This window comes from Cibotium barometz, chromosome 39, assembly GCF_041138505.1.
Source record: "Cibotium barometz isolate CiBa-2024 chromosome 39, ASM4113850v1, whole genome shotgun sequence".
Taxonomy (NCBI): domain Eukaryota; kingdom Viridiplantae; phylum Streptophyta; class Polypodiopsida; order Cyatheales; family Cibotiaceae; genus Cibotium; species Cibotium barometz.
The window spans coordinates 14,393,253-14,465,341 of NC_141084.1; the positions used below are offsets into that span (position 1 = coordinate 14,393,253).

At 44.1% G+C, this 72,089-nt stretch overlaps 1 protein-coding gene and 1 pseudogene across 2 annotated transcripts; both read right to left on the reverse strand.

Annotated features, from left to right (window-relative positions):
• Positions 1-10,181: 10,181 nt before the first annotated feature.
• Positions 10,182-31,105, reverse strand: LOC147615757 (tubulin alpha-1 chain-like). The gene is made up of 5 exons (XM_086778354.1): positions 30,617-31,105; positions 29,927-30,141; positions 11,538-11,737; positions 10,951-11,459; positions 10,182-10,744 (listed from the first exon to the last, which is right to left on the reverse strand). The coding sequence occupies exons 1-5, from the start codon at positions 30,727-30,729 to the stop codon at positions 10,435-10,437; spliced, it is 1,347 nt and encodes a 448-aa protein (XP_086634480.1). The 5' UTR covers positions 30,730-31,105; the 3' UTR covers positions 10,182-10,434.
• A 31,506-nt stretch (positions 31,106-62,611) lies between these two features.
• On the reverse strand, positions 62,612-65,599 carry LOC147615758 (cell division cycle 5-like protein pseudogene; annotated as a pseudogene). Its single transcript, XR_015262573.1, has 5 exons — positions 65,469-65,599; positions 65,255-65,369; positions 64,862-65,077; positions 63,440-64,780; positions 62,612-63,295 (listed from the first exon to the last, which is right to left on the reverse strand). The product of XR_015262573.1 is annotated as a cell division cycle 5-like protein pseudogene (transcript).
• Between the last annotated feature and the right edge of the window lie 6,490 nt (positions 65,600-72,089).

Genomic DNA, 72,089 nt, shown 5'->3' on the forward strand with positions numbered 1-72,089 from the left:
AATGGGAACCTTGTAGATGGTCATTCCTCACGGTGGGACTCTTACTTGGGTTTTTAGCTTAGCACCCATGCTCGACACTCGGTGCATTGTGCTCCCTTGAGAATCATCCCGTTGCAATCTACTCCTCTCATTGACTTGAGAGAGGGTTGGGTCTGAACCACCAGATAGCCATAGCTGATCAACATAAACCTCCTGTGTAAGCTCTCCATTCAAGAAAGCCGACTTGACATCCCCAACAATGACCATATACTTGACATCCCCAACAATGACCATATACTTGCCTTGCTCATAACAAACATACAAATTTACATAGAGAAAAATGACCATATACTTTCCCTGCTCACAAAAGACATAATTTACATAGAGAACAATGACCATATAGTTTCCCTGCTCACAAAAGACATACAAATTTAGGTAAGAGTCCAATACTCATAAAGTAAGCATTAATCCTCTAATACCATACTTGTTTTAGCCCATAGAGTGCCTTCCATAACCTGCAAACTTTACTTTTGGAATTGAGAACCATGAACCCAGGAGGCTATTCCACATATACCTCCTCCTTGATGTTAGAAAGCCTCACTCGGGAATCAAAAGAGCTATTCCAAGCCCAAGTGTAAAACAATAAACTAGCCAAGCAAGTAGGGTGGAGGGGGACAGCCAGAGCCTCTTTATAGGAGCTACCACAGCAAGAAGATAAAGACCACCAAGCCAATCTTACTTGCACAATGTGCAGGAAGAGGTGGAAGTTATCCATTGAAGACACCTCAAACCATGTGGATGAGACCTTCTATAGGAAATTGGTTTTGGTAGTCTTATCTTCTTATGTAATACTAGACCAAACATCACTTTTGATATTGTTGGTTTGAGTAGGCTCTGCAACAATAAGCCTCGAGAGAATCATTGGAAAAAAAGGCATGATGGTGTTGTAATGTATCCAAGGTACTCAGGAGTACAGAATCGCCTATGCTATAGGCAAGAACCTTAGTGGCTTTTCGACTAGATTGGGTAGGTGATTCGGACACTAGGTGGTCAGTATAACAGGGTATTATTTTTCTCTTGGTTTAGGATGCATTTCTTGGATCAGTAAGGAACAACCCATTATTGCACTCTCATCGACAGAGGCTGAGTACAAAGTTACATGCTTTGCATTATGTGAGGCATTCTAGTTAAGGAGGACTCTACAAAATATGGGAGTGGTTAGAAGCAACCTACAATGCTACAATATGACAACTAGAGTTTCATGACCATTACTCTAGATCCTCTATTTCACGTTCGCATCATGAAGCACATTGAGATTCATTATCACTACTTTGTTCACGAGCTCATCATGTTCAAGAAGATTGAGATGGATGTGTCCGACGCGAGACAGAGAATTGTGTAGACAGCTTTATAAATGTTCTTATGGAGTGGCATCTTCATCAGCCCTTGGCATTGAACCACAAAGGCAGTTCACCTTCGGTGGGTGGACATTGAGTGGGGGTGATGGAAACGCTCTTGGAATAGTTAGCTTCCTGGTACATATTGTGGCTAAGTGTCGTGCTTGGTGATATTTCCTGCACCATGTGTTGGCCCTTACCAAGTGGTGTTAACGAGTTCAAGGAAGTGGCATTATTGACACTAATTGAATTCATTTTCTCCATCTTTGCATCCACTAGCTCCTCCCTTATAATAGATGAGGAAGTTGCTATATAATCCTTGATGTTCTCCTATGGAGTATTAGGGATTGAAACCTAGGTGCTCTTTGTTATCACTATATAATTGGTTGATATGGAGGAGGGTTCCTTGGCATTTGACTTTGTTGGAAGGAATTTATTGTTGATTCCATTGTGGCTATGAAGTTCCTATAGGAGGCTAAGGCTAGGACTAAGATGGGTTGTTCCAATTAGGAAATGACATTGGAGGAGATTGGATTTGGGAATGTGGGGCCTCGAAAGTCATTTTATTGGTAGGGGTGGCTAACATCCATCTTCCTCTTGATTGGGAGATTCTTGTCTCAACTTCATCATATAGCCAAGCAGTTGCTACCTCCAAGGCCTTTCTTATTTTACAAAATTTTTGATCAAGGGATCTAATCCTCTTAAATGCACTCCCTTTTGGATTCCTTGGTCAAGGTTTTGGTTTCCCCATATCTTCAAGATTGATTCAATTCTTAAGACATAAGATTCTACTCTTCTCCTTCTAGCTATATTAGGTTAATGAACTTATACCTCATCCTATCCACGAATCCTCCTCTTCGGTAGTGTCTCAAAGCTCCAACTTTAAATCATCCCAATTACCGAATTTTCCATCATGCTATCTCTCATACCATTGAAACACCATGCCTTTCAGGGTGGCAACAAGGAATATGGCTAACCAATGCTTAGGGGTCCTAGCATTATTGGCTATTCCTACTATAAGGATCTCTTCCACATGAACATTGGGGTCTTCATTGTAATCACCTTTGAAGATTGTGTAAGAGGATACATTATGTGGTGTACATGAGCACTCACAAGAAGTAGGATCTTTAACAGTACAAAACTTTAAAACTCAATTTGTAGAATAACAAAGATAGAGAAGAATACTCTATTGCTAAAGTGATACAATAGATAGAAAGTCCCCACACCCATGTACTCATGTGAAGAGAGTTTTGATCATTGATCTGGAAATGCTAAGGTGGAGGTCCATGTATCTATATATGCCTATATATGCAAGACATACATGACATCACCACATAAGTATGTGGGCATAATTAGTGCCACCATCCATGATGTAGACATAACCCGTAAAGATATACTGAATTCGCATAACAATTACCCCACCTCGCATGGCCATCTGATCGCATCTTGGTTCCCATTCAAGCCCCACAAAATGTTAGGACGAGGGTGTCTAAGAGTAAAGTCTACCTACTCCATGTGTGGATTGTTAGATAACGGGCAAGTGTAGCATATAACCTATTTGCCAGTGTGCCAAATCTAATCTAAGCTATCTCTAAGACATCTAGCTCACCTTCTCATGTGAATACGGGGATGTGTGGTGCCCAAGATGCAGTGCATGGACAATACAATATAAGGGTGGAGCTTTGATATAGAAAGCAGCAAGGGGATAAGCCCTTATGTGGAAGATATAAAGGAGAACTTCCATCGAGGAACCAAAGGAAATAATTTACCAGAGACAAGAACCAACTTGGTGTAGTTGGTGTGGAGGCAATTACCTAGACTAGCAACCAAAGGAAATAATTTACCAGAGACAAGAACCAACTTGGTGTAGTTGGTGTGGAGGCAGTTACCTAGACTAGCAACCAACAAAGACATTTCTAATCCCGAGGTGGAATCTTCCCCAAAGAAAGTAAAGTTCTCCCCAAACCTCCCCAAGGGAAAGGAGAAGGAAGTTAGTACCCCCAAAGCACCATTAATGGTAGGAGAAGCATTGACTCAAGAGAAGGTACCCTCAAACACCAAACCAAAGGAGGCTCACACCCAAGCTCATGTCTAGGATCTTACACGGGAAGAACCTTTTCAAGCATCTCTTCCTTCCAAAGAGAATCCTACCTTTGTTCCACCCTTGCAAAACCCTAAAGTCATCAAAGTAGGAGTGGTTCCGTTTCTAATAAGGTTGGAGAAACCTATAAAGCCAGTCAAAGATTATGATCTTATCAAAGATCTAGATACTTACGTCACCTTTAGGTGGCTCCTAGTATTTTCTCCACCTTGAAAGATGGCATTCAAAGCTCTTCTCTCCAAAAGGAGAGGTTTGAGACCAACCATGATGTTAACTCCAAAGAACCCCTCTAAGGTGGACAAGGAAGTTCATGAAGTTGATGCTTGCATTGACCCAAGTACTCCTGAAATAGGAATATGGATTGTAGGATGCCACATTCAGGCTAGCAGCAGTGAACATAATGAAGGCATATGAGGCAATGAAATATTTGGGTTTGGAAGGATTATAAACCAACCAATTAGCTTATTTTAATGGCCGACCAAAGCAAATTAAAACCCCAAGGTATCCTATCCAATGTGAAGACCAGATTATTAGCTCATGTATTTGGTGGTTTATCCAATATCATATGGTACTTCCTATCCTCTCCTTTGGGGAAGACCATGGATATTCCAAGTGAGAGCGAGGACATACTAGTATAAAGGCACTTTTATCATTAGGAAAGGAGTAAAAAGAGCGATCTTAAAACTCTATAGATGATATAGTGGAAAATCTTCCACAGCCTTGGAAGATTCAATAGATGTTGACCAATATGTCACCCCAAGTGAACCTCATATGAAGATTAAATAGAGCCCAAAGTCCATTCACAAGTGAGAGATGATCTTTTATTGGATTCAAAGATTCAAGTTAACACCTTCCTAGGGAAGTACCTTGCCCTTGCAGGAAACAATGAAAACCTTTGAAGTAGCATCAAACCAAGACATTAAGGAGTGGCTGAATTCCAAAAAGTTGATGGAGATAGTGGCTCACAATAGAGCCTTGATATTGAGTTTGGGATCCCAGTTATTGTTACACCTAGTGTGCAAAGAGCCAAAGTAGTGTTGTGAACACCTGGCAGTGTGTGGAGGTCAAATATTTTCCAGAGGCAGTATGCTCTTTAGAAATATTATCCAAGTATGGAGAATGGTAACTTGTAAGCTAATCTCAATGCCATTGGAGCAAAACATAAAATTGGATGTAGATACATGTGAACTTTTGGAGGACCCTACTATGTAAATGCGCATTATAGGGAGTTTGATCTACATGACTATCACCAAGCCATATTTGAGCTTTATTGTTGGATTAGTGAGTCAGTTTATGCATGTCCTGAGAAAGCCGCACTTGGATGTGACTAGGAGGATACTCAAGTACATAAAGTTCATAGTACACTATGGACTTTTCTATGAGGCTCGAGTAAAGGTACATGTACATGGATATATAGATGCAGAGTGGGTTAGTAGTGTCTCAAATATGAGCTATGCAAGCGGCTTTATGTTTTCTTTTGGGAGTGTTACTATTAGTTGGAGCAGTAACCAATGGTTTCTTTATCACGTACAAAGGCTAAGAATATTGGTGCTACTATGGTAGCATGTGAGGTTGCTTGGTTGAAAAAGCTATTAGCAAATATGGGTGAGCGCATATCTACTTTATGTTTTCTTTTGGGAGTGCTACTATTAGCTTGGTTGCAAAAGCTACTGATAGCCTATGGATAGGGCTTTATGTTTCCTTTTAGGAGTGTTGTTATTAGCTAGAGCATCATGAAATAACCAACGATTTCTTTGTCGAGTACAGAGACTTGTGTACATGAGTGCTTCTATGATATAATGTGAGTTAGCTTAGTTATAAAATTTGCTATCAGATATGGGTGAGTCTATGAATAGGACAATTGTCATTTATTATGACAATATGAGCAACATACAGTTGGCTAGTAACCTCGTATATCATGCTAGGATGAAGCACACTGAGATGCATTATCATTTTATGAGGGGGAAGGTTCTAGCTCGTGATGTGGATTTGGTATATATTAGCACACGATGTCAATGCAAACGTATTGGGTACAAAGAAACTCCACAGGTTTAGGAGCTTGCTTGGAGTGCAGGGTATGGAGTTGAGCTCAAGAGGGAGTGTTGAGATATTGAGCTCAACTAGTGCAGATATGGATGCCCGAGACAATCACTCCAGAAATGTATGATATCACGTGAGTTAACTGACAATATATTTTTTAATCATGCCATATACAACTAGTGCAGATATGGATGCCCGAGACAATCACTCCAAAAATGTATGATATCACGTGAGTTAACTGACAAGATATTTTTTAATCATGCAATATACAATGTATACAAGGGTACCAGAAAGATCAACATGTACCAGCTCTAGAGGAGTCTTTGCCCTATTATTTCTTTCTTATGGAAATGCCTTGCACTGTTGCTTGCCCATCATGTAAGCCTCACATGGTTCCTACAATTTTGAAAATGCAAGCAAATTAGCTACCATTCTCTTTTTTTGCATCTCCCTCAGCATTGTAAATTGCTCGTGTCAAAGCCTCCTCATGCTCATTTGTAGTCGCGCTGGTAAGGATAATCAACTCGTATTGATTGTTTTGCACCTTACTCTTCCGATGACTAATTTGCCAATAACATCTAGAATTTCTACCTCAATTTTTTTGAAGCATACTTCAAGCCCACGATCTGTCAACTGACAATAGATTTGAGGTACATAGATCATGTCTGATAGCTTCTTCTCTTCACCTATAGTTGCCACAAAAGAGATGGTTCTAGACTCTTCGGCTAGACATTTGACATCAACAACATTGATGGATTCCTATAGAGGCTTCCACACGAGTTCTTTTTACTAGTTATGTGTCGGAATGCTCCACTATCTAAAATTAACGAATCATCAATAATCGGAGTCTGAGCAGATGAGCATATATCTTCAATGGTGGTGACCCAAAGTTCAAGCTCGGTCTCAACATTGTTAACTGACTCCTTTCACTTCCATTAAGACTTCAGGGAGCCGTTCTTCTCGTCAGCTTGCTTCTTTCTGCAATCTTTGATAGCATGACCCTTCTTGTCACAATAATAGCAGCTCTCTTTAAAACTTTTTCTTTGGTTTCTCTTCTTGTCATTAGGAGATACCGTGCCTTTGCCTTTAGCATTGGCCAAAAATGCACCATCACTGCCATCGGGTTTCAGCCGCATTACCTCTCTTAAAGCAACATAGCACTAAAGTCTTCAAATGATAGAAGTGGTACTCTAACCTGAGTGTTTAGTGCCGTAACCAAACCATCATACTTTTGTAAAAGAATTTGGATGCATCTCCAGGCTAGTTCCTCTGGTCTTTGTAATCCCTATAAGAGCCATTTGATCCCACAAATTTTTGATTCATGTGATAATTGCTTTAGCAACTCCTCCTTTAGTAAACTTCTCAACAATAAGCTGATTCTCCAAATTCTGAATCTTGGTCTGGTTTCAGATCTCATATCACTTCCTCAGTATGATCCATGCCTCCGATGCCTTAGTTGTGTATTAAATCACAGTAAGAACAGAATCACTTACATTGGTGGTGAGGATGGCACAAAATGTGTCAGCATTGTGCCTCTTCCATGCCCGAAGGAGTGTAGTATCTAATGGAAGTGTGTTCGCGTCATCGTTGGGGTTGGGAGTGCCCATTGGTTATGTATCCATTCCCATAATAGTTTCTAGAAGCTTATAAGAGTTGAGAATGATATTGATTTTGAATTTCCTGAGAGTGGACAAGTGCGAAAGATTGGTGTAGCAACAATAGTCCAGTTGAGGTAGAAGCCATCACTACTAGTATTCTATGCAAAGAAAGATCAAACTTTACACATTATTTCTACTAAAATCACCTATGCTCTAATACCATATAAGAATATAGCACAACATAAAGATTGATAGCAAAACAAAGTGTAATAAATAAAGCAATATATAGAGAACAGAGGATTTAAGTTTTTTCTTTCTTTGATGTTCGAAATCTATGTATCCATTTGGGAACCAATGAAACAATAGCAAATTGTTCAAGTGTACTTCGAGATAGGTACAATGTTCTCATGCTATCCATACATGCGCTCTCAAGTAGAGCTTAGATGGCAATCTAGATATACTCTGAATGGAAGATATACTAAGTGTAGTGGTGTGGATACTTGCAAGCATTGGATACCTTACCTTGTGATAACTGTCCATACATAGTATTGTAGGTGACGTGGTAGCTACGTATACAACACGAGCAATTATAAGGCATAAACACGATCCCCGTCCTCAAAACACGAACCGACCACCGCCCACTAATAATGAACCTATATCGTTGGGTTGGGGCTCCCCAACCGAGACTCTGCCCTAGGTCCCAGCTAACACTCGAACGCCTTATGTCCCCTGACGATGAAGACAAGCTCCTCCCACAGCGCATGCTCTACACTAGAAACGGTATCCTAGCGGCCACCTAAGTCTATCCTCCGTGGTCTCTAGCGACTTCCACTCGACCTGTGAAGTTACGGGCATAAATGTTGAGGAGGCCCATCTAGTCCTCCCCAAGCCCCATAATCACCAATTATGCCCTCTCACAAACTATGGTACCGGAGTCCACCACCGTCAAAAGAAGCTACTCACTAACTCACAAGCTCCGCCCTAGATCTTAGCCGATTGACAAAAAGGTGTGGTTTCTGCCAACTGACAAAGGATGCTCCTGGAGAAAGAATGTCAATAGAGCCTCCCATTTAGGCTCTCTGCAGCTCTTCACATACGCCTCCAAGGAGGAGAGGGGGACCGCCAACGATACATGAAGGTAGGTGAAAAGGATCACCTCCAAACTAGAGCCCTCAAGCTCACCTTCATGGTTCCAATGGCCTTATTCTCTAAACTTCATGTGGACCAAGAAGGACAAAAAGTGAGTGAATGTCAATGAGGCACAAGTCCCCCCCAAGTGTTGAGAGAGCTCATTCTCAAGAGATCACTGCACCTCTCAGGAGTGGCCAATTTGGAATGGTAAAATATAAGAGACTCGGAGAGGGGCCAAAGTCTCTGCAAAGACATCCACATCCACTGGTAGGCATCTAAAAAAATTGTAGTCCACAAGCTGTCCCATGACTTGTCAAGGGGGATCACGTGGAGACTCTAGGGGCCGGGCTCTTATCAAGAAAGCAACAACTATCATTGCTACAAGCTCTGAGAAGTGATTGGTAAAATATAGGCCAAAGTCTCTGCAAAGACATCCACATCCACTGGTAGGCATCTAAAGAAATTGTAGTCCACAAGCTGTCCCATGACTTGTCAAGGGGGATCACGTGGAGACTCTAGGGGCTGGGCTCTTATCAAGAAAGCAACAACTATCATTGCTACAAGCTCTGAGAAGTGATGGATCAAACTACGGCTTGAACCCGACTGGTGACTCCTTAAAGAGTCAAGGATTGCAGGCAATCGGCGATAATGTTCTCAAGAATTCACAGGTTTAGGGGGGTTTTTCTGGGAGAAGGGGGGGGGGGGGAGGAAAACATTATAAGTCCCTGATCCTGAGAGGGCACCTGTTGCTGGGGATCAGATCCTCCTAAGGGAAGGTGGAGTGGTTCTGAAAAATAGAGAAGACTCGTACTGAACCACTCCGTGGGTCAGGTCTCCAGGTTTGGGCCGATGCTCGGAACCTCTAGGGGGCAAGTGGGGCTGTGTCTCGCCGAAGGGGGGAGGGTGCACCGAGCACCAAAGGGGGGAGGGTGCACCAAGGTGCTCGGTGCACCCTCTCCACTCTGCGGGGGAGAAGGGGCTAGACGGCATGTGGAGATCGCCTAGATTGGCGACGAGGATGGAGCTCCCCACTGGAGGCATCGAAGAGAGATGGAATGCAGGCAACACGCAGTGGGGGGAGAGCAGGCGCGAAGGATCTTGGGGAACAGGGGAGAGGAGCAAAGCCAGGGGGAGCAGGTGTACAGACGGGGGAAGCTCCAGCTGGCTTGATCAGGTCACAAACCTTTGGTGTGTACTGGTACCCATCATATTTGAAAACACCTGGAGGAGATAGAATACAAGTCCAAGGGGCATGTTTTCATAAAACACCTGGAGATATGTCTGCCCACTCTGTCTTTTAAAACTAACTACAACCATCCATGATGCTTTATATCAAGGACCTACAACCTAGTCCAAATGTAAAATGGGATAAATGAAACTGGAAAGCTCGTGGCAGTGCTTCAAACTCTTGAGTGTGCTGAGAAGGATTCAGCATCACTTCCAGAAGCATCAGAAAGGGCTCTAAACCTGGTAACACACACACACAGCAAGAAAATTCTGTGCGACAGGCAATGAGAGCACAGAAAAACAGTGAACCTGTCACCATGCTGACTAGGACTCACATACTGCCGATAGGTGTGTGAAAGATGCGAAGCAAATTTTCGCCGGACAGTCCCTTGAGTGAAACAGTTGTGGAGGTCTGATTGCACCTTACACAGCCCCTCATGTTGGTGCCGACCAAAATCTCAACCGTGTATCATATGGTCTTCCACCCATCCCAATGCTGTCACTCGTCCTTGCCTTTCCAGGTGATGGGTGCTCCTGCATATATCCGGCCTTCAGAAAAACAATCTCCCCACTTTTTAGATATGTACAATGGCATTTTCCGATCAATGACTTTACCAAAAAGAGCTCAAATATGCCCCATAAATACTATTTTACATATAAAAGAGCTCAAATATGCCCCATAAATACTATTTTACATATAAAAGAAACTGAAATGGAAAGCCATTTGTGATCATTACATTCCCCCTTTGTAAAATATTCAAGAGTGTGAAGCAATAACGGCATGCATATATGCATGCATATAGTTACACGATCTACCCTTCCTCAAAGCTCTTGAAAAGGTTGATCATATAGAAACAGCCCATGGATATGATAGGGCCATTGTGTACGAGTACGGCATGTTAACGAAGTGATACATGATATTGATATACACCCAAAAAGACATTATTTCTACCCAGACCTTTCAATAGTCTTCTCCATCAGGTTCATCTGTATCCTCTATGGCAACTTCTTCATAATCTTTCTCCAATGCCGCAAGGTCCTCCCGAGCCTCAGAAAATTCACCCTCTTCCATCCCTTCGCCCACATACCAATGTACAAATGCACGCTTTGCATACATCAAATCAAACTTATGGTCAATCCTTGAAAAGACCTCAGCAACAGCAGTATTATTGCTTATCATGCATACTGCACGCTGAACTTTGGCAAGGTCACCCCCTGGCACTACTGATGGTGGCTGGTAGTTGATTCCGCACTTGAAACCCGTTGGACACCTGCGCACAGAAGACAAAGGCATTTCTTAGCATTTTGCCCCAGCTTTACACCAAATTCATACATAAATGTCCATTTCACAAGTTGCAACAACACCAAGGAAGACATGCAGGCATTAAAGCTTGAAAGCACAGCCCCCTCCTTAAACCAGGTAAGTCTACTCATTTAAGCAGTTTGAAAACACTGAATCTAGCACAAAAAACATTACCAGTCAACAAACTGCACTGTCCGCTTGGTCTTGATAGTTGCAACTGCTGCATTGACGTCTTTTGGGACCACATCACCGCGATACATTAAGCAGCAAGCCATGTACTTACCATGTCGGGGATCACATTTGGCCATCATACTGGATGGCTCAAACACAGCATTTGTAATTTCAGGGACTGAGAGCTGCTCATGGTATGCTTTTGCAGCAGAGATAACTGGGGCATAAGAGGAGAGCATAAAATGGATACGAGGATATGGTACAAGGTTTGTCTGAAACTCTGTCACGTCAACATTCAAGGCACCATCAAAGCGGAGGGATGTCGTGAGAGACGATATGATCTGTGATATCAGCCTGTTGAGGTTGGTATATGTAGGCCTTTCAATATCAAGGGATCTTCTACAAATATCATAAATTGCCTCATTATCCAGAAGAACAGCCACATCCGTGTGCTCCAGCAAAGCATGGGTGGAGAGAACACTGTTGTAAGGCTCCACAACTGCTGTAGAAACCTGGTATATATATGTGTGTGTATCATGAGCCAGATGCAAGACTACAGTAACCACTTACACTAATTATGCATTCATTACCTGAGGAGAAGGATAGATGGTGAATCCAAGCTTGGACTTCTTGCCATAATCCACTGACAGACGCTCCAATAAAAGGGATCCGAAACCAGATCCAGTTCCACCTCCCGCTGCATTGAATACCAAGAACCCTTGCAACCCAGTGCAATTATCTGAGAGCTTTCTCACTCGGTCAAGGCAAAGATCAACAATCTCTTTCCCCACTGCATAGCCAAACATACAGAATCCTTACAATTGTAGCAGGAGCATGGCCCAAGAAATCTCAATATACCACTTAATTTAACTACACAATGCAATGAATGCAAGAATAATTATTTGTGTGTGTGTGTGTTGCGTACATGATGATAACCACAGGGTTAGCCAACCTAATACGGGGGCTACGGGGTCCAGACTCCAGAGATTACGAAAGCAAGTTGATAATAAGGGTCAAGGTTTATAATAACTCATAAGTGAGTTGTAAGTGAATCCCAAGAGCGACGCTTTTATTGGAAAAAGCTATATAAGTGAGGGTTATGAGTGAAGTGAGTTATTGCATTATTATACCATGCTGGGATTCGGGGCTCAGCAGGTGTGAACACCCCGTGTGTGTGTGTGGATAGGATAAGATTGCCATGTGTCATCAGTTCAGTGTGTGTGTGTGTGTGTGTGTGAGAGAGAGAGAGAGAGAGAGAGAGAGAGAAATGAAATGAAATGTTATATTAACGTCTCTGTGTCTCCAATGGGTGGCCGCATCGGGCACAGGCCGCCGGAAGACCACTGTAGACTAGCCAGGTGCCAACTGCAGAGCCCCTGTGGGCAACCAGCCACTGAAAAGTCGAGATCGTGCATGCCTGTCGACTAGCCCAGAGCCTGGCCCAAAAATCCTCCAGGAACTCCAATGAGAGTGCGTGTAGCCGCCAATGCTCCGCTGCGGCTGGAGAGACCATCCTCCTCGCAGTCAAAATATGCCTCCCTAACCGAACAGTGTACTGAAAAAAGGTAATCTCTGTGGCCGCGGGGGACACATAAGCATAAGGTATCGATGTGTGTGCTTGCATTAGCATAGGCTTGGTCCCGAGGGAGAAGGAGAAGACAAAAGGGTATGATAATGTTTTCTTTGGTTGACAATTTTCACATTTTCCTATTTTAGTTTTCCACCTATGTATGTGTCAGAATACGCAACGGAGATGATGACCAGATCTGGGAACACGAGCAAAACGCATGCAGAAAAAATACAGCACAAGAGAGAGAGAGAGAAATAGGCGTGTAACTCTGCTCTAAATACACAAGAAAATGCCGGGTATGATACACAAGTGGTATGGGGGCTGGGGGCCTATTTATATGCCCCCAGATGAGCAGTCGGCCTGCTGAAAAAGGCTCTCCACGACTGCAGCAAGTCGGCCAGCAGCATGCAGCCAGTCGGCCAGCACTGAGGGTCCACGACAGGTCAAGTACAGTCGGCCAGCACCAGTACACACATCTTGATGTAGTCGGTCAGCAAATGGATCCTCCTGCCAACTCAGGGCTGCCTCCCAAGCCACAGAAAAAATCGGAAAAATAGGAGAAAAATGCGGAGAGTGGGGAAAAATGATAAAACACCTCATTAGGGTGGGCACACCCACAACAAAGGCCCTGGTGTATAAAACTAGACAGGAGATGACTTCTAACACACCCTCTCAGCTCCTGGCTGTGAAACCAACCACAAGGAGCTGGGGTGCCGCCTGAGCAAGTCCTGAGAGAGCGACTTCGTGAAGAGGTCCACCGTACTGTCCTCCGTCGAACAGAACTCTAGCAAGATGTCATCAGCAACGATCTGTTCACGAACAAAGTGCCTCTGGATGACCATGGGTTCCTCCAATGGAAGCCCAAACCTACAATGCAACCTCTGCATCCTCACCACCTCACAAGCAGCATCACAAGCAGCTCAGTACTCTGCCTCTGTCCTCGACAAGGCAAAAGATGACTGCTTCTTACTGCTCCGTAAAACTGCTCCTGGGCCTGAAGTAGATCTCCTCGTGTCCGGATCTCCACCCCAAACCGAGTCACTCCAACCGTGGAGTCGAACTCCATCCAACAATCCCCCTCCTGTGTACAATCCTTCGCATGCCGCAGAAACCACAGGAATTGCAATCCTGTCTCCCAAAGAGTCATCCACAAACAAGAGCTCAACTGCCTCATCAGGAAGCTCCCGTCCAATCTGGTGTCCATCAACCAGATCAATGAACCATACAGCTTCTGAGTCAAAGAGACATAACACTGCTCACAGGGATCAACACCTGTTACGGTGCACAAACAAGTCCTGGAAACCTGATGAAGACCACGCAAGGCCTTCTGAAACCTGTCAACCACCCCCTCTGAATCCGGAACCACAAAGCCTGGAGAAACCACCTCCTTCTGCAAGTAATCACCTGCCACCTGCCTGGCTTTCCGAAAGGTCCCCGTGGAAATAACATCCTCATCTACAAGAGATTCTTTGTCCCGAATACTACGAGACATCAGAGCATAAGTGACCCGTTCAGTTTCCTCTGACTGACGAACACAAGAACTACCAACATCAGTACTAGCAAGTTCCTGCCAACTGCTGCCATCTACTGGCAAGTTCCTGCCAACTGCTGCCATCTACTGGCAAGCTATCCACCATCTGGTCCCGGAAAGCCCGCACCTGTAACGTATCCACACTTAAGTGGCCATTACCGCACTCCCGAGTATCCGTTGCGGAGAATCCTCCAATCTCCTCCCTGCCTGAAGAAAATGAAACAGCGGTGTCCACCACCTCCAGGTGCACGAAAGCCGAAGTCTTCATGAGTGCTACTGAGGAATCTTCACCATTCTCGGTCTTCCGCTTGGGACACTGCCTTCAATAGTGGCCTTTCTCGCCACAATCATTACAGGTCCTCTCTGCCTTTAGTTTCTCGCGGTCAGTAACAGACTTCTTCTCAGAAGACTTCTCCGACGAAGCCTTCCCTTTGCCCGTGTTACGGCCTTTCGACCGTTGGCCAGTTAAGGCCTCCGAACCTCCACCCTGAGGAGGGTTCGTGAATCGTTCCTCCTGGTCCAGGACCATAGGCACAAGCTCCTGCCACGTGATGGTGCTGAGCCTGCCACTGGTAATCAACGACGAGTAAAATGCTGAGTACGAAGAGAGCAAGTGCGACAGCAACGTTATGGCCATATCCTCTGACGATATCTCCTTCCCAGCCTGAAGAACTTCCTGCTGAAGAGCCTGCAGCTTATTAATATGCTCCCGCATTGTCGACGACTTTGCAGGGTTCATAACCCGCATCTATACTTCCAAGAAAATCCTCTTCATGGGCGATACCCTGTTGTAAAGAGAGGCCAAATGCTGCTATATACCTCTGGCCAACGTCATATGCTTTACATGATTAATAACCTGCGGTGTGCAGTTGAGAAAGATAAACGAACGGACCCTGGCGTTGACACGATCCCACATCTGTGTCTGAGCCTCCCGGTCCTTTCGGGTCGACGGTAACTCCCCTTCCTCTACTTCCGGCCGTGGAACCCCAACAACGACGAAATCTACGAGGTCGTAAGACTCCAGAACAGATTCCATCATAACCTTCCATATGCCGTAGTTGCTCCCGTCCAACTGACGGTCCACTGGGAACGTGGGGAGTGTCGGGATCTTCACATGTCCCTCGGCCATCTCAAATAGATCTGCCATTGCGGGGATGTACTCTGAAAAGGGTGGGTGGGTGGGAACAAAGAAGAACTAATACCTGCAAGTGGCTGTCCAACAAATCAGCCTGCCGTCCTCTTGCTTCTCCTCTTCCCGAACAGTCCAAAACAGTCCACCAATCAGCCACACAACAGTCCCCCTCTTGCTCACACAAATCCCAAGAACTATCTAGAGTAGAGCCTGGAGCTCTGATACCATGTCAGAATACGCAGCGGAGATGATGACCAGATCTGGGAACACGAGCAAAACGCATGCAGAAAAAATACAGCACAAGAGAGAGAGAGAAATAGGCGCGTAACTCTGCTCTATATACACAAGAAAATCCCGAGTATGATACACAAGTGGTATGGGGGCTGGGGGCCTATTTATATGCCAGTCGGCCTGCTGAAAAAGGCTCTCCACGACTAAAGCAAGTCGGCCAGCAGCATGCAGCCAGTCGGCCAGCACTGAGGTCCACGACTGGTCAAGTACAGTCGGCCAGCACCAGTACACACATCCTGATGTAGTCGGCCAGCAAATGAATCTTCCTGCCAACTCAAGGCTGCCTCCCAAGCCACAGAAAAAATGGGAAAAATAGGGGAAAAATGCCGAGAGTGGGGAAAAATGATAAAACACCTCATTAGGGCAGGCACACCCACAACAAAGGCCCTGGTGTATAACACTAGACAGGAGATGACTTCTAACAGTATGTAGTGTACTCACATGTGTGTAACAAGGGCGTATGTGATGTTCTAATCTGCAACTTGTGTAGGTGCTGGTCCCAAGGCTGTAGGGGTACAAACAGAGAACGTGCACCTTGTCATACAGCCATATAACAGTCGTAATCTATACACGGTGGCCGTACAGCAGGCACAGGCTTGGACAGGCTGTACATAGGGCTGAAAGCCCAGAGCCGTGCAGCAAGCACTAGCACACAGCATAGTACACACTGCACAGTACACAGTCAGAAAGGGCTGGAGCGCACACACAAAGGGAAAAAAAGCATGAACAACAGTTCTAAGAAAAACTGGCGCAAGAGAAAAAAATGTGAAAAGCATCTCAAAGTTATGCGTGCACAACTTGAGTTGGTGCAACGTGCCCTTATAAATCCTCAGATGACCCCAAGATCGATAGCCTCTTGATATTTTTTGTGTTACACGCACAGATGTGGGCATCCTTAACCCTCTCTTTTAGCTAGGATTACGAGCTTTTTTACGCATTGGCTCCTTCTCTTTATGGGATTTTTGGAAATTTGTTGTCCAAGGACCTGGCCGACAGCAGTCGACAGGTAGGGGCAGTTCCATGACCTATAAATCGGCTAGAGCAGTTCATTGTGAAGTCATCTGATCCCTCATAGCTGGGCTGGTCATCAGCATAGATGTTACCTTTTGAAGGCCATGATTGGCTAGGATCTATATACATCTTGATACATATATACAGAAGACACTGTTTAAGCAACATCTTTCTCTCTTCTCTCTGTTCATCTTTACATTTTTGCATAGTTCTTATTACAAACATTCTTCCGCATATTACATTTGGGGGCGACAAGAAGGAGAAAACAAGAGCGTATGTAGACTCTTGGTTGAATAGGTTGTTGAGCACTCACTTTGAGTTCCATCCGTTTCTGGATGCTCGGGAGAATCAAATGGTATAAGTGTTCAAATCCTTTCCTTGGTAGAAAGACTTGAAGTAAAAACCTGAGAAATGGAACGATTTTAAGCAATGTTTTCGGGCTGAATTTGTTCAACCTGAGGATGAGTTTGATGTGCTCAATAAACTAATGAAGCTTGACATCCGGGATATGCCTTTTGATAGCTATGTACAAAAATTTCATGACTTAGCCACCCGCAGTCCACATATGGATCCACACTATTTGTGTGGATTTTTCCTATATGGATAATTGGGCGATTATCAGTATGAGGCTCGTAAGAGCAACTGTACAAGACAGCAGAGGATGCTATCAAACCACCAAGATCTTCAACGAGACTATGGCGGGTGTCACGTGCACACCAGTCAGGTGTACAGTGACATGGCATCATTCTAGCATCATTAGCATCATCAGGAATCATCAAGCATTTAATCATGATTTATTCAGGCATTTTATGGGCATTTTACATCAGCCGACCAGTATTTATGCTATTATTGGCATTATTTATTCAGTCGTGGACATTCAGTAGCTGGCTGACTGCATTAATGCTGGCCGACCAGCAGCCCTCACTCATTTTACATCAGCCGACCAGTATTTATGCTATTATTGGCATTATTTATTCAGTCGTGGACATTCAGTAGCTGGCCGACTGCATTAATGCTGGCCGACCAGCAGCCCTCACTCATATAAATGGAAGAGCCTCTCCATTCAGCATAGCAAGCTCATCATTGAAGCATTCAGCCCAGTGTGCTCCAACGCATCTCCATCAGGAAGCTTTGGGAGCAGCATAACAAGCCCACGCATCAGCATATCAGTAACGCATCTTCATCAGCATCATCTTCAGCAAACGCATCATCATCAGCCCTCAGATCTGCAAACGCATCTGCGTTTCATCATCAGGTCAGCATTCAGCATCTGTTCCAAAGCTTCCTGATGGAGATGCGTTGGAGCACACTGGGCTGAATGCTTCAATGATGAGCTTGCTATGCTGAATGGAGAGGCTCTTCCATTTATATGAGTGAGGGCTGCTGGTCGGCCAGCATTAATGCAGTCGGCCAGCTACTGAATGTCCACGACTGAATAAATAATGCCAATAATAGCATAAATACTGGTCAACTGGTGTAAAATGCCCATAAAATGCCTGAATAAATCATGATTAAATGCCTGATGATTCCTGATGATGCTAATGATGCTAGAATGATGCCATGTCACTGTACACCTGACTGGTGTGCACGTGACAGCGGGCAACACCAAGAGTGTCTCGAAGATGAACACCACAAAGAAGGCACATGGAAACAGTGAGTAGTTTTGAACCCGTCTTCTTTCATGATACCTAGTTTGGTAGGCCTTCTTTCACGCTAGAGCTCTATGTGGGTGACAAGAGGGAGCAGACCCAAGAGTTTGAGAATTCATGGCTGAACCGAGGGAATATTCACTTGGAATTCCACCTTTCCCAAATAAAGGGAAGATACAGATAGTACAAGGATTCCTCAAGGGAAAGGCCTTGACAAGGGTTCCTCAAGAGGAAGGCCTTGACTAGGTGGAGGGAGTTGAGGTACAAGCCGATTACAAGGGCTGAATTTCTTCTGGTGGAAGATGAGTTCGATGTAGTGGCCAAACTAGAAGATTTGAGAAAGAGATGCGGGGTGTGTTGTATCTTCTGATACTTATTCCATAACCTGTGCCGTACCGGGGGAACACGCATTCTTTATTGTGTAGATCCCTGTGATTGTAGGCTACCTCATGGATACCACGGACTAATGCGAAGGAATGATAGCATGACATTGGATAGTGATGTGCACTCTTGACGGCATGATTGTCATGGTTGTCAAGATTGATACGGTGATTTCTTCATACACCTTTAGCTTTAGGGATAACGTCATTTATTCTTGAATAGACTATCCATGACCATTTTAGATACTAATCCCGAATCCATCTAGTATCTGGAAGCCATCGACGAAGGACCAACATAGGAAAGGGCCATTGATTTGTAACTCCCTGCTACGGAGATCTAAGCTGTTCTTCTCTTGTTCAGGCCTTCTAAGTTGGGTTGCTGCTTCTCTCATTCTTTCCTTGATCTCTAGTTCTCTGGAAGTGGGGAAGTATAGTGCTCTTGAAGTGGGGAAGTATACTACCTCCGTTCTTCGGGCACTTATAAGATCCCTTCGTATTTTTAGAGTATGTTGTACTGGGGGTTGAGAATTGCTCTCCTGTGGCAATAGTTCCTCCCTACGTGCTCACTTCTTTGTCCAAGCTCGATGGCTATCCCTTGGCAGTCTATAGAGCTTCCCTTTCACGCTCATGACCATATCCTAGGATTTCTTGGCAGAGTTACCAAGGAACGAGAACGGGGGAACGTTTCGACCTTGGAAACGGGAATGTTTCGGGGGATGGGGGAACACCGCATCATATATTTCCTTTTGAATTTATTTATTTTTAAATTACATTGAAATTATAGATGTACAAAACATAATATACTAAGAGAACTCCAAAACGGACAGGTGAATCAAATTATCTATAATACATGATAAATCAAAACTACATGGTACAATGATCAATCATGGAAATGACGAGTCTGCATATGTGGCAACGACAGAATCCGCCTATCAACTGCATCTCCCTCTGCTCTGGGACTACCATTTGAGTCATCATCGCTATGAGACCCGAAGCCAATGAAACGCTTGTCTATGAACTCCCCAACCAACATCAAGAAGTTATAGGCAAAGCGTGTGTCGCAATACTTCAATAGATCCTTGAAGCCACTCTTGCGATAGACTGCAAGAATATAATGATGGTGTGTGATGAACGTCACCACCTCTCTCCCCATCTCAATGACAAGCAAGTAGTATGTCCTTCAAGAGATTGTTAAGACAATGGAAAATGCATGGACTAAAACATGTGGGGATAGCGTGCCTCTATGATTGCTCCTACTGCCCTGTTAGCATTTTTCCCCATATCTAATAAACTGCAAGACATTTGAGGCCCCAACATACTCAATGGCCTCACTCCAAATATCAACAAGTCTCTCTGTAGTCTTCCCTCCTCGGAGTTGTCAATGCAACTCACAAAGTATAACTTACCCCGTGAGTATGCAACGATGCTCTGAATGGAGCGAGACTTTGTGCCGCTCCAACCATCTCCAATGAGAGTGACCCCATGCTTCTGCCACCCCTCTCGGATAGTCTCCAATGATAGCTCAATGGATGCCTTCTCATCCTGCAAAAGCTTGGTCCTCAAAGTCTCAAAGCTTGGTGACTCAACCAGTGAGGTGATAGCTCAAGTGGTGAAGGTGTTTGCCTAGGACCAAGAGGTCCTGGGTTCAAAACCCCCCTTGGTGCTTCCTCGACTGCATAGCCTACAAGTGGATAAATACGCGTCTACGGATGGTGAAATTTGGTAACTATGGGAGGATCTCGGGCCAAAGGCCAATTGGAAAAAAAAAACTTGGTGACTCAGAAGTGGAACCAAACCTTGCAATCTCCTAAACCATCTCCTTGTAATAAGGAGATCTTGCAGCATTGAAAGATATGCCACAACTATAAAAGAAACGAGTAACAACTACATCTACATGTGCCTTCTACCCGATGGAATGGAAGCACGAGAAGGAACCACAAAGGACCCTACATGAGAAGCCCTGGAAGGAGTGGAAGACGGGGGTCCACCTCCTCCTAAGCCCGATGAAGAAGAAACCACTCGTGCCATAGGTACCAGTGGCCTCGCTGGTTTGGGTGCATCCGATGAAGTTGCGAATGCGGTAAGAGCAGCCTTCTTTGCATTTGGAATGAGAGGGCAGGAGTTGATGCCGTGGCCTCTCTCTCCAATGAGATGGGCATGGACTCTATCCGTTCCTCCATTCTTCTCAATGCCACAATAGCGGCACTTCCACTTCCTTGCTCCTCCCTTGCTAGAATATTTACTAGTGCTATCAACGTCATCCCGCCACTTCGAAGCCATTGCTTGGAGACGAATAAGACCACTGACAAGTGCTGCTTGAGCCTTGGACTCTGGTGACGGTGACTCTAAGCACTTTGAAGTTTGCACTGTGCAGGAGCAGGCAATCAGCAGCAAAGTAGCGAGCAGCCGGTGGCACACCCCGGATGGCACGTGGCAAGTTCTGGAAAAAAGACCATCGGCCCATGCTGTACAGCAAGCCCAGTGTCATGTGCACAGTGGGTATCTACCGTGTGCTATACGCATGCAAGACTAGTTTCGAGGCTTGGGGAAGCTTGGAACTAGGCAGGCTGATTGACGAGCTGAGTTAGGGATATACTAACGGGCGGGCACCCAAGTATGGACGGGCGGGCGGCCAAGTGTGGACGCCCGATGACCGGCCAAGAGCCTATAAAAGGGTGGCCAAGGTTAGTTATTGTGCATAGAGAGTCTCGCGAGTTTGTGAGAGCTCTATGGTCTTGGAGCCTGGATCTAGTGCAGACGTGCACCTGCTTTATGCAGCCAAGGCCGGCAGCAATCTCGAGGCCCGCGAGGGCAGCTTCGCGGCGGTATGGGACGTCGTGAGGAGGAGATTGGTCGGTACGTCAACCTAGTTAGCTCAGCTCGTGGCTCGGTGGGGACAGCCAAGACTGTGGGCTCGCCCACGGCTGTCATGGTTGGGAGGTGAGTCAGGCCTGCACCCCCTTGCTTGTTTGTTTGTTCGTTTGTTTGCAGGATTCGAGTTTCGAACCAAGATCGATCACGAGGGAAGATCCGTGGGGATTTGACAGTGGTATCAGAGCATACCTCGTGAACGAGCAAGTTGGTAGGTAGAGAAGGAGAGGTCGAAGAACGGTATGTGAAAAAAAAGCTTGCTGTTTTTTCTGTGCATACTGCAGTTTTCAGTTTGGTGTGTGCTTTTTCTTCATCTAAGAAACCCATGTTGATGATGGGAGATGGTAGTTTTAATTGGGTTGATTGCTTTTGCAAAGAAGAGGCCTTGTGTGCAGTCGCATATCTTGCAGGAAGAGAAAACAGAAAAAAAAAAGAAAAAAAGCATGATGCTTTTCGTTGCTTTTTGGCGCATGAGAGAAAGAGCGAGAGAGAGAGAGAGTCGAGTTGCTGTGTCTGCTGGCTGAGAACTGCTGCACTGGCCAGGTGTGTTGCGTGTGTGTCGTAGGCGTGGGGGCTACTCACAGCTACAGGCGGCCAGGCCTGCTAGGCATGCGGCCAGGCCCGTGTAGCCAGCCCAAGCCAGCGCCCAGGCCACGCAAGACCGGCGCACAGGCCAGGCACGGTGAGCGCCCAGGCCACGTGGCCCTGTGGCCAGGCGTAGGCTCAGCTTACGTGTGCGCACAAGCTCTGGCCGGAACGCACCAGGATACGCAGGGTACACGTGTGGGTTGGCGCAAGCGTAAATCTGCCGTGAAGCACCCGGCGGCGGCAGTCGTGATGGCAGCATGGTCGACGTCAACAGCTGGCGACGTCAGCAGCTGGCGACGGCAGCTCCACGAACGGGTTAATCCAGGAGGAGGAAAAAAGAAAAAAACAAAAACGCAAGGAAGCATACGTTTTTAGTGCTTTCGCTTTTGTTTTTTTTTAGGGGAGTTTAATTTTTTTTTTTAAAAGTCCTCCCCTCTCTAAGGTTTCCAAGGTTTTTATTTTTTTTAAGACTTTAGAATATATATATCCATATATATATATATATTAAAATATATATATTTATTCAAGAAAAAAAAAGAAAAGAAAAAAAACACAAAAGCTAAAGCAAAAGCTAAGCCTAGCTTTTGCAGATTTTCGGCTTTTGGGAAACCTTTATAATCCCCCCTCACGTGGGCTTCTTGCCACACATCTCTCGAGTTCTCAAGTTCTCAAGTTTTCAAGCTCTCAAACTCTCAAGTTCGCTCGCACTTTCATTGTGCAAAGATCAAATTTTCTCTCCACGTACCCTCTTCACGATGTCGACCCAAGAATCAGAGTTGGAGCCCCTCGTGGAACGCGAAGGCTTGCCGGCTACGGAAGGCACTGATGCCGATCTTTTTGACGAGTTTGTGTCAAAATCAGATTTCCAAGAGTTCAAAGTAGCTCTCGAAGCTTCTTCAGCGGAACGTCAGGCACAAATCGCAGCCCAGATGCAGGCTTTGCAGAACTCCATCGCTCTATTGACCACTACCCTCTCTACTTTCTCGGGAATGGATACCTTGGCTTCTGCCTTAGGCCCCAATATTACTCCGGAACCGTTTGGGGGCGAGCAAAAGCAGCGAACCAAGGAGATCGTGGACACTTGGCTACAGAAGTGGCAAGTTCACTTTCAGTTTCATCCATATGATGATGGAAAGAAGATACAGTTAGCAGCAGGTTTCCTGTCCGGCAAAGCTTTGCATTGGTGGAAGGAACTGAACCCAAAGCCAACGACTTGGGCACAATTTGAAGATATTTTCAAGAAGGAATTCCTCAAGAAAGAGGATGACTACGATGTTGTTGCCCGGTTTTCAGCTTTGACCATGACCTCGCAGCACCTCACTTATGAGGTCTACCTCCAGAAGTTTCGTGACTTGCAGATGAAGGCTACAAAGATGGATCCCACTACTCTTTTGGGGTATTTCGTAGCTGGTTTACCCGACTCGTACCGTTTACAGGTTAAAAATAATAAATGTAAAACTTTGGACGAGGCCATTCATTCAGCTCGTATCTATGATGATACGATGGTCTCTTCCAAATCAAAACCCGTTACCGAGCAGGGGAACAAGCATAAAAGAAAGTTCTCCGCACCTATGGCTAACACGACTGAAGGCAAGTCTTCGGACCAACCTTCGAAGAATACAAGTTCGACACCAGCGAAGAAACGACTCCTTAGGGCTTTAAAGCTCAAGAAGGAAGGACGTTGTTTTATCTGCGAAGAAAAAGGACACATGCGTAACGAGTGCCCAAAGAAAAAGGGTACCAAGTCAAACGCAGGACCCAAGCCAAAGGCAGCTAACCAGTTGTCTTTGACAGGTACGTCAATTACTGTACTTTCTCGCCCTAGTACTTGTTCTGATTGTCTGTTCAATTCTAAGGTATTTGGCATGCATGATCTTCTCCGAGTTTATGGAAAAGTGAATGGCCATAAAATTCACATTCTTTTAGACCCTGGCAGTTCGCATAACTTTGTTAACTACAAACTTGTGCAGAAATTGAGTCTTGACACGACACTCAGCGACCATACCTATGAGGTACGTCTACCAGCGGGCAGACAAGTTTGGGATCGCAAGGTCGAGATACTTCCAATCCAAATTCAGGACTACAAAGATACTCTGGAATGCTATGTCATGCATCTGGAAAATGTAGACTTGTTATTAGGGATTGAGTGGTTTAAGACTCTTGATGTCCAGATAGATTGGTCTAGTCATATTTTTTCTTTTCAGCATAGGGACACCAAGTATAGTATTTTAGGTGATTGTATTCATCCCTCTCAGGGACCTCTTGTAAATACAATTGATTTTGGAAATATAATGAATTCTTCTTTGTACACCGCTTTCCATTGTGTATTGATTCCACTTTCTTCTTTTCTCATCTCTTCATTGGATGTGAATGAATTAAGTGTGTTTGAAAGCAAAGAATTACAGAAGATACTTGATTCGTTTCAAGATGTATTTCCTAAGGAATTGCCATCGGGTTTACCACCTGAACGGGCAGTAGATCATCGTATTGACTTGATCCCTGGTGCTCATCCTGTGAGTATTCCACCTTATAGGATGAGCCAAGCTGAGGAAGATGAGTTGGCTAAACAACTCGAAGATTATTTGAGGATGGGCCAGATCCGTCCAAGTAAATCACCTTGGGGTGCACCTGTGTTGCTTAGGAGAAAGAAGGACAATACTTGGAGAATGTGTATAGATTACAAAAGATTGAACAAGTTGACAATTAAGAACCGTTATCCTCTCCTTAGATCAGATGACCTAATTGACCGGTTAGCAAGAGCGAAATATTTCACGAAGATAGATTTGCGTACTGGCTATCACCAGATACGTATTCATGAAAGGCATGTCGAAAGAACCGCCTTCCGGACTAGGTATGGCCATTACGAGTTTCTCGTATTACCTTTTGGGTTAACCAATGCTCCAGCCACTTTCCAGCAAATGATGAACGATCTTTTTCGTGAACATTTGGAAAAATTTGTGGTGGTGTTCCTGGATGATATTTTGATTTATAGTCGTACTCTTGAGGATCATGTCAGACACCTCACGATTGTCTTATCTATTTTAAGACAGAATCGACTATATGCTAAATTGAGTAAATGTGAGTTCTTTATGACCGACATCATTTACTTGGGACACAAGATCACTAGAGATGGATTGAGCATTGACTATGACCGAGTTCAGAAGGTTTTGGACTGGCCTATACCGCGCACAGTGAAACAACTTCGTTCTTTTCTCGGTTTTGTTGTTTTTCTTTGGAAATCTGTACGGGAGTACTCTCAGCTCACACTACCGATGACCGACTTATTGAAAGGTCGTGGACGTAAGTCCAATCAGCCTATCACTTGGAATAACGATTTGGATATGGCCTTCAAACTTTTGAAAGATAAAGTCAAGGAAGCACCTATCTTAGCATTGCCTGATCCTAGTCGGCCTTATGTTCTTGAAACTGATGCCAGTGACTATGCTATCGGGGCTGCTTTATTTCAAGATGGTAGACCGGTTGCTTTTGAAAGTAAAAAGCTAGACGACACTCAATCTCGTTGGCCAACCCTTGAGAAGGAGCTTTATGCTGTGATTTATGCTCTCAAGGTTTGGAGACATTATTTATATGGCTCCAAGTTTGTGGTATTGACTGATCATCAGTCAATCAAGTATGTGTGTGATGCGGATGATTTGAGAGGCAGGAAAGCTCGTTGGGCAGAGTTAATGCAAGATTTTGATTTTGAGATCCGTTATAGGAAAGGGTCCATGAATAATATTGCAGATGCGCTTAGTCGGATTAGAGAGGTGAATACTTTGTCGTTCACCGAGATTTCTACTGACTTATTTCAGTCATTGAGAGGGCTTTGCAGGACTGATAGTTATTTTGGTCCATTTTGGCAGAAGATCCAGGACGGGAGCTCATTGATTGACCAAGACTCGGTGACTGAGCAGTCTACCATTCAGGCTGCAGGAGGTCAGTGGATGATTCGGAATGGTTTACTATTCCGTAATGACAAAATTTGTGTACCACAGATCCCGGACATTAGGTCCAAGATTCTGAGGGAGTGTCATGACGCCCCTTCTGCTGGACACCCTGGAGTACACAGGACACTATCTTTAGTGAAACACACTTTTTATTGGCCGAAGATGAAAGGGTATGTAGAAGATTATGTTCTCAAGTGTCAGATTTGTCAGGCAAATAAAGCTGAACGCTTTAGACAGGCTGGGTTGTTGCATCCTTTGCAAATCCCAGGTAATAAGTGGGAAAGTATTTCCATGGATTTTATTACCGGATTGCCAAGAACACATCAAGGCCACGATTCTATTTGGGTTGTGGTAGATCGCCTGACAAAGATGGCTAGATTTTTACCGACCCGGAAGACTATTACAGCTACGCAATTAGCTCGGCAGTTTATCGAGCAATTGTTTAGACTGTACGGGTTACCGCAGGACATAGTCAGTGATAGGGACTCTAAGTTTACGAGTGACTTTTGGAAACTTGTTTTCGAGAAGTTGGAAACAACTTTGAATTTGAGTTCCTCTGATCATCCTCAATCTGATGGCCAGACTGAAAGAGTGAATCAGATTTTGGAGGATATGCTTCGAGCATATGTATCCAAAAGACAAAGTTCATCGGAGGATTATCTTCCTATGTTAGAATTTGCATATAACAGTACTAAGCATACGAGTACAAGGTTTAGTCCTTTCATGCTTATGTACGGTTTTCAACCAAGATCACCTGTTACAGTAGGATTCTCAGGACTTCAGCATGATGCAGCACGTAATTTTTTGCAAGATATGCAGGAAATGTTACAAGTTGCGAAGGAATCTATTAGAAGTGCTCAAGACCGAGACAGGTTTTATTCTAATAGACATCGTTCACCTAGAGAGTTCTCTGAAGGAACGATGGTGTATTTGCGAGTTCCGAAAGATTCCGAGACTTTACGGACAGGTAGATCTCCGAAATTATCCCCTAGATATTGTGGACCATTTCGTGTTACACGACGGATTGGTTCAGTTGCATATGAATTGGATTTGCCTTCTCATGTGAAAGTTCATCCTGTATTTCATGTCAGTAGACTTAAGGAAGTACTGGGTGGAGCAGATCAGTTAGTTACTCCTCAAGAAATTATAGATGTCCAAGACATGACATTTGTTCCGCACGAACCTGAAAAGATTCTTGGCTTTCGTGAACGAAGATTGCGTCATACGCTTATCACGGAATACAAGATCAAGTGGAAGGATCGTGTTGAGGAGGACGCTACATGGGAGACACTGACTTCTCTTCAGAGAGATTACCCTGGCTTTTTAGTGAGCTCACGAGTGAGCTCTTAGAGGAAGGGGAGTATGTCATGTGCACAGTGGGTATCTACCGTGTGCTATACGCATGCAAGACTAGTTTCGAGGCTTGGGGAAGCTTGAAACTAGGCAGGCTGATTGACGAGCTGAGTTAGGGATATACTAACGGGCGAGCACCCAAGTATGGACGGGCGGGCGGCCAAGTGTGGACGCCCGATGACCGGCCAAGAGCCTATAAAAGGGTGGCCAAGGTTAGTTATTGTGCATAGAGAGTCTCGCGAGTTTGTGAGAGCTCTATGGTCTTGGAGCCTGGATCTAGTGCAGACGTGCACCTGCTTTATGCAGCCAAGGCCGGCAGCAATCTCGAGGCCCGCGAGGGCAGCTTCGCGGCGGTATGGGACGTCGTGAGGAGGAGATTGGTCGGTACGTCAACCTAGTTAGCTCAGCTCGTGGCTCGGTGGGGACAGCCAAGACTGTGGGCTCGCCCACGGCTGTCATGGTTGGGAGGTGAGTCAGGCCTGCACCCCCTTGCTTGTTTGTTTGTTCGTTTGTTTGCAGGATTCGAGTTTCGAACCAAGATCGATCACGAGGGAAGATCCGTGGGGATTTGACACCCAGGCTGGTAGGTACGACTGGCTGGCAGGTACGGCAGCCAAGCTCCAGCAGCATGTGGGTGTGATGACGCGGCAATGCCCAGGCTAGCCACTACATCCTACAGATGTTATAGCCAGCTGCCAGGAGCCTATGTAGAATAGCTATGACTGGCTACGCAAGACAGCACAGCGCACTGGCACAGGTACCTAGTATATGGAATCTACAGACGAGACAACAGGCAGGCAACGAGCGAAAGTAGGTGGTCGGCGAGCGGGCAGCATGCGAAAGACTAAAGTAGTTGGTCGACCTATTTTATGAACATCAGTGGCGCAGGTTTTGACACTTTCCAACCACTCCTCCAAAACGGTCCGTAAGTGGGTAAGGGAACGTTCCACATGGCCATTCTGTCTGACAAAACGTTTCGAGCTGTTCCGTGGCGTTCCTTGGATTTCACACGAACGAAACGCCGTTCCCGCATTCCAGGTGGGCGGAACGGTGTTCCATGGTAACTATGTTCCTTGGGCTAGGCCCATGAATCCTCCAAACAGTGCCGGAGGAGAAGTATCCTTCTCCCCTCCCATGTGCGTGTGGTAAGAGTGCACGTATGTGTGTAATTGAGAATGTGTGCACGTGCGATTATTTATCATTTATTGTTTTCATCATCCCTATCTCCACAGATGGTCTCCCATACCTGTCATCCTTTCCTTCCTAGCAACCTTTTCATTGCTTAGGTCTCCGATTCCACTCCAAAGTCTCATGTAGATCTGTGCATCAGTTCCACTTGTCTCCTAGCCCTTCATGCCCTATCCTTGAACACTTCTTTGGTCTTCTTTTCCTAAGTATTGAGTCTCGCATCCTCACTCCACCCCTTGGATGATCATCATCCCTTTTAACCATTTTCCTGAAAGCCTTTCTTGGTATGCCCCAAGTGGCATCCGCCTCACAGGGCTGCCATTCCCCTTGGGTCTTGTGGAGCACCACCAACCAACCTCTTGGAAATTTCTTCCATGTCTTGTGTTACTCTCCTTGGATTGTGCGCCTTCATCCGGGACTATATTAGTGCTTAGCATTGCTAAAATTGATGCTGATACAATGTTGCCTATTCACCACACCACCAAAAGATCAAGACACAAGCGATGGTTTCATCCATGCACAATGCGAGACATAGGTAGCAACAATATCTCAAAATTAGCCTGAAGCTCTTGCAATGGCATCAAATCCATAACCTGAGGGACTTGTTCTAACATAGCTGGTAACGACAAACCCCATGCACTTATAACTTTCTCATTCGATCAAGGCAGATCGATAGTAACATTCTCAGCTGCAAGACAATCATACATACATTTAGTGACCAAAAACAGGGGCTACTTCAAGGGTCAAATATCCAAAATATTAAGGGCATACATAAGGCTGAGAATCACAAATTGGTAGGGATCCTCCATCTATTAGCAACAGGCAAGACTCACAAGGTCAAGCCAATGCTAATTAGTGCAACACTTACTGCAGATTGAGTATTGGTATGTTCCTATTTGATGAGCTAGTGTGAAGTGAGGTCAAGCCAATGCTAATTAGTGGCTCAATCGTGAAACACTTAGTGTTAATTGAGGATTGGTAAGTTCCTATTTGATGAGCTCGTGTGAAGCAACCTTAAAGTTATGGACACTCTCACCTATGGTCTATATAAGTGAGGATTAGGCTCATTGATAGGCATTCCCAAGAGAGTGGAATCCTTGAGAAGCAAGAACCGGATCACACTTAGGTCCAGATCACACTCAGGTCGGCTTGAGGAGTTACACCTGAATGGTGGTTCTGTTGATATGGGACACCTAGGCTTGGGTTAGCCAGGCATCCTGTTGGTCTAGTCTCAAGCTTGAAGTTGCTACCAACAGGAGCTGTGGCTGGGTGGTAAGCTAGCCTGTCCCTCCAAGAAGGTTCATTGGACTAACATATATTTGAGTTTTGCATGTTAAACTAGTTGAGAGATCCTTCTTATCCAAATTGGTTACAGGTCAAAACCCTAGGCCCCTATGTGTATGTTTCAATGCCTACACGTACCAAACCAAAAGAGTGTTCAAGGCCATGTCTCAGGCATGGTACTGACCTGTGTAATGACCCCGAGCAAAGTTGTTGGCTGCATCTTCCTTGCCAGAGATCAGTTGCTCAGGATGGAAAAGCTGTCTGTAAGTTCCTGTGCGAACTTCATCAATGACCGTAGGCTCCAGGTCAACAAAAATTGCCCTCGGAACATGCTTTCCAGCACCAGTTTCGCTGAAAAATGTGTTGAAAGCATCATCGGCTACTCCAACAGATTTGTCACTGCAAAGTCAGTAATTAGCGTCAGAACATGCCAGATCCAATGTGAAGCTACTGGCTTCCCAGATTCTCAACTACAGACCCTAGCTGCGAGAAACCTGAACCTAGCTTTTCAATTGAGAAAAACCTAACCCTAAATTCTTCTGGCAGAAACCCTGAACCTAAACCCTCAACTGCAAAGAAATGGACTCTGACCTTTGTAAAAGCCCTATCCTTGGCTTCTCCACTGCAAAATCTCTAAGCCTATCTTCTTTATTGAAAAATCCCTAACCCTCTGCATCAAATCAAACCCTGTCTTCTCTCCTCACTGCAAAATCTCTAATTGCTAACCGTAGAGACTCAGAACGTATCCACAGAAATTGTCTTCTCTACAAAGCATTCTTGATGTGCAGAAAAACTCTCTCTCTCTCTCACACTCACACACACACACACAAAAACACAAAGACAAAGATCAGACAGTCTGCAAACGCGAGCAAACCTGGGCATTCGGCCATCGGGGAAGATGCCATGTTCGAGACAGAAAAGCTCCCAGCAAGCATTACCCACTTGGATACCGGCTTGACCGATGTGGATGCTGATGATCTCTCTCATGGCAAGCTGAAATTTGCAAGAGCCCAAAGATGAGATTTACCTTAAAGTTAAGGATGGAGAAGGGAAGGAGAAGGGAAAGATAATGAACTCTCTATCTATCTATCTGTCTGTCCCTCTATTATGTCTCTGATTCTGTGAAGACGACCACCAAGGGGCCAGCCTGGATGTGGGTAGGGAAAAAAAATATCCTTTAGGGGGTTTACACACGGTAGAAGGGTGATGTCCTTTAGGGGGTTTACACACGGAGATCTCCCTCGCGCGGGGTTTACACACTTCTAGGTAGAAGTGTCAAACCTCTCGAAGAGATCTCCCTCGCCCAAGCTCATGAATGGAGAGTCTCTCTCCCAACTCACGAAAGCTCTCCCAGTTCAAGCTTGTAAACCTCCTTAGGGCTTTTTATCACATCTCATATTGAAAAAAATCGGTTGTAATTTATTTTTTTCTATGGTGATTGTTGGTATTAAAATTACACATGCAATTATGGTAAATTCAAACCCACTATCTCCACGTTGAGAGGTATGGGCAAAATTAGTTGAAAGTTTGTCGCTAAGATTTTGAATACTTGATAAGTAGCTTTTCACACAAAAAATTGGCCAAGGTCATGATATTTCCTTTTATCCTTAGTTGAAAAGTTGTTTTTTAAAAGCATTGGTGCATGCCATTGCCTTGTGCGCAATCCATTTGGCAAATTGATTATTAAAAGATGATAGGAGGCTTCACGACGCACCCAACATAACTTAAAGATCCTCTGTTAAAGGCATAACTTAGAGATCACTTCATAGAAATAACACGAAAAAATAACTATGGGTTATCAAAGCCTAAAGGATCCCCTTATTCTCTCCTTCAATTTTTTCCCCTTGACATTCCACACTCTTCTTCTTTAGCTTGGAGATCCTCTAATATCTACTTCATAGAAATAATGGAAAAAATAATTATGGGTTCAAAAAATTATATCAAAGCCTTAAAGGATAACCCCTTATTCTCTCCTTCAATGTTTTGTCCATGATGTTCCACATTAATGACTTTTCTACTTCTTCTATTGTGTTGGCAAAGCTAGGCTTCTTATAGAGAAATCTTCTCTTTTTACAAATGACAAGCGAAGGAGTCTATGCTGGGTCTGGACAAAAAAAAAACATATATTGGTTAACTTTCTCTTTAATGCATATTTAAGGAGGGAAAGCTCTTTGGTGGATGGACATCAAAAGAGAATGGCATTGTTGTGTGCCATGAGAAAAGCATACAATGATTAAATTTCTATTCGATGCATATTTGATGAGGGAAAGCTTTTGGTGGGTGGACATCAAAAGAGAATGACATTGTTGTGTGCCATGAATCCATGTGACAAAAATGTTTCCTTGACCTCGCATCCACCTCAAGACATTGTCCTCGTGTCTAGGTAGACTGTGAAAAGGGAGTGTTTAACCCATGGATGTGGAAAAAAAATTGGTAAGCAAGTCTTGATGAGCACTTTAGAGTGAAAATAGCAATATGCATAATGTAATATACTAGTTATTTTGTCTTATTGAGTTATTTTCATTGTATTATGGAAAGGAGGAGATGTTGAGGGGGTCATATTCATTATTTAGAATTAAGGGTGGAGAACTTTAAAGATGTCAATTTTGTTCAAATTTGGTGTTTAGAATGTCTCTTTTAGAAGATAAATTTGAGTAGGCAAAGGTTCATGTTTCATATTTTGGGATGTTATGTGATGGATAGGTTGAGCTTACTATGGATTTTAGGCTAGTATAATCTCTTATATTAGGTTACACAACAATTTTGATAGTTTTGGGCACGACACAAGTCATTTTTCTTGAAACAGGATTTTAGAAGGGTAGATGGACAAATTTCGGATGGAGTTTAAAAGATGGATCAAATGATGCTAGATCTTATACTTCAGCTTGTAGAGAGAGAGAGAGAGAGAGAGGGGTATTAACATCGATAGAATGCAACACAAGGGCGTATACGACCAACGGTGGGACTTGAACTCGGGTGGATCATGGTCATTATAAGGGCCCTCGCACTAGCCAATCTGCCCCACTTGTGGATGGCAGAAAGGTAGTGCGAGGGTCCTCTTTTATTACACACACACACACTATGGGAGAGAGAGGTATTAACATCGGTAGGATGCAACACAAGGGCATATACGACCAACGGTGGGACTTGGACTTGGGTGGATCATGGCCATTATAAGAGCCCTCGCACTAGCCAATCTACCCCACTTATGGGTGGCAGAAAGGTAGTGCGAGGGTCCTCTTTTATTACACACACACACACACACACTACAGGAGAGAGTTGTATTAATGTCAGTAGAACGCAACACAAGGGCATATACGACCAACGGTGGGACTTAAACTCGGGTGGAGGAGAGAGAGAGAGAGAGAGAGAGAGAGAGATTTTGTTGTAAAAAGCTGCCACCTCTCTCTCTTCTTTCCCCTTCTCTCTCTCTCTCTCTCACTCACTCTCTCTCTCTCTCACTCACTCACTCTCACTCTCTCCTCTCTCCCCCTCTCTCCTCTCCTCTCTCTCTCTCTCTTCTTTCCCCTTCTCCTCTCTCTTTTTCTCTCTCCTCTCTCTCTTCTCTTTCTCTCTTTCCTCTCTCTCTCTCCTCTCTTGTGTCCCTCTGTCCCTCTCTCTCTCTTGTGTCTCTCTGTCCATCTTCTCTCTCTATTCTCTCTCTCTCTCTCTCTTTCCCCTTCTCTCTCTCTCTCTCTTCTCTCTCTCTCTCTCTCTCTCTTCTCTCCGTAATAAAAGATATATTACCAAAAAAATTTACTTTACAAATGGCCACATGGCCGCCATGTGATGTACTAGCTTTCCCTCACTAATTACTCCGAACCACAAGTGCAGCTCGAAGTAACCTCATCGAGTATATAGTCCTCTCTCTCTCTCTCTCTCTCTCTCTCTCTCTCTCTCTCTCTCATAATAGAAGATATATTACCAAAAATTACTTTACAAATGGCCACATGGCCGCATGGCCGCCATGTGATGTACTAGCTTTTCCTTACTAATTACTCTGAACCACAGATGTAGCTCGGAGTACCCTCATCCAATATATAGTCGTGTCATTCTCCACCAAATGAGCTAACCGCAAGGGAAGAGACTTGCCACAATAGTAGCCCTTTTATATGACCTATGTGAGCTATAATACCCACTTTTGCATCAAATATGAAGGCATTCCTTGTTAACCAGATATGTCACAAACCTATCCACTTGACAAAATGAAAGAAAATTGAATGTTTTGGGTTATCTGGCCCATTTGGAATCTTGCCAAAAATCTAGTCTTTGACCTTTACGGGCCTATTTATCTCAATGGAATCCATATGCGAGAAAGGAAATCCCCCACCTTCTTTATCACCGGACATGAAATAAAAAGATGCGGATATGTTTCCAAGCATGTAGTACAAAACACACAATTACCAGAAGTAATCCACCACTTTCGCAAACAACTGGTCTCCCAATGGTAGGCCTCCAACTAGCATGCGCCATAGGAACACTTTCCCTTGATATGGAATCTTAGACCACTAACCCTATAAGATTACTTCCTTTTACCAGGCCCTACTTTTCGTGATATTGCATATCCTATTAGCCTTCTCAGTGATCCAGTGCTTATCTTCCACCATCATATGGTACACTTGATTTGTTGTACGTTGGACAATGTCCCGAGGCTTTCTAAATGCCAACCAAGATTGTTGATCCTCCAACTAAGGAATATCACCAAACAATGTAAGGTATGCCCTCACCTTCTCACATAACTATACATATCCATGTGGAACCCAAAAATATTGACGGATTTTTCGAAAAGACAATAAGCGGCCTCTACGTGGCAACAAAGCATCCATAATTCTCACTAGTCCCAATCAAGCCATTCTGTTGAATTTTGGCCACTCAATAAGTTTGTCATGCCACTCCAAAAGTCGTGAAGTAGCCAACACCTCACCTGTCATAGAATTCAACTGCAACCGCTGATTTGAAGGCTTCCATTTAGTGTGTGCCAACACCTCCTTCCATGAGATCATCAAATGAGAAAGGAGAGGTGAAGCCGCCACTCAAACCTATTGAGAACCATTCACTACATCCCACCATGTACCATCAATCCTGGTATTACCATGCACAAGTGTGACCCCCTCTATGAGGGCCTTAGCCATTACCACCCATGGCTCTTGAGATACACATATATCTTGCAATAAAGGCCATCTCCTAGTGACCATATGTAATCTGACATCTAATAGGGCTGCCTCTCCACTCCTCTTCGGAGTAGTAAAATGTTCCCAAGAAATCCACGTCTGTCCTAGCTTATTTCCTGCTCTTTTCCATAGCATAAATCTAATTGGCTGTTGTATCTGATGCAAAGATGTGCCCATCCATGGCAATAAAGGCAAGAAAAAAGATATTATGCTAATCATAATGGATTGTGCCACTTTGAGCTGAATATGCATAGGCCAACCTTGAGATTTCCAATACACAAACTTATCATTTATCTTTTGCAGAAATCCATGCCAACAAAGCCTGTGAATCAACATCAACTCTAAAATCGGATAACCCAAGTAGTGTGTTATGCATCCCCTTTGTATGACCTACCCATTCCATCCCAAACCAAGCAAATCGCTCTCGATACAGCTTATCACGGCAGATTTCTGTATATTAACGTATAACCTTGAAGCAAGACCAAAAGTATTCCAAACAGCCATAACCTTATGAATATTATCTCTTCTCTCTCTCTCCCTATTCGAACATGATGGTGGTGCCGAGTGCCACCGTCCGTTGATCGTTGCGCCATGGTCAATTTAGGAGCTATTTAAAAGTTAGGGATTTTTATAATTAGGTAGGGCTTTGTGAGCTCAAGAGCGGACGTCATTCTACAGCTAGCTCTCATGCGCCGCGGTTGGACCTGCTTCTGCTGGACGTTCCACAGCTCTACGTTGGAGAGAGAGGGATATGGAACACGTGTGCCGCTGGAGAGAGAGGGTCGAGTTAGCGTGCACTGCTGGAGAGGCCGGACCTGCTTCTATTGAAGGGGGGGGGGGGGGGGGGGGGGGGGGGGGAAGCCCACGCATGCAGTGCGAGTCTTGCTGCTACTTAGTTGAGACCAGTGTGAGTCTTGCTTCTAATTAGTTGAGATCATTGTCACTGCACTATTTATTACAGGGTTGTCCAAACATGGGATCATGGAGAAATCCCTAAGGAATACACACTCAAATTGTCAAATACACATTTGAAAGCGATAGCTTTGTCAAACATGAAGTGTTGTGGATATGGTACTCTTTACATAAACCTCTCGATAAGTCCTTGTGCTATGCTTCCAAGCATCCACCATGTCCACTCAAGATTATCGGCTAATTGAGAAATACATAGACAACATCATGAGTCTAATGGACATGTGTAATGTGTTGAAGGACTTAATAGGATAGCATACTCTCTTATCAACCACCCCACGTGTGAGCCCAGCTAGGTGTGGATGCTGACATCACCTTGATGCACGTGTGACCACACTTGCATTTGGGAGCATGCAACATCCATGCTGAGAAGAATGGGAGACATGCTCATGGCCCTAGATGATACTCTTCACTAAGAGCATGAAGAGGTGTGCACTTGTTCTTCTATAATGCCCTCTGGTTTCATAGTGAGTTTCTGTACTAAAAACTAAGTATATAATTTTTGAAGTTGATTGGCTATTTTCTTCCCTTTCAAGTGCTTACTTTGTTTACCTGTGTGCTTCCATGGAGATACAGATTGTAGTAGTTTGCCTAAACTTGGTAAGGTTCTTGACAAAACATCTCCATCTTTTCTTTTAGGTTGAATGTTTTTATTGCCATATGATATATCAACAATCATCTGAAACATATGTATTATTTAAGAGGGGATGCAGCTACTTTTTTGGTGTCCTATTTTCAAGGTGCTTTTTTACTCATCCTCGTGATGTTTTCAGCCCCCCTCTCCCCCCTTTTCTTATCCCCCCCTCTTTCGCTCTCTCCATCTTCCTTATGCTTAGCCTCTCTTCCTCTTCTTCCTTATGCTTAGCCTCTCTTCCTCTTCTTGATGATTATGCTTTCTATCTCTCACTTTCTCTCTACATCTCGTTCTATCTCTTTCGACTTCTTTATATGCAAATTCCCTAATTCATTACTTTAAGGAGAGGAGAGATATTGAAGAAAAAAAATAAACAATACCATACTTGCTCAAATAAATTCATGTACACAATGAATAATGTTTTCCAAGGAAAATACATTCCTTATTTAAGAAAAACTCCATACAAACAAGAGTTCTCTAACTAACCAAAGAGAGCACACATTTACATATTTTATTTGCCATGATTACTTTCCTTTATTCAATTAACCAGAAACACTACATGGATTTTCTCACGAACGATACCATACTTGCTTTAAAAAATTAGGATTCTACTTTATTCAATTAACCAAAAATGAACAATACCATACTTGCTCAAAAAAAATCATGTATGCAATGAATTTTTCCTTAGTAAAGAAAAACTCTATACAAATAAGAGTTCTCTAACTAGAAAGAGCAAATCATCAATTTAAGGAGAGGACTAAAATTGAAGGGAAAAAACCAAACGATGGCGTACTTGCTCAAAGAAATTCATGTACACAAAAGTTCACCAAGGAAAATACATTCCATTCATAAGAAAAAGTCCATACAAATGAGAGTTCTCTAAAAAGAGTAAATCCACATATATACATATTCTAGTTGCCCTGATTATTCTCCTTTATTCAATTAACGGCAGGTAACACTACATGGTTTGCTTGCACCACTACTAAACTAGGTGTCCTTCTCTTTCACTAACTTCCCAAGCTCCTCTCAAAGAATGGTTTCTTCGTTTTGTCAGTGATGTATCCAAATGCTTGCCAAATCCCTAGTGTATTACTCAATTTTAAATTCCATTGATATATAGCTCCATCTTCAAACAGACCATATTCATTGTTTTTGTTCCATAGCTTTTGCACTTCTAGACCCTATTGCATGCGCTTAAATATCACGTTCAAGCTCTCTCTCTCTCTCTCTCTCTCTCTCTCTCTCTCTCTCTCTCTCTCTCTCTCTCTCTCTCTCTCGTACCGACAGCTTAGACAAGACCTTGGCGAATGCTTCTTTCATGCTCGTCACAGTGCTGCTAGAGGTAGACGTGTTGGAGTGATGAGAAAGAGAGAGAAAGAGGATTTTAGGTTTGGGGTTGAGAGATAGAGAAGGAATGAGGAAAAGCCTCTTGAGAGACTATGTACCACTTCTTTTTTCTGTTTGGCCATGCTAGGATTACCTCTGGATTGATTGGGTGCATACAAAAAGGAACATCATTCCCTCAAATGGTTTGCCCATGTAAGGATAACCTCTCATTTTTTAGGTGCATGCAAAAATGAATACCACTCCTTTCTTAGGTGTGCATGTTAACCTATGACGGACATTCAGACGTACTATGTTTTACGTCATTAATTTAAATATTCTGAGTCATGGGCCGGGCTTGTCGGCACCATATGTTAAGGATGAAGGGATTGGGTGATCGCCAATGAGAGGCGCACCTTGAATATCAGTAGGATAAGGGTTAGGATCGGCCGGCCATGTATGGGCGCCCAAGTGTGAATGGCCAAGTCACCTATAAGAGCCAAATGTAACCCTAAAATCCTCATTCTCATGTGTTGTGAATACAAGAGTGCTCTTGCCTTATCTCTTTGGTTTCCTTCTCCTGCGTGTGTGAGAGAGAGAGAGAGAGAGAGTGAGAGAGCGATCGAGCACTGTGTAGCGGCACGGCGGCAGCAGCAGGCGGAGAGGCGGTAGAGCGGCGACGGCGGCTCCTTCTTCACGGCTGCGACGCGGGAATCCTTCAAGGTGGCAGTTAAGCGGTGAGTGACACACCTTTTGCATTCTGTTTTGAGCTTGCCTTCCTGGTTGTATGCTTGTAGCCATTCGTGGCTCGCATACGGTGTTTGGCAAGTCCCCAACTACGACCTGTGCGGCAAAAGCACACATTTTTGGCGCCGCTGCCGGGGAGTTGCCCTGCACCAAGCTCCAGTTTGCAGCTCGGGCTGCTGCGTGAAGTTTAATTTACACTGTAGGAAAGGCGTCTGTGTTGCTGTTGAGGTGTTTCTGTGGTTTTCAATCTCTGTTTCTGCAATTTGTCTTCTGCATTTCTGTTTCTTTTGTTATTTTTCCGCTCCGCGTGTGGGCGTGCATTTTGTTATCTGGGTTTCTGCGCGTGTGAGGGGGGATTTCTGAATCCCCAGATCTGTGCTGTGTGCGAACTGTGCCGCGGCCAAGTCTTAACCCTAAAGAAACCCTAGAAAACTTATCTTAAAAAAAAACAAAAAACAAAAATTAAAAAAATAAAAAATAAAAAATTAAATTTTATTTTTAAAGAAAGAACCAAACGTGTGGAGGGGAAAGATTTTCTAATTGGAGAAATTTTTTTTGAAAAGAAAGAACCCCAATTGACACACGACCCACGACCCACGACCCCGGCCCCGGCCTCGGCCTCGAACTCGGTCTTTTGATATATATATATAGGAGAGTGAGCCTCCATAGTGAGAGCTTATGGGAAGTCGTGCCCTATATGTAGCCCACTCCCCAAGGAGTAAAGTGAGCATGTGGGATAAAGCCCTCACCCTTTCCTCCACAAGCAAATAGGCTTTTGCCCCTTCCCCCCAAGGGAAACGGTTTTGAGGATTACAGGAGCTCTGGATAGGCAAACACGGTGCTGTAAAGCACGCTAGGACCTTTTAAACGATACGCTCGTTTCGAGCTATCACACGTCCTAGTCCAAGTTCGACCGTAAGTAAGGGGGTCAAAAACGAGTTAAAAACAATCTAAAAACAAGTAAAAATGGGGTGCGAAATACCCAAGAAACCACTTGAGTGGGCTTTAAGGGTAGTCACCAACGCCCGTAGGGTACCCACGTCATATGCATCTACGCTCTGGTCGGGTGCTAGAGCCTGAGCCACTAGAAAGCGTTTCAGTCTACGCAGGCTCACACCATCCCTCCACATTGGCATCTTGGCCTTCGGCTGGAACCCAAGGGAGTGCAACCCAAGATCCACGAATAGTGGATAGTGACTCGTCCTCTGACTCAGAAGCCATGGAAGGGCACCTTACCAAGAACCCTGAGGAGACAAGCCAAAACATGCCAGGTTGGGCCCCACAACCCGGATCTAGCATGTTTAGTCGTCTAATAGAGACCTTTAGTAGAGCTACACGCTCTGAACATGCGACAAGTGAAGTAAATGAGGAAGGAGGGGTAGTAGATTCGCCATTCACATCTTATGTGGACCCTACCCTCCCACAGAGTGTCCATGTGGATATTCTACCTACTTCGTTTAATGAGGGCCCTACTGAGCTACCACATTCCGATGCTCTTCCTAAAGTAGAGGTCCCTAGAAGCCAATCCATAAGAAGTGACATTGCGTCCACTTCAAGAGAACCGTTTGGCACACCAAGTCTGGATGGGATATTTCTCAATGAAAATTGGGAATATGATCTACACACAGAGACTCTAACGGACCTATACACGGGTTACACATACCATGTAGGTTGGTTAGAAGTCCTACGATCTACATCTAGCGCCACTAATCTAGAAGAGCAACAGCAAATGATATGTGAGGTTATTCATAGAATTATCCAAATTGAGAGGCAAAATAGGGGAGTGAACCTAGTTTCCACTGGCCCTATGAGGTTTTTGGATACGGGCAAAGCCAAACAACCAACCCTATCACAATTGGAGACTCCCTCGGTGAGTCCCATAGACCCTTCGTATGTTGTTTCGCCTGGAGTCTCAATGCAGGTTGAGCCCACGAGCAGTAACTTTAGCTTTCCAACCTTGGCTCAACTTTCCATTAGGGAATCCACAATGCCTACCCCAATGATGAGCATGACAGAAAGCGCACCTGTTACCACTGTAGTTAGTACGACACCACTACCTAGTGGAACAGTACCTACAACAGTGCATGGCAGTGCCTATCGGCCTTATGTACCTATTGCTACTCATGCTCATGTAGCTCCTACGCCTCCTAGTATGCCAATGGCGTATGCTCCAAGACTGCCTTATCACAACCCTTATCCAAGAGGAGCTAGGCCTAGCTACATATCATATCCTACGTCATTTGCCAACATACTCAGACCAACGCCAACTCCTATCAGCCAGGCTATCCCAGAAGTGCCTCCACCAGCTATGCCTGCTCACCTAGGTGATCTCGCAGCGTTTGCTCAGACGATCGGACGATCTATTGTGGAAAACATGCGGGGCATGCCTGAGAGAGAACCTAGAAGCAAGGCAGTACAAGTGGCTAAGCTCACTCAAAACTTCAGTGGTAACGAGGATGTTAGGGAGCACATTGAAGTCTTTGAACACGTGTGTGATTCCTTGGAAGAGCACAATGAGTTGCATAAGTGTAAAGCCTTAGGCTTAACCTTGAGTGGGAAGGCCGGAGATTGGTATCGAACCTTAAGGGTTGAAGAGCGCACTCACTACCCCACTCTCAAGAGATTGTTCTTGAAAGAATACATACGCGAGGGTGTGCTTTGGGGGGTAGCATCTCAACTTCAAAAAGCTGAACACGAGGAAGGGGAGTCAGTGAGAGACTTTATAAGTCGATTGAAGCATCTAAATTCTCGCTGCACTCCCGATGAGCGCTTCAATAACAACCAACTGCTCGATAGATTCATCCGAGGATTGCGCCACGAGGACATTTACAATGGCCTAGTCATTAGAGGTCTTACAACGTGGGAAGCAGTCATGCCAATGCAATCCAGTTAGAAGACAACTTGATGATTGCATGTAAAAAGGTGTCTTCGGAAACAAAATCCGTTAGTTCGCAAGTATTTGGGCACGAGCCAATGACGGTGAAACCTATTGCCAAGGAGCCCAAGATATCTGAAATGTCTGACCGACCTTACTAAGGCTCTCCAAGAATACTTTAGGGGTAATCGAGCTCCTCAGAATAGCCATATGTACCCAAGGAGAGAGCAACAATGGTGTTCGGTGTGCTTAGGACCACATAGCACGAGTGAATGTCCCACATTCAGGGTCAAATTCAATGGGAATTGTAATGCATGTGGTAAGTACGGCCATCAATCTAAGGATTGCCTAGTACTTAAGCGAATGATGGCAAATCAAGCACCACTAGCCTGGTCAAACACACCTCAAGTACCCGCGCTAATGCCTGCACAACCTGTCGAGCAACTGTCACAGCACATAGTTCCAAGGAATCCGAATGTAGTCCACTCTATGCCGTTACCACCGCCAGTGCTAGGACCACAACCTCCACATCCAAAGGATTACCCCTGTAAACCAGATGGGTTGTGAGTCACATAGTGCATGTGGGGATTATGAAGAGGAGATAGACCCCACTGCTCCATACGGGATTGATACGTTTGAAATGATTCCCCAGTACTACATGGAGGATCATTTCGGGCAAGTCAAGCCTGTATATCAAGCGGCTGCTCTCGCCACTAGAGGGCAAAACCTTAATACTTTGGCGAGGAGACCACCTCTTCAATGCTATGAGTGTGGTGGACCGCATCGTGTAGCGGAGTGCCCTAATAGGCTACAGAAGATCGCTACTCATATGCAACCAAATCAAGGGAGCACATCGGGAATGCCGGTACTTACATGTAATCGTTGTGGCATAGATCATTTGATCGCTCAATGTCCACATAATCCTAACGCACCCAAGATTACGCCATTGAATTTAGTTGAGGTCACCAACCAAGCACGAGGAACCACACCCGTTGTACCCGCGAATGTAGTTACACGGTCAATGCTTCAAAATCAAAACTACATTCTTGAAGAGAGGGATACTGCATCAATCACTCAGGCAAAGAAAAAGAAAACACGGCGGAAGAGATCGCTTAATGCCACGAGCTCCAAGCCTAGTTCAAAGACTAACATAGGGACACGAGATGACCCCGTGTATATGAATGATCCTGAAGATGATTCCGATTCAATAGAAACCATGGGGACCAAAGCCACTACCTTAAGGGAGGAACCCACTCGCGGGAGCTCAATGAAGGAGAATCAAGCGAGTACATAAATAAGGGAAAACAGAAGGAAACTTCCTCGGTCCCACAACCAAGTCAGTTAATGCCCTCTCGACCACCCAAACTGACTGAGACTCCCCAAGACAAGCCACGTGGGCCAAAAACCCTCAAGAAAAAGATTGGAACTTACCCAAACCCAGTTGAGGAGATTGAACAAGTGCAACACTTAAGGGGTTTGGTGGAAGAAACACAAAGAGAACTGGAGCCAAACCCGAGAAAAATCAAAATTCCAGACACAGTGTTTCCTACGCAAGTTCAGCCTCATCGGAACCATAAACCGTTAGCTATACCTAGTATCATTCGGGAAGAAAGTGAGGATAGGACATTCGGAAGTGGGCAAACACCCTTCTTGCTGGAAAGAATGTTTAGTGAGGGAATGCCTGACCCCATTGAAGAGGAAGTGATTCCATCTTCACCAGTCCCTAGTCAAGGGGCGATGTCTCGAAAAGTACCATTGAATGTGTCCAAGCTAATGGATTTCATGTCCTCCGAAATCAGAACCACGATCATATCCAAATTATACGGAGATCCTGAGCTATTCTTAGCTCTTCGGGCATTTCTCAATGGAGAACTAAAGGCGGGGCTACCACAATTTGCAAATATGGATAGACCCGACACGCTTCAAGATGAAGGGGAGCATTGGGATCTACAACCCAACTTAGATGAAGATTCGGTCGTTGAAATACCTGTGAACAAGTTGGGACAGTACTTTGAAGGTGACGAATCTAATGCAACCCTCCCCATTACTACCAAGGGATTAACTCTAAAGGGAATCCTTGATGGTGGTGCTGGAGTGAGCATTGTGACTAAAAACTGTTGGGAATCTATGGGGAGACCTCACCTCGAAGTCACAAACATAGTGGTTAAGATGGCAAACAAAACTATTGCTAAACCTATTGGAATGTTAAGGGACCTTAAGATCAAGGTTTTGGGGTATAAGGTAAGACATACCTTCATTGTAATGGATTTCTCCAAGCATCCTATGTCATATCAAATGATCTTAGGACGTCCTTTCATGAGGGAAGCACAAATGGTGCACGATTGGTCGAAAAACCATGTCTATCTACAATTCCAGGACTCTGTCATTCGAGTTGATCTTGAGAATGGTCGTGCACATCCTTTAGGAAGCAAGGTTATCATTGATAATCGATCGGATACCACTATTCACTCCGCCCCATTAAGGTATTGCTATACATGCAAAAAAGAGACTGATGATGGGAAAGGTTCTCCTTATAAGGATGTCCTACCGGGTATGATTGAGTCGGATAACGTGGATTGGGTACACCTAGCGGCAACCATAGACACATGGGGAAATAGAGGCACAAGTTGGGTAACACCTGAGGGGCAAGATATGCCACCGTTAAGTGCCAATAAACATGATAGGTGTTATGCAATTGACTCCTGATGGCGAGAACGTGGCAAACTCCACCGACACTGAAAGTAGCGAAGACTCTGACCAATGCAACTCTGAGTATGAATCTCAAGAAGAAACTGACCCTGAGCCTGATGGGGAAAATGAATCAAATATTCACCCAAATGTGGAAGCAAGGTGCTCAAGGCCTAGGACAGTGACCTCCTACAGTTCATCTGAAAGTGAAGATCGACCAAGTGAGTTCGAATCTGACAGAAACAAAAATCAAAAACTTGGTAAGAAGAAAACGAGACATAAGCGCCAACGCTATCGAGCTAATGTACGAACTGCAATAAATAAGGAGAGATCCACTGCAGAATGGCTTAGTTATGTAGGAGCCATTGACGCTCATCGGAAGATAGCGGATAATTGGGGACAATACCTCCAAAGTGTCATGTGGTGTATTCCGCAACCTCATGACGTCGCCCAATTAGAAATCGAAGAGAAGCCAAAACTAAGTCGTACTGCAAGAAGGCGACAAAACCAAGAGTTGGCTCAGCAGCAAAAGGAAGCGGAATTGAAAGAAAAAAGCCTGGCACAACAAGAACCAGTAGACTTACACCCCGCCCCCCGAGCATTTCAAATCATTCACTACAGGGGAATGTAAAGTGGTCTACACAAAAGCAATGCCAACGATACAAGAAACCCCAACGGAAAGATCAGATGCCCCTACATCCAATCAAAGTAAACCAACCATTTGAAAAGTGGGGTTTGGACTTTGTAGGTCCAATTAGCCCAGCGGCCCGAAACACACAATCTCGCTATATTATTGTGGCCACTGACTATATGACCAAATGGGCTGAAGCGAAAGCGACACGTAAGGCAGATGCGAGGACAACAGCTAAGTTCCTCTTTGAAAATATAATCACACGCTTCGGTTGTCCTTTTGAACTTGTGAGCGACAATGGTACGCATTTTATAAATGAAGTGATTAAGGAGCTCACAACAAATTTCATGATATCCCATCATAAATCTACTCCTTACTATCCGCAAGCGAATGGCCAAGCCGAGAGTACCAACAAGACTTTAATCTCTATTTTGACAAAGACAGTTGAAGCTCATCGCACCGATTGGGATCTAAAGCTTACGACAGCTTTATGGGCCTATCGTACTGCGTACAAAGTGGCTATTAATTGCACACCATTCAAAATGGTATATGGCCAAGAAGCAGTCATGCCGTGGGAATTTGTCATTCCTAGTCTTCGTGTTGCTACTCAAGAGGGTTGGGATGGTAATCCCTTAGTAGAGCGTCTATATATCCTTGAGCGGCTAAATGAAGAAAGACAATTGGCTGTGTACAATGCTCTTGTGGAGAAGGATAGAAGGAAAAAATGGTTTGATCGCCACCTAAAGGACAAGGACATCAAGGTTGGGGATAAAGTCTTGATGTATGGAGTGCGAAACGAAAAGAAAAAGCTCAAATATGCTGGTAAGGGACCGTATAGAGTATGTGAAATTACCCCGCAAGGTACCATCAGAGTGGAGACTCTCGACGGAGTTGAAACCATTGGATTCCTTAATGGGAGTAAATTCAAAAGATACTATGACCCCCTGAGCCAGCAGGAGTTACATGCAATCCATCAAAAGAAGGCAGCTAAAGAACAAGCTGAGCTTAAAAAGATACAAGCGAGAGTTAAAGCCAAAGAACGTCAACAGCGTGCTAGGAGACAACGAGAAGCCAACTTGGGAATTACGCAAGTATTTTTCGAGGAAGCACAGGAGGATGCACTGGAATCTGACCCACCTCTAAGATACCCAATTGAGTTACAGAGTCCTTACGGGGAGGTGCTGTATAATGCATTATTGGATACAGGAGCTCAACACAATTTGCTATCATATGGCATGTGGTGTCAACTGGGAAAACCACCTTTATCCAAGAGTTCTATCCAAGTTCAAGGAATCAACAAGAAGAAAACCCCTGTCTCAGGAATTCTGCACACTCCGGTTGCTTATGACAAGGGAACCATAATTCAAAGCTTTTTGGTTATGCCTGCGGGTACCATGGAAGGGACTGTAAACTTAGGGCGCAAATGGATGATGGCCACCAAATGCAATATCGATTGGGCAACCAGACGAGTCACAACGCAAGAACCAACACTAGGTCTGACCGCTCAAAATCCCGCACCTAAGTCATCCACTCAAATATTAGATAATGAAAAATCACAAAGTCCAATGGCAAAACCATCTTCGATTGTAGGCCACCCCTCTAACGCTTCAACGCCAAGAGTGGAAATAGGCAAGGTGGTCCCTAAAGCTTCGCTTACTATGCCAAAGAGTACATACAAATGGGTCCCCAAAGCTTCGCTAACAGCTACTTCCCCTGCTCAATCTCGTTCAGCCACCAAGAATCCTCGTAAAAGGAGAGCAGCTACCCACCCGAGAAAGGGCAATGTAACATCGCGATGGATCCCTAAAAAATTATTAGTAGCCCAAGGGTACTACGAGGGGAATGACCAGATTTGGGTCCCTAAACATAAGTTGAATCCCTCTACATCACCTGTAAAACCTTGCAAACCAATTGTTGCCACCCCAATGACAATTCAAGACCGTGGTAAGGGAAAGGTAATAGAGTGCTCCGCACCACTTCTTCCAGAGTTAGTTTGGATTCCCAAACGATATCGATCATTACCACCTAGCTCAGGAAGGGGGGAGCCACATGAAGCTTCTAGCTCCTCATACCAGGCACACACTCATATAGAAGTTTCTACATGCTCTACACCTACTCTTGTCAACACCCAACAAAAAATCGATGAGTCTACGTCTCCCCTTGTAATAGTATCATCGGAAACCATTTCCTCCATTCGTCAATGGGAGCGTACACTACCATCTCTGCAATTGGATGTGGCCACAAGGGTCATAAAAAGCTATCTGCCCACATCACAACCTATGACCCGCTGGACAAATTGGTTCCAAGAGGCTGCAACATCATTGCAAATAATATGATCTACCCAAGGAAAGGGGGAGCATGTACTCATGCTCGACATTCTAATGCTTCCTCCTTATAACCTTCTCCCCTGACCATATAATTGCCAAATTCAAGGGGATGTATATATATAGCTTCATACATTTAAAAAAAAAACAAAGAAAAGAAAAACAAAAAATAGTAAAAAGAGCAAGAGCACAAAAACAAGAGAAATATCCATATACAATCAAGAACTAGATTGTCCTGTCATAAACCTACTGATGCTATATCTGTGTTTGCAGATATGGCAGATGCACGATCATCATACACTTCATCCACTCCTACCTTTGGTGAGAGGTATCATCTGTACCTTTCTCAGATTTTTCACATGTGCTATCCTGTAATTGAAACTGAATGGGATCATATAGATGTACTAGCCAGAGAAGAAAATATTGAGGAATTAGAATGGCTAATTCACCTATTGACCATGACTGACCCCTACTCCGTAGAGGACATATCCCCAATAGCCCAATGCTTTCCTTTTCCACAAGATGACTGGTTACATTCTTGATGAGTTTATGTGGATGGGAAAATGAAAAGGAAATATCTGACAATGATGAATGGACGGATGAAACTCATGGCACTACTGAGGTTGACTTTATTTGTTTGGATGATGCGGATAGAGGCTTAGCCTTAGGGCTAGAGCCAGGACTCTACAACATCCTCTTACCGTATCCTCAGTAGTAGTGTGGTGACTGGTAGGTAGGTTAGTGTTTTCTAGTTTTTTCTAGTTTGGATTCCTTAAACGACTCTTTAATTTTTCACACTGATGTGCCTCTCGAGGTATAGTGCTTGTTAGTTGATTGTACAGGTTGAAAAGTTTGAGGTGGGTTCGCTTTCAAGTCCTGAGACTGCCGCAACGTTCATCAAAATATATCTACATCAAATTGCAAGCTGTCTCGTCAAATCAAGGAGATCTCCAATTACAGGTGTAATTCTTCCATACCCACTCTCTTTCGTTTTTACTGTTCAATTAATTGCATAAACTATAATGCATGACCACATGGGAATTGTCAATGTACTACTTAGTTTTTGAAGTTGCTTGCATGCTAGTGTAAATCATTAATGAGCTTAACTTTATTGGAAATATTCCTAGGCAGCATGACGTCTTTAGTTAACCTTGGAATACGATCGTCTTAGGTCTAGGGTCAAACCATCTTAATGTTTGACACCTGGTTATGTGTGTGTTGACCTCTACGACATAGCTATTACCCCTTTATCGAAAGGATGCAAGACAAATTATAGTTCAGGAGCAAAGATCAAAAGAAATAAATTTAAAAAAAGAAGAAGCCTACAATAAATGGCAATACAAGTCTATGATGTGCTTTAATGTTGGCCTATCGCCTTATTGATACTTGGTAGACGAGGAGTATTCTACTCCAGACCGATGCCTTGGTTGGTAGAGGGGGTAACCTTGCCTAAAGTGAGCTAATAGATTCCTGGATAATGCCTTGTGTTAAACATGGTACCAGGATCGATTTTAGTTTTGCCTTAGGAAGGTCGCCATTGTGTGTAAAATTGTCACGTGCATTAAAAAAAAAATAAAGGCAAAAGGCTCCTGTAACTCTAATGTTTCTTGTGTCCAGAGACTTGTGGTATTAACTTGTTCTTAGAGTAGACACAATGTGGTCATCTGTTTATTTATTAAGCTTGGTTATTTTCCTTGACTTCGGCCAGTTATAAACCATGATTAACCTTTGACACCTTGCTAACTGATTTACTTTCAATAATTTTAAACTCCTGTTAATTTGCTACACTAGCTCATTCATGTGACCCTTAAACTAAGTTCTCATAGCAACATCCATTGTGGTCTAACATGCTTGAATTTATACACTTTATATCTTTTGAATTTCAGCATACTTTCACTCTACTTCCCTGTTTTGCAGACGGTCCACCACAACAACCCTATCGAGCTTACCATACCATAGCTTCCGAGGACGGAATCTACATCAGGAAGGGGGGCATGTTAACCTATGACGGACATTCAGACGTACTATGTTTTACGTCATTAATTTAAATATTCTGAGTCATGGGCCGGGCTTGTCGGCACCATATGTTAAGGATGAAGGGATTGGGTGATCGCCAATGAGAGGCGCACCTTGAATATCAGTAGGATAAGGGTTAGGATCGGCCGGCCATGTATGGGCGCCCAAGTGTGAATGGCCAAGTCACCTATAAGAGCCAAATGTAACCCTAAAATCCTCATTCTCATGTGTTGTGAATACAAGAGTGCTCTTGCCTTATCTCTTTGGTTTCCTTCTCCTGCGTGTGTGAGAGAGAGAGAGAGAGAGAGTGAGAGAGCGATCGAGCACTGTGTAGCGGCACGGCGGCGGAGAGGCGGTAGAGCGGCGACGGCAGCTCCTTCTTCACGGCTGCGACGCGGGAATCCTTCAAGGCGGCAGTTAAGCGGTGATGAGTGACACACCTTTTGCATTCTGTTTTGAGCTTGCCTTCCTGGTTGTATGCTTGTAGCCATTCGTGGCTCGCATACGGTGTTTGGCAAGTCCCCAGCTACGACCTGTGCGGCAAAAGCGCACAGTGCATAAAATGTCTCTCATTATTCACAAAAGAAAAAGTGATTTCTCTTTTCAATATTAAATTAATCAAAGCTCATTACCGCCACACTGTTCACTTATTATTCGAAAAAGAAAAAAAAATTCCCTTTTTTTAAATTTTATTAGAAGTTCTTTGTCGCCACTCTGTTCACTCATTCTTCAACAAAGTAAAATTAAATTCCATTCTATTCGGAATAAAAGTTAACTATCGCCAAATAGTTCATAAGGTTTTTTGAAAGAAACACAATCGCCAATTGTAATCTTCATTAACATTTAAAAAAAATCTATTTTCCTCCATGAAAAAGAATGTTGCAAGACATGGCTTTCACGAAATGAAGAAATTTTATCACACTTTTCTTAAATAGGATTATAAAAAAACCATCCGAAGGCATGTGATCATGGCATTTTTTAGGAGAGATACACAGAAACGATCCCTTGGCACCACATGCTTACACTAGTATTGACCTTATGGCACTCAAAATATTGGCAAGGTCTTCCTTCTTCAGATGTGGCTGATGTATGAACATGTTATTGTTTGCATCGAGCCCAAGTACGCGTAGGTCGACAAAATACATGCGCTTACATGCAACAAATGGATGTCCACCACTTGCTCTCATTTGAAAATATAGACATGTACAGCACGGTAGCTTTGCAATTGTCACATCATACATCTCACCTTGCATCCTTGAAGAGAGTCTCTACTACAAACACCTCACGCTCCATTTTCTTCACAACCCTTTCTGCAATTACTGAAGCTAACAAAGTGAGAGCATTGTCTATACTCTTTGTTGCTATTTATTACGACACTCTTGTTCTTTACCTCAGGGTTATGTTGCTGTTATGTTCTCTTCTTGAAAACTCTCCTTCTACAGAACAAATCTCGCTCCTTCTAGAGCCTGCACCTCATTGCTCATAAGGTTTGTACTCTTTTGAACTGACCAGACACTGGGAGGATTTACGGGTGCATTTGTGATTGTGGAGCATATGGACTATGTGTGGTCTGCACTTATATTGCAAAACCATATGGACTATTTGCATTGCCAACCTGTCCACTCATGCACCCCATAAAAGCTTGGCGCCAGGACCCATCTTCTTGATTGCTTGATTTGTTTTCTACATTTCCCTGCTTGGCTACCTAGCCATGCTTGAGAAGTGACTTTGTTGTTAATTTTTGTATGACAAATTGCCCAGATTGTATCATGAATATCTGATTCCCATACTCTTTGCACTCCCTTCTCTTCCTCCTCTATTTGTACTCCTCCGTTTGTTTGCTGCTCTTGTGCAAATTTAATTTTTTTTCCTTTACTCTTTTGAGGTTGAATCTCAGTATCATATTGAAGCTTATGGCAGCTATTTACATCCTCATCCATGATAGTTTGTGGACATTGCTCACGGTGCACTATCTTGTTGTTGCCCCATGACATTGGGAACGTGAAACATTTCCTCTAACTGTTTCTCCCACCATCCTACTTGTTATGGTTGGGCTTGGTGATAATCCATTCCTGTTAGCACACCTCTCTAATAACTTTGTGATGCGTGGACAAGACCCTAAGTGCTTCCCTTATTGGAATGCTTGCCTTTTTGCACTTTGAAGTAGTGCGTTTGCTAGGTCTGTCACACTGTTGCATCATAAAGAGAGATGGTCCCCTTGAACCCCTTACTAGGAAGCCAACTCGCATGCTTGGATTCCGCCAGGCTCGTCCATAGAACGTACACTGACATAGAGTCATCCATAAACTCTTAATGAAGAAGGAAATAAAATATAATATCAAATACAAATATAACTACCACCAACCAGTAAAACGATTGTCTCACCTCGACAAGATATTTTCTCCAATGAGGGTATCAGACATTCCACCAGCTTAGCCAACAATCCATAGTAGGAATATTTTCATTTGCCACTTTGCCATTACCCCACCATGCTCTTATATATCTGTATTTAGCTAAGGCATCCTCCTCGCACACCTCCATTGCCTACACAAAAGCTGATGCTCATCCTGGTAATTCTTCACCACGTACATATGTGTATGTATGTGGAGACTTTGTTCCCAATGGAACAAGCATGATCTTTCTCTACCCTCAATTTTGTTGTTTGGCCTGCCACCATTGTAAATAAACCTCACAGCCCTCCAATTCGCCCTAGCCTCGTCCATAATGAAGCCGGCAAAGTCCGGTTTTGGCAGCTCCTTTTTCTCCACCACCTCGTTAAGCATTTGCCAAAACATGGTTTGTGCATCGGTGTCTTCCTCCTTCATTTCACAAGTGGCAATTGTCATAAGCTCCTATACATTGAAGCATGATCTTCTTTACATAAGTACATGTAAAGTCTTAAAAGGCATGGACTTTGCATAAGTACAATCATGAAGTATACCTAGGGTCATAAACATGTGCTACCATTGTAGTTCACCCTGCAACCCTACGCACATGGTCAAAGCAAACCTAGGCATGTCTCAGATCTCCATTCCTAGAGCAATGCATCCAACTCACTAGGTTAACACCTGAAGATGGTCCAATAGAGTAGACATCTTGAAGACATAGCAATGCTCGTGGTCCTTTTGTCCCTTGTCCAAGGAACCTACTCTCGTGAAAGAATTCATATGCACATTGTTTCTTCAGCTCTAGTATGCTCGACTCTGCTCCACTAGAGCGTCCAACATGCTTTGAAGCCTTAACCATTCTCTTGAACCTAAGTAGTACAAATGAAATATGGCATTAAAAAACTTTTCAATTGAACTTTGATCGAAATATATATATTACAAAACCCTGCATCGGTGTGCTTGAATGAGAGGTTGCATTTCCTTTAAAAGACCCCCAAGCTCCACTGGGCCGATCTAATTATCAATTGTACTTCCAGGCCTCACCACACTATATCCATTGTGAGATGCTTCGCGATTGTCATTTGAATCTTACATGGTCTGAAGGAAGATAACTCAGATATACTACCTCCTTCACTAGCTCCTTAGTCCTATTGATGGTAGCAAGGCAAGTCCCTTTCTGGACTGTAATGCAAATAAGCATGCTTTTGTAATAAAAACAAGACAATGATCCAATACCATAGGTTGAAATCTCCACTTAGGGTACTTTCTCTGATAATTTACCTACAACTCAAGATATTAATTAGTTGCATCATATTGTGTGAGTACTGAATTAAATATAAACAAACACTCACCACACCATGACATCTTGTTTTCTTGGCCATTGATTCTAAAGCTCCCACATAGACTATTGGTGCATTCAAAAACCCATCCACAATAGCTCTTCCTTACAACGCTCGGGAACTTCACAGTAGTCTTCGTTGGTTTGGTCTAGCAATGGCTGTCATAAATTTGTTCCATTCCATGCATGGTAGAAAGATAAGAATCACTTGCGCACAAGAGCTCAAAAGCAACATTGCCATTATATATTTCGAGAACTTCATGGATTTCCTGTATACATGAACACGCCATCAACATTTTCTTCAAAATACCACCATGAGAACTTCATGGATTTTCTGTATACATGAACACGCCATCAACATTTTCTTCAAAATACCACCATGAGAGTAGGAGTTCATTATGAGGTTGACAATGTTGTTCATCTCATCACCCTTTGGCACTGCATCCAGGCTCGTTGTTGAAGGTTTATTGGTCGTGAGATTGACCATCTCCAGAAACCTCGATGGAGCTCCTTTTGTGAGATCCACGAAAGCACTTTCATCAATTGAAGTAGATTGCTCAAACTCACTTGATGGAATCACTAGGCATCTGTTTGACAACTCCCTATAAAAAACATACACGGTATAGAGAGAGGTGGTCTTGCTTGGATACAACTGGATTAAGGGATTTGGGTTATCGCCTCGTTCACATATGGCGAGCACAGTAATAGAAGCATTAGGATTATGAAAGAGAGGAGATTGTAACTCCCAATCTTTCAATATTTAGAATCTTTCAATACTAAATATTGACCTGCACATGGGAAGGAGACCATGTGGTCATTGTTTACACGCACCAAGAATATTGATATAGTAGAGCAATCCATTGCAGACACAAGCTTTCAATGTACACTTAGAGAAGCTAGAAATGTGATTAGCTCGAAAACGTTAGAGATAGAATGTAAAATGAAGAAGAAGAAGAATCTCAAAATAAAGAATAGAATTAAAAAAAAAAGAAACAAATAATGTAATATTAATACACTTATTTTTTAAAAAAAACCTCAAACATTTATACCATTGACAATCATCTAATAGATTGAAATTTTGTATGTATTAATAGAAAATAGAAAGGTTGTTGAATATTTAAAAAATTAATAAAGAATATTCAACATTAACTCAAAGATATTTTGTATTGAACATATATTTTGCATTTAATATAGAATAACAAGATAGAGGGAGAGAGACAACAAGATAGAAGGAAAGAGGGAGGGAGCGAGGGAGGGGAAGAGAGGGGGTAAGGGGAGTAAGGTGCCCATATGTCTCCCGTCCCCTTCTTCCCACTTAATGTTTAAATTTGGAAGCACATTTGAAAGGTAAACAAACAATTATTTGGAGAACCCCCTTTTATATAATTTTCTACAATTTCAAGCTTTGAAGGGTCCCCTTTAAATTATTGACATCTACAAATGTGTAAGGGTTTGCAAGAAAGGTATTTTTTTAAAGTTGAAAGTGTTCTTACAGTGATTTGGAGATGATTGGGAGAACACACTCAAAAGTACCATGATATTTATGCATTCATTGTGTTTGATTATCTTTGTGCCGCTTCCTCTTAAATTTTTTTAGTTTTGAAGTGCAGTTTGAAGCAATTTTTTGATTAAGTAATAGGAGTTTCCTTGAATCTCTCTCTCTCTCTCTCTCTCTCACACACACACACGTGCGCGTGCGCGAACTTGCACACATCCACATACCAGTATATTGCTTTGTCATTATATACTGCCTACATACTTATGTTCTTACTCACAAATATTCACCCACACACAATTATTAGAAAATGTGGTATCATTTTAATATTTTTTCAAAAAAAAAATGTTGAGAGGCGCATATGGGCGCCGACGCCCATGTGCGCCCCACCACCCCCTTTTATAGTGTGTCCCCCCTTGAAATAGCCTTGCTTCCTTCTCTCTAGTTGCATACCTATTGCTGCTTGAGCTGCTCTACTCAGTGTGTGCAGCACACCAGTTTCGTGTGGGCTACTACGATGATTCGTGTCCCATGGTGGAGAAGATCATGCAAAGTTGCATCGAAGAGGCAATTGGAGAGAATCCTAGTCTTACTTGTCAGGAAAGACCATCGGAGGAGGAGGAGTTGAGAGGCGCATACACCCATATGCGCCCCACCACAACCTTTTACGTGCCCACCTAGCCACCTCTGCACGGCCATGGCCTACTGTCATTTTAATAATTTTTCAAAACAATTAAATTGTTGAGAGGTGCTTATGGGCGTCGACGCCCCACCACCCCCTTTTACTTGCCCACCTACCCACCTCTGTGCAACCATGGCCATCCTAGAATGGCACCCCTTGTTCTCCCGTTTCCCCCTCAAGCTAATTTTGAAACCCTCTCTTCATCTACAGGTTGGAGGGGATTGAGTAATTTTTTGTGTTTGGAAAGAAGGGCATGCGCCCCCCTTCCTCCCCGCCTACCCCCTTTTATAGCTCTTCCTCCCTTGAAATAGCCTTGGTCATGAACATGAGCTCTAGCACTCATGCTTCTTCATCTCCTTGCATCCACTCCAAGGGTATTTCATATTGAGGTTTGTCTTAAGGCTTTCATCCAACGCTTCTTACTGTTCTATGGTTTCTCATGCTCTCTTGCTACATGTTCTCTTTCACATAGTATGTGCTTGAGTATATTTGTGTGCTCTTGCATTTTATGCCTAAGACATGTCCAATACTGGCCGACAACAGCTTATGTTGGCCGACCAGCATCCTTTACAAACATATAAGCACAAGTCACCAAATTCAGTCATTCATCAAGGCTTTCATTTATTCATTAGTCTCACAAGTCAGTTAAGCATATGCAGGGCCATAGGTCAACCCCTTTGGAGCTGACCAAGGGCCCAAGCCATGTACATTCATCAGTAACTTTTTTGTACCATATATAAATACAAGAAAAACCCTAACACCAATCTCTCTCTCCTCTGTCTGAATCATGTTTAAATTAGCATTATGTTTTTAATCAAGCTTAGGGTTGTGGATCAGTACAGCAAAGGCTTTCATGCATGCAACATTGGGGCTCACAAGGAACCAATTTCTACTCCAGCAGGTCCTACACCGGCTTGCACAGATATGTCCACGTGGCATCCAAGTGTGGGATGCACGTGACAGCAAGAGATGGTCTCACAGTTGCCAAAGCTTTAGACGCCTATCAAACATGTATTTTGGGCAAGATGCAACGGGCATCATTCTTGAAAGATGGATTAATAAGGGCTAAATTACAACTTATACATAGTGATGTATGTGATCCTATGAGGACACCATCAATCGAGAGATATCTCTATTGTCACTTTTATTGATGACTATACCAGGCACACTTGGATATATTCATTGAAGGTAAAGTCAAAGGTTTTGACATGCTTTAGACACTTTGTTTCTATGACTGAAAATGTGTCTGCTTCGTCCAGATCGAGAGCAGGAGTATATGTTGAAGGAGTTTCATGCATACATGGCCGAAAGAGGCATAAAACATCAATGCACAGTGCGTTACATTCCTCAACAAAATGGTGTGGCTGAGAGGAAGAACATATCTCTCATGGAGATGGCATGTTGCATGGTTAAAGACCAGGATTTGCCTAAGGCAGGATGAGTATGACTCGGTCCTAAAAAATGACACTTCGTATTTGGCAGATTTGTCTCATGGTAAAAAGGTCATTGGTACGAAGTGGGTTTAAAAGCCTGAGCATAAAGCTGATGGTAGCGTTGACGGGTACAAGGCAAGGCTTGTTGCTAAGGGTTATACTCAAAAAAAGGCATAGATTATGATGGTCTTGACCTTTTCCCCCACGTCTCGTATGACTACAATCCGGTGTGGTAGCGCATCATGGATGGAATGTGCATCACTTGGTATTAAGACTACCTTCTTGAATGGTGATTTACATGAGGAGGTCTATGTATCTTAGCCTCGTAGTTTTTGTTCAAAAGAGACAGGAGTATATAGGTTATGAAAAGCTTTATATGGCCTTAAGAGGCTCCCACCGCATGGTATGAGAAGATAAATGTATACTTGGTTGCGAATGATTTTTGCAACTGTCCAACCGAGACTACCTTCTATGCAAACAAGAGTAAAGATTGTTTATGGGTCATCGTTTTATACGTTGATGACATGTTGCTCACAGGTCCTACTGAGGAGATTTCAGCCTTCAAGGTTGAATTACATGTGTCATTTGAGATGACATATTTGGGCTCGTTGCATTATTATTTGGGCATACAATATATGTAACGTGATGATGGTATTGTGACGTTGCAGTCAAAGTACGTACAACGACTACTTACCTGGTTTGGTCTTGAAGATTGTAAGCATGTTGCTACACTAGTAGAAAGGGCCTCGCAGACCTAACTAACCAAGATCTCCTAAACATAGTCCACCACAAGATTAAAGAAACCAAATAAAAGGAGTACATGCAAGCCCACCACTTAACTGTAGGATCGGTACTTCAATCCAACCTCTAGCCAAGGGCTAAGATTCTACTCCACAGATACATGCCAATTAGCACTGGTGTCCCATACCACCACTGCCTGCCATGTCCCCGCAGGAGTAGAAATTGTGTCCAAGCACAGCCCATCAGAAGTGCACCACATGACTGACTACCAAATAATAACCCAAGGCATCATTTATATAGTGATAACTGCCGCTATAAATAGCTAACGTGTTATAGATAGCCAATAGCCTACTTTTATAAATTCTGAACCTTAGTCCTCCGTATTTGCCTGCTATCTCCTAATCCCAAAGTCCCCTAACCCTATTAGATTAGGCTTGCTAATATGAGGATTAGCTCCACATACATAACAATACAAGGCAGCTTATACGATAGTGGAGGGTGTATCCATATGCCTTTTCGTAAATCTTGGTGTTGGACATCAATCCCCGACCTCCATTTTCACTGACAATCAGAGTACATTGGCCATTTACGAGGAACCCAGTGTTTCATAAAGCACATTGAGGTGCATTATCATTATGTCGAGGAGAGACTCATTACGGAAGAGATTAGCTTGGCTTATGTCTCTACACACGACAATGTGGCAAATATGTCCACGAAGACTCTCTCACGAGAGTTTTTTGCAAAGCTTTGGGCTTATTGCCATTTGGGAATTGATCAGCCATATGATCCCTATTGTACATATTCACATCATCACTATAGGGAGGATTTGTAACCATTTATATAGTAGTGATGGGCCGGGGTACTTTTTCCCTTCTTAGGAGGTTTTCTCTCCCAAGCGTGTGTGCACACTCTTACAAGTGTGTAAGTGACCTTATTATGTCACTTCACTTGTACTTCACTCATTATCATTAATCCACTTTGAGTGTTTGTGCTTATCTCTATCTCCGCTTGCTTGTTGTGTTTGTGTGTGTGTGTTGCTACCTTTGTCTCCACTCCAACACAACCAACCATATCATCCGACTGGAACCATATTAGACTAAAACATAGTCTCTTAGGAACTTTGTGAGATTCCCACAGCCATTTGAGATAGTCTAAACCCTCAAACGGACCCCACAACGCGAGAACAATGTGTTCTCGGTTTGTTGTCCAACGCTCACAAATGCAATCACATAACTCGCTAAAGTATCCATCCTAATTGGAAGAGTGCCAACTCTACATAAGTCGTCTCCCAACCATCTGGCCCCATTTGGCCACCACCTATCACTAGAGAGATATCATAACTCTCTCAATGAGGCCTGAGAATAGGGATCCTATGCATCTGTTGAGTGAGGAGAAGCCTGGCATTCCGAACTATGAAACTGAAAAGGGAAGGCTTTTCAATGGATTGAAAGCATCAATCCACTCCCACTCTCCTGGATCCCATTGAAGATATCTGATAGGGGTATACCTATCCTCGAAAAGACTCCCAAACAACTCGGATGATAGTCTCCATGAAAGGTCCCAGAGAGCCACTCATGTGGAATAGCTACATCAATCTAATCAATACGTATGCGAGAGCCCCTAAGATGCTAAATGGATGCAGCTCTTCGATCCTTCGAAAGACTCTTAAAGGTCTTCTAAGCAAGAACTGTGTATGCACATCTCTCCCACTTGGTGCATGTAACGAGATGCACCAAGTGGTTGACCGGCCTCATCCCTGATGAACTTGTTTCACATAATAGATTGTTGGTCAGCCTCATCCAAAGACCAAGGAAGCCTTTGTCGCAAAAATGGTCTCATGCTTCTCCATGCTTTAACAATGGCTGCAATAAGAGGAGAAGATGGTGCCATGATATCACCCTCCGTGAACAAAACCGTGTTGGGTAGCCAATCTCCCCCAACACGGGGTGTACATCCGAAAATCTGGGACAAGAAAAAATCCTTCCAAGGCTCAATGCCTGGTAGGAAACCTCTGACCACAAGCTCACAAAGCAATGCCTTGCACTGAACATCCGGATCAATAATATTCAGTTCCCCCTCTTGTCTGGGGGGGCTGAATAACTCTGACCCAAGCTACCCTGGCACGAGTGTCTGTGGTGCCATCCAAACCCGACCAAAGAAAATTGCGGATCAATCTCCGCAACTGACCAATGCACGCATGAGAGAAGCACCAACAAGAGGCAATAAACCAAGCCGAGGCAAGCAATACCTGATTAGCCACCAAAGCTCTAGAGGCTAAATCTAATCTCCTCGAGCTCCAATGAAGAAGCTTCTTCCGGATACTCATAAGTACCGGAGCAAACTGCTGTGCAGGAGAAATATCAACCCTAATCTGGCATCCCAAATATCTAGTAGTGCATCCTCTACTACTAATCCAAGTAAAACCAAGCTCTGCACCCCAAGCAACTCTCGGTGAGTCACTAATTCAAAAACCAACAGATTTGTGCCAATTAATGAGTGCCCCTGCTGCCAAACAAAACTCTTCAAGTGCTACCCGGAAGGAACGTAAGCATGTGTGAGACCTCCAAGCACATGGCTGTGTCATCAACTAACTCACAACCATCTCCTCTTGACTACGAAGAGGCAACCTCAATCCAAAAATACCAGCAGTGGAGCGGAGGAAGATTCTCATGGCCTCTGCAACTATGATATATAATAATGGGACTAAAGGACAACCCTTCCGTACTAAGCGAGAAATCTGAAACCGCTCTCCTCTATCACCGCAAGCAAGCACACTAATGTGGGCATCATGATACATGCATGAAACTCCCTTGATCCATCTCTGAGAGAAACCCATATGGCTAAGAGTACCCTCAAGGAAGTCCCAATCCACTCTATCATAGGCCTTCTCAAAATCCAAGAGTAGAATGACTAAGGGCTGATTACTCGCTTTGGCCCATTCCACGGCCTCCCAAAACAAGAAAATGTTATCAAAGATGCTCCTTCCGTGTAAGAATCCATTCTGAGTATCATGAATGACATCCTACAAAATTGGCTGCAATCTGGTGCTCATTGCCTTAGCAAGAATCTTATATGCAGTCCCAAGTAAGGTGATAGTCTCCACTGGCCAATCAATGTCTTATCCCCACTCTTAGAGATAAGATAGATAAACCCCTCAGTTAGAGAAGAAGGCATAGAACATGTGTCCCATATCTCCTGGAGAGCCGACGTGATCTCAGCCCCAATCTCATCCCAAAAAGTAATGAGAAAAACAGGGGAGAGGCCATCCTCCCCTAGACACTTACAATGAGGTAAGGCATGAAGAGCATGACTGAACTCCTGCATAAAAAAAGGGCATCCAAAACGGCACACATCTCCTCAGTGATCAAATGTGGTAGTGCATTCCAAACCTTCCTCTGTTCCCTGAATCTCAAATCAAAGTGCAGCTCAACACTAAGAAGCTGGTGATAGAAATCAGTGGCAATCTGTCTAACCATAAGAGGATCTGAGTGAAGAGTGCCATGTGAATCCTGCAACTACCTGATACTATCTCTGGCATGAGATGGACTGTGAGTAGCAAAGAAATGTTTGTTGCATCTGCCACCCATCTGGGTCCAAAAGGATTCCTGGGCATGGTAACGGTACTCCGCACGCTAATCAAGAGAGTGATGAAGTTTTGCCCTAACAGTACATAAAGAATCTACAACCCATTGAGCATGAGAATGTTCCTCGTGCTCTTTCTGTAAAGCAGGACCCCTGGGCATGGTAACGGTTCTCCGCACGCTAATCAAGAGAGTGATGAAGTTTTGCCCTAACAGTACATAAAGAATCTACAACCCATTGAGCATGAGGATGTTCCTCGTGCTCTTTCTGTAAAGCAGCTAGTCTACGTCTAATAGCCCTTTCTAAATCCAAGACCTCTTGCCTCTTAGACAAGGCACATGTGTGATAAAAGTCACTAATATCACAGAGAGCAGAGGCCAAGCTTTGCGAGGCTTGCAAGAAATCATAAGATCTCCAAATATCAAGCATATGACGTGATAGCTTTGCATCTAAAAACAAACGATCAAGGATGCGTACATGGGGTGCTGATCCATGGCGACTCGGATCTCTAATGCATAAAACCATTGCGCAATGATCCGATTTGGAGGTGCCTGTAGTAATAAAAGTATGCCCCCTCTGTCGAGCACCCATCCTTATGCCAACAATCTCTGCCATGAATGGAGAGTATAAACCTCTCCCAAGACGCTCTTTCAAGAGGATGCACCAAGCCCTCATGTCCACCTCTTTTATCCATTGGCATCTTAACCATGTAAAAATCCCCACCAATAATCCAATGGTCAGCAAGAGACATCAATGTGGTGAGAGATTTCCAGAAGACAATTCTCTCACCTCTATGGTTAGGGGTTGAGAATACCAATGCGTGTAGTACCTTGCATAAGGAGGATCCACTGTGCTCTCGCAGGCAAAATGACACCATGTCCAATGATGCAAGGCAAGATCAAAGCTGAAATAGAGATATAGACGCCACCTTTGGTACCAATAGCTGGTGACCAAAAGGTGTGTCCCAAGAGAAGCTTGCCTAATCTCCCACACTGGCTTGCATCCAGTTTATGCTCTTGTAAGAGCAATACATCCATAGGTCCACCTGTAACTGCACAATGAAGCTGAGTTTTGATGATTTGTTTCCGCCGACGCGAAAAAAAGCCCCCAAGACCTTGAATGTTCCGAGAGACAATCCTCACACATGCAAGCAAACTTCACACACACACATACACACATACATGGGAAATGTCGGGTGCTCACCACAACGGCTACTCCCCATATAAGGGGTCTTACAAAATAGAGCATACCCGTCATCCGCAGTGACAACACGAGAGTGGAGCATTGAGCAAATGCTTTTCCAACAAAAAATTGCCTATGTTGCATCTTTTGTTTGCTTTGTGTTCATTTGAATGCACTTGGAGGAATCACGCCGGTTGTGAATCCCCGGGCACCCGTGATCTTGTATTTGGAAGCATACTCCTTTTTGTATTATAACGTTAAACGGGAGAGGGTCGGCCCATCTTTGGCCCTAGTGTAGTGTACTGTGCATATTTTCTGGTTGTGTTGTGTCATATTAAAATCCTTTAACTTTGGTTACAGTTAATCCATTCCGAAACACACGCCTGCCCATTACAATTAGTACAGCCAAGACCGCCATGCTTGGACACAGGACAAGTGTTGATGACAATTAGTACAGCCAAGACAGCCGTGACCGGACACTGGACAAGTGTTGATAGGCATTGGACAAGTCAGGCAGCTAGGCAGACAAGTCAGCAGGGTGGACAGGTTGGGAAGTCGGTGGACCCGAATTCTGATCCACATTTACTAGTGTGGAACGGTAACCAACCAGATCCTTGATCATAGACTTGTGGTGGAACAAAAGCTTCTCCCAAAGTCATGTTTGTTGCCTATCACCAGGCCATGCACCAGTCACAAACAAGATAAGCATGGGAATCGAAATGTCACATGCACACACTTCTAAACTTGGAACATTACTGTATCATAGCTGTACCCAAAAAGTAGCTTAACAAAATTGACACCTTCCAGCTGATAGGCACCCAGAGAAGTGATCTCTCACTCTACAAGCAAGCGGCAAGCCAAAAGGGCTTACATCATGAAAATATATTGGTCAAGATAGATATCTGGGGTCCCATCTTGAAAAGATTTGAATAAGTCCCAAAGAAATTGGCTAAGGAGGGCAAACTCAAAGAAAGCTATGGCTAAGACATGCTTGATGGTAAAATGATAGCAGAACTCATCTGGCAGTTTGGTTTTCAAGCTGCAGTGTATGACAACAGAACCCAGTTCACGTTTGCAAGGAGGAAAAAGGATACCTGATAGCCTTGTGTAAGACCTTTCAGCTTTTTCTCTAACTGAACCACTTTTTTGGTTTCACCTTCCATATGTTTCTTAACAATCTCAAATTCATACTGTAAAGCAGATAATTTATCACTGATGCTTGCACCACTTGCAAGCTTAAAGACTTGTTGAGAAGGGAAGTACATCATGTGCTCTGCAACAGCATTCCTTGACTCTGCATAATCATCAATTGTTGCATTGTCATGCCCCACTGCCTGCAGTTAATTAGCAAAAAATGTACATAAGCCACAAGAAAAAAACTTAAAACAACCAATACATACAAGCATCAATGCATACATAATCTCACAGAAGGGCCACCGTGTACCACTTACACAGTTCCCATTCTAGTGTATAGAAACATGCAGTGCCCCTGGTTCATCTGGTGGCAACACAGGTATCAAAATTTGATACTCATTTTTGGGCATAGGAAGCTCTACCAGACCAGCCCGGAGGTTCCTCCTTATCTCAGCTTGCCTTGCTTTCTCAGCCTTTTCACTCTCATATGGGGTTTCCATTCCTTCATTAATGTGGAGTTCATCCCTTATTGGTGTACCCTTAGGGGTGGCAAAGACTGGAATATCCTTGCTGGGTGTCATTCTTGCTGGAGTAAAACCCATGCCACCGGAAGGTGTTTGTACAGGTGTAGCCATTGGGTTTGAAGTTTGGATCTCTTTCTGTTTGGGTGTCGCTCCAGAAAAATCTGATAGATGCAGCTCTGGATTCTCCCCTCCCAGCAGAGGAGTCTGTATTTGCCTAAGCCGAGGAAGGTTCTCAGCCTCCATCCTAATAGCATCACCTTTCCCTCCCAGAGTACTCTGAGGAGTTCTAAGTGGTGTCATGCCCATTCTAGGAGTTTGCCCATAGTTTGCAAACAACATATGAGTGACCCCACTGCCATCCTCAAGCTCCTCATCACCCAAAAGAAAATCATTAGAGTAGCCCATCTTTGCTATCTTCTCCAGCTCACGATTTGAAATCTGGGGAGGAGGCATAAACCTAGACCTTTTGCAAACACCTTTAGGATCATTTAACGTGTTAATTTGAATAACAGAACCTGGGGCATCCTTGTGCTCTGCAATTTTGTTACAAGCAACATCCTGCTTTCTCAACTGTGCCTCTAAGTCCACTTGCCTCTTCCCCTCCAACATCTCGATGGTGGTTGGAAATTGAGGCTGTTCTACAAGAATTTCCTCTTGTGAGATGTCGAAGAAACCTGGAGGGGGCCTCTTCTCGAATGGAATCTCAGCATTGTAGTCAATGCCCCTTTGTTTCCTCCTCCTGTGCCTCATCTCAATGCCTGTGGCTTTAAGCTCTCTCTGTTTCTGCAGGGATGCAAGTCTCCTTGCTTCTTCAAGCTGTCTTTCCTGAGCTTTCCTCTTAGCCTTCTTTCCATGTGTATTTGCCAACCTAGCCCTGGCTTCAGACAGCATTTCTTTCTCGTCCTCATCCATGTCAACAGGATCTGGCCTAGCAGGCTTGGACTCTGGGTTTGGATCAATTTCACCTGGTCTGAGTTTCCTGGGATCATCTGAAGGCTCATAGTTCTCATCTTTAGCACAGGCTGCATCGAGCAATTTCTCATAACGCTCCAGACATTGTGAAGGTGTCCGCCCCACAATCGAACCTATGGTTCTCCATTGTGTGGGCATCAGCTTTGCAAGGTGCAACAGCTTCTCATCCTCCTCACAGTTCCATTCTGTCTGGAAAACAAAGCCGATGCTTTATCAGAGAATTTCAAGCCCCATCAAGTCAATCAAACCAGAAGTAAAAATGCTGCATACCTTCTTAATGGATGGATCCAACCATTCATACCATCGAGCTTTGCATGGCTTTGCAGATTTCCGGACTAGTAGAGAAGAAATTCGACCCCACTGATTCTTGCCGTACTTCGTGATGGCCAACTTCACAATCTCATCTTCTGTATTCTTCCAAACGCCACCCTTTATCATGATCCTCATCTTGCCCTACTTTTGAAACACTACCGAATACCGTTTACCCTAACAATGACAATTAGGGTTTATCAGAATCTGTAGGGTTTGGCAAAAACTATTTCTAAAACAGATTTGCACAAGATAAGATTAACCTGAAAACGGAGGACAGAAAAAATTAACTCGATGATGCAAGAAACGGAATGAAAGTTTAGCAGGAGCTATGTATACAACACCATGGCTAACCTGGACCCAGAAAAGAATTGCCTGACGATGCAGAAAAGCAGTTAGGCTTTAGCGAGATCCGTGCCGATACAGAAAATCATGTGGGGTTTGGCAGCCTTGCCTAGAGAAGATTAATCTAGCGAAGCACATAAAGGACAGAAGCGTCAGTTAGGGTTTGGGTGCACCTCACCTTGGCCAGACAGAATGCACCTGAAGATGTAAGAAACAGCATCACCTTGGCCGTCCAATTACGGTTTTGCACATAACAGAAAACTCTGCTAGCCTTGATCGGAGAAGTTTGCATGGCTAGCTTGGGCAACAAGTCCTTTGCAAGTGGGCTTTCACACATGGCTGCGATCAGTTGCCTGCGTCCGGCCTAACCTCACATTGCCGGACGGAATAAAGAGAGACCACCTCAAAAGGTTATTGGGCCCACCACCTAGCCCAACTCTGCTGCATCATGGCCAAATACTTTCAGTTCAGTCTTAGCTCCTCTGTCTCCAAATTAGCGGGTGCCACATCAAAAAATTTCTCTCTCTCTCTCTCTCTCTCTCTCTCTCTCTCTCTCTCTCTCTTAAACGGAGGTGAACAGCTAGCTAACATCAGGGTTTTGCCAAATGGAGCTCACCCTCTCATGTGCGGAAGCCGTCCGACTATGCAGCAAACAATCCCTAAGGTCCAAGTTTGTTGTCCAAACAATTATCAATTCACACATTCCTAGGCCAGGCGCTTGCTGGCATGCCTAGACACACCCAAGATCAAGGGCGAGGTGTCCGACAACCCTCAATACAAGAAATCACTATGCCATGTTCCGCTCAATCTCACGGAGAATCAATGGGGTGAATCTGCATGATGCAAAGCTTTTCCTGAAATGTGAATATTTTCCCTTTTCATATTGGGCTATGCATCTCCCTACTATTTCCTTATCAATGTCACAACAACCTTCCAATGCCAATGTCCCGCCAAAGCTTACACTTTGAGACACAAATGATGGGTATCATAACATCAATGATCACAACTTGACTTACATCACCAAGTCGCAAACAAATTATGCAGCATCTTCACTCTAGTGTAGCAAAATTTCTAACTTGTTGGGTTCATCCCAAGATGATGGGTTGGACATAGGCACAAATCCACTCTGTAATCCAATCTCTTTCGTAATTTTTATCATCTCCGATAATTTCTCTCTCTCTCTCTCTCTCTCTCTCTCTCTCTCTCTCTCTCAACTTGAAAATTTGATAATTTTCTAGAATAATGAATGACGTTTATACACAAAAAATAATATATTTGAAAACTATACGAAAACATGGTGTCCAAATTGCTTTACATACAAAAGTCCCCATAGTGTCCTAACACTTGCCTTGACTCAAATCTATGCTTAATTCACTCCAATTAGGCCTCAAATTAATTAAAAAAATCAAACGCTCGTTCCACACTTGCCACGGCCAGTCCAACCTAAAGCCACGGGCGTTCACTTGTAAGCATATAAAAAAACTTTTTTTCAAAAAAATTTTGAACGGCTGTTCCAACCTAAAGCCATGGGCATTCGCTTGAACGTACGATTGTACAAAATTTTATTTTTTCCCCAATTTTTTTTAAAATCGAACGACCATTCCGCACTTGCCACCCCCACGGCCATTCCAACCTAAAGCCACGGGTGCTCGCTTGTAAGTGTATGGCTGTACCAAAAAAACTTGTTAAAAAAATAAAGTTAAAAAATAATTTCGAATAGCCATTCCACACTTGTCACAGCCGTTCCAACCTAAAGCCACGGGAGTTCGCTTGTAAGAGTACGATTGTATAAATAAAATAAAATAAAATTAAAAAATTCGAACGGTCGTTCCAACTTAAAGCCATGGGCGCTAGTAAGCGTACGGTTGTGCCAAAAAAAGTTTATAATTCTTTTTTTCGAATGGCCATTCCAACCTAAAGCCCATGGGCATTCGCTTATAAGCGTACAGCCGCACCAAAAAAACTTTGTTTAAAAAAATTTAAAAATTTCCAAATCTTTAGAGGTGCTTTTAGTTTACCTCCCCGACTCACTTGGGTCATTTTTACACGCATAAAACGCTTTAAAAGACCACTTTTAAAACCTTAAGGGTGCGTTCACACGACGCAAGGTAAAAGTGAGCTAAAACTCCTATTTTGGGCTTGCACGTGCACTGTTGAAGCTTCTTTAAGCTTCCTCGCACACCATGGACACCTTTCGGTCATGGTTGCATGCCCCCAATGCCTCCATTCCATTCGGTGGCACCCCAACCTCAATTGCTCATTCACATGTAGTCAACATGCCACACATGCTTGGCTGGGAGGGCGAAACGATCTTTGAAGAGCCCTCATCTAGTGGGGCCCCTCCATATATGCACCCCAGTGTGGATAGATGCCCCGAGCACAATTCACATACCCTCTTCTCTATCCACCACGAATCTATTCCCACCCCGCACCCTTGCAGCACCTCGCCTTACGCAACAACTTGACATTCCAAGCTTAGCACAAGCTCTAGGAAGGGGAGTGTCATAACACTTGCACCTACAAACATCACGTACAAAACCTATGTGGGCAAAAAATTTCAAACTTCTATCAAAATTCCACGGAGTTGGAGACCCCGTATTCCACATCGAGGTCTTTAACCAAATCTGTCAGGCATTTGAAATTTTTGATGATGCAACCAAAGTCCATCTACTTGGACTTAGCCTTGAAGGCAAGGCCGTGCAATGGTTCCAATCTTTGGACCTTCAGCACAAAAGTGCTTCCAAAGTGGTGAGAGACGCCTTCATTCTCGGATTTGCACCCTACGGGCCCAAATGGAGCCCCGTTATCCAAGTGTTCCAATTGGAACAAAAACCCGAGGAAACATTACCCGACTACATCGCTCACATCAAGATTCGTGTTGCGAAGAGAGAGAAAAATTGAGAGATAAGCAATTAATAGACCGTTTCCTCTTGGGCTTACACAATCCAAGGCTTCACAACCGCCTACTAGTCAAGGACCCCTCCAGCTTTGATCAAGCCTGCAAATGGGCGATCTTTCTCGATGACAACATGCGACATCTATTCCACGCAATTGGCCACCACTGCGCCAATAACAACCCAAATATCATTTGTAACGTTACATTCCTCTCCTCCCACGCCCGAAACCTTATTGGTGGCACCACCCTAAGCTAACTACTCACACAAAGCGCCACCACGACCTTCTCTTGTGCCCATCTTTCCACTCCAACTGTTGCCTCTCCAGGCAAACCCCATTTCTTATGGAGAGATCCCAACCAGGTCCATTGCTAAACTTGTGGAGCCCATGCACTCCGCCATCCCCGAGGCACCCCTACCACCTCATCTCCCTTTGCCGGTGCCTCACATGGACCCTAAACCACTTGTGCACACTATAGGTGCACCCGCAAGGAAACCGCCTCTTGTGTTTCCTCTACCATGAACCCCATAGTGTGGCAGACTGCCCTCAAAAGAAACGTCTACCAATGTAACCACAATGTCTTTGGCTATGGAATTGACCATTACTATAAGGATTACCCTTTGCGATCAGTTTCTCATTCCACAGTCAAAGGCATGCCATCCCTCAATGTGTTAAGTGTTCAACATGGGAAGATATCCACAGTCCCATTGAATGTCGTCACACGCTTTTGCAGGCCAAGCTAAACAAGGCCACATCCCAAAAGAAATAACACTCTAAGCACATTGACCATGGTGACGATTAGGTTAGCATCCGCACGGGCTCAACAAAGACCACATGATCCTCCTCCGGGAGTGATGACCATGCCGAACTACCACTCCCCCATGCGGCCCACCAAAAACTCACCAAACGGGAAAAATGGTTGGCCACATATCCTAATGTCATCCTTGAGAAGCAACGTCTTCAGAAGGACCAAGCACTGGTAGAGCAATACCAGGCTCAACTTGAACCGCCACCCATTTTTGTAACCTTTAACCATGTTACTGGAGTGCGTACCATCCCCCATTGAACCTGAACTTCCGCACCAGGTAAGACAGAAGCCCTTGCAAACGCTCAAGGCCGAGGACGATCTGTTTGCCAACATGATATTGACAAACAACGACTTTGCCCCTCCTACGTCTTCTCATCCTCCAATGCCTATTCCACAAATGGCCAAGCCCAAATCCCCTGTTCACATCGAACAACTTGATGCGAACACTGACATAGAGTCCGACAGAGACTCATGAGGTCCGCACACCAAATTTGTTGAGATATTTTATCCTCATACTGCAGCCACCTTTTTTTCAAAAAATATATTTAAACAACCATTCCAACCTAAAGCCACGGGCATTCGCTTGTAAGCGTATGACTGTACAAAAACTTTTTTTTAATAAAAAATAAATCGAACGACCGTTGCCACGGTCATTCCAACCTAAAGCCATAGGCGTTCACTTCTTGTAAGCGTATGGCTGTACCAAAAAAAAACTTTTTTTAAAAAATAAAATTAAAAAATAATTTCCAACAGCCATTCCACACTTGCCACACGGTCGTTCCCAACCTAAAGCCACGAACGTTCGCTTGTAAGCGTACAACTATATCAAAAAAACTTTTTTTCAAAAAAAAAATCGAACAGCCATTCCAACCTAAAGCCACGGGCGTTCACTTGTAAGCGTATGACCGTACCAAAAAATAAAATAGAATAAAAAAATTCGAACAGCTGTTCCAACTTAAAACCACAGGCGTTCGCTTGTAAACGTACAACTATACCAAAAACAAATTTAAAGTCTTTTTTTCGAGCGGCCGTTCCAACCTAAAGCCACGGGCGTTCACCTTATAAGGGTACGGCCGCACCAAAAAAAACTTTGTTTAAAAAAATGTAAAAATGTAAGAATCTCCAAATCTTTAGAGGTGCTTTTAGTCTACCTCCCCGACTCACTTGGGTCATTTTTACATGCATAAAACACTTTAAAAGACCACTTTTAACCTTAAGGGTGCATTCACACACAAGGCAAAAGTGAGCTAAAACTCCTATTTTGGGCCTACACATGCACCATTGAAGCTTCTTTAAGCTTCCTCGCACACCATGGACACCTTTTGGTCATGGTTGCATGCTTCCAATTCCTCCATTCCATTCGGTGGCACCCCGGCCTCAATTACTCATTCACATGTAGTTGCCATGCCACACATGCTTGGCTAGGAGGGCGAAACGATCTTTGAAGAGCCCTCATCTAGTGGGGCCCCTCCATACATGCACCCCACGAAATCGTACCTCGATTTATAGTATTGGGGAGAGCCGTGGAAAGCTTTGTAGCTTGTCAGAACAGTCTCTCCATCATGTCTTCAAAAGTTTGGAGTTGCTAGGTTGGCACTATATTTGCTCGTAATACCTAAAGATTTGCTTGAGTGTAGGGCCCTTGTTGATGTTGAATGCGAGGCCTTAGGCTCCTTTATCATAGTGGTGCCCTGTAGGGAATTTTGCCAAGAGGGTAATGATTAGGTAAAAGAAGTGGATGGTGGTGATGATGGTGGGGTCGGGCACCTATCATATTTGGCATTGACGACAGTCATTCTAGCGATCACGATTTCTTCAGTGTATGGACTGCCAGAGGTGGGGGGACTGAACCATGGAAAGTTGAATTAGATCTTCTAGTTTATTTATGTTCTTGGTGGCACCACCAAATAGGTTGTTTGCCCATAAGATCAAAAGAGATGGTCCGAGTGTCTGGGTTGGGCACGTGTAGCCCCCTCCTTGCCTATGTGGGTCCTACGTTTTTGAGGCATCCTGCTTAGCATCTCGGAGGATGTGGATGTCCATACGATTAGTGACCTTGGTAAGATGTGCTTGTTGGAGTTGGTGGCCGAGCAAGATTTGGATGGCATGTTTAAACTTGACGCGATCCAAAGGGTCATGAGGGGATTGAGTGGGGGATCCACCTCATCCTAATCCTATGGGGACAAGGGGGAATTTCGCCTTCCTCCAGGGGAAAACTAATAGCAATTGGGAAGGGTGGGGGTTCCTAGTGGGGAGGGGTTTTTGAGGTAGAGGGTTTGTTGTCGAGCAAGGCTTCAAGGAGGGTGGGTGGGCACGCTAAGATGAAGAGGGTTTGTCATGGGGGTTTTTGAGGTAGAGGGTTTGTTGTCGAGCAAGGCTTCAAGGAGGGTGGGTGGGCACGCTAAGATGAAGAGGGTTTGTCATGGGGGAACAACAGTGGGCCCAATCCAATATAAAGAGAGGAAGGGGGTGTGGGTGGCATCAGAGAACGGGGTGGCGAGGGTAGGTGAGGAGGGGTGGCATGTGGTGAAGGGAAGAGAGGAAGGGTGGTCGGGGAAGAGAGGAAGGGTGGTCGGCGAAGAGGCTTGGGGTGGAAAGCTTATGCTGCCTGAGTTGAGTTTGGCATGTAGGGTGGGGTTGCCAAGCGGATGGTTGTGGGTGCTAGTTGGGGGTGGGTGCAGCATTGGGTTACACAAGGAAGTTGTCTTGGGCATGCAAGTGGGGAGCTTAGTAAGGGTGCTGGGGACGAGGTCCCTGGGGTTGGGTCTCACCACACTGGGGGAGGGGTATTCATCATCATCATTTTCTTTATCATCGTCACCGTCATCTCCTTCCGTTGGAAACCGTGTCACAAGTTTTTCAGAGAAGAAGAAGGTCTTGGCTTGGAAGGCCTCTTCTACGGCGGTGAAGTCTTAGGGAGGAAAGGCCACGTATGAGTCATCAAATTGCATGATGGCGGTGGTGGAAATGATCTCAAGCTGATGGGAAACTCAGTTGTATAGGACTAAGAGGCCTTGGGGGGAGTAGGGTTCAGTGGCTTGGCGATGAAGGGCCTTGTAGGCTAGGTAGATGTCGGGCCATCCCTCTCTTTCCATATAGGCGATGGCAGTAGGGGACTTGGATGAGGCATAAGGAAATGGA

Bases quoted from the DNA above. Each gene is read 5' to 3' on its own strand.
- LOC147615757 (XM_086778354.1), bottom strand. From the start codon at position 30,729: ATGAGAGAGATCATCAGCATCCACATCGGTCAAGCCGGTATCCAAGTG. The intron at 30,142-30,616 runs GTTTGCTCGCGT...CTGACTTTGCAG, and splicing joins CCCGATGGCCGAATGCCCAG to TGACAAATCTGTTGGAGTAG. The intron at 10,745-10,950 runs GTAATGTTTTTT...TTCTGTGCGCAG, and splicing joins ACAGTGCAGTTTGTTGACTG to GTGTCCAACGGGTTTCAAGT.